The sequence below is a fragment of the Camellia sinensis genome, chromosome 3 (genome assembly GCF_055761805.1).
Source record: "Camellia sinensis isolate YWXY chromosome 3, ASM5576180v1, whole genome shotgun sequence".
In the NCBI taxonomy this organism is placed as follows: Eukaryota; Viridiplantae; Streptophyta; class Magnoliopsida; order Ericales; family Theaceae; genus Camellia; species Camellia sinensis.
This window is the reverse complement of record NC_138963.1, coordinates 227,153,514-227,225,602: the sequence shown is the minus strand read 5'-3', so window position 1 is coordinate 227,225,602 and position 72,089 is coordinate 227,153,514.

Here is a 72,089-nt window from a genome sequence, read left to right as displayed (position 1 = left end):
GGCCCGGGTGGCCTGGCCTGTGGCTGACCGGACCATGAAGGCATCTGAAAACAAAGAGTTCAATTCAAATACATCAGTCCAAATATATACATCAGATGCAGATACAAGCAAAGGCTACGTGAAGTGGGTGCATGTAAATACAGTGTACGAGTGGGGTGTGTATCAGATGTGCTCTACACAAGTAGTCTATCGATGCAGTAGAAATCAGCATGTCATCAGAAGTATGATAAATGCCAGAAAACTGAAGAGTACTTGAATGCCCGCGACAGACAACTGTGCCTCCCTACGTAGGACCATGCCCTCGAGTGTGGCCACCAGTCCAACCACCTCCTCCATGTACCCTCGCGGTGGCTGCAAAAATGAGTTCATAATCGTCAGTGAACAAGAATGTCTAAACATCTGAATGATGAATGAAAAACAGTGGAGCATACCAGCGGTGAGTCAGGATCAATGGCGTATCGATCACTGGGCATCGGAGGTTCTAGCGGGATCGGGGTCGGAGAGATAGCCCCATACTGCCACGCCATCAACTCAGTAAGCATATCTGGCAATCCAGGATGAGGATAAGCCGACGGAGTCGGAGGAACCGGTCTACTCCCACCTCTAGATGTACCAGCCCTGCTAGTAGAAGGGGCGTTTGCAGCCCGAGCCTGAGCCTGGCCCGAGGATGACATACCGGCAGGCCTCATCATCGGGATACGAGCTCCCGTCAATGGAGGCATCAAATATATGTGACGGTAAGTGGCGTAGTCCCCCTCCTCAATATGTAGTAAAGCATCACTACCCAGCATGGCGCCGACTACCTCCAAGTAAGAGAGCCTGTCAGCAGTCCGCATACTGGCTGGGGGTACTGCGGGAGGATCCTGAGAAAGATACCCCCATACCTGGCGCAGAAAGCGTTCCCCCAGGAACCGTGCCCTGCCAACCGGCCCTTCAAGCAGGACCCTATACTGGGAGATGTCCGACCCTCCGGTATACTGAAGTCGGAGACCGTCACCCAGGGCTGCCATGTGATCTGCGGATGATAAATGCATAAACCAATCAGAAATCAAGAATATACAGAGCAAATCAAAGATGAGAATGAAAGAAACTGAAAGTTCTGAGGTACCTCTGAATGTCGCACAGTGTCAAAGTACTGTCGCAGGTAAAGGAGGGTCTCTCGAGGTCTCGGCCGGTGCGGGCCCTCGAACACTAATGAATATGGGGTCGTGGGAATCCCTGCCACCTCCAGCTCTGGGGCTAATGATGGGAAGTATACATAGACCCATAGCTGAGAAAAGCAGTGCAGAATGTAAGTACGAAATGCTGAGAGCAAAATACAGACTGTAAAAGTGCGCTGTGAGTGCAATGTACAAGTAATGAGAAGCAGAAATGTAAATCAAGAGGACAGAAAAGTACCTCCCAGGCTCTCCAGTAGCCGCTAAGTAAATCGCCCCGCCCGCGGGAGGTCGCGCTCATATAAAAGTAAAGGGTAGCCAGGCCGGCGCCACCCCAGTCATATCGATGGACCTGTGATAGGTCAACCAGAGCGCTCAGCAGGTATAACCCGACTGTGTTCCCTCTGTCGGCGAATAGGGTAGTCCAGAAGAGGAACATAAGGAAACCACGGGCATACTGCTCTGTCTCCTCGGGAGTCTCGGGCACCATCTCTGCCCGCCGGAAGTGGGAAGAGAACCAAGTGTATCGGACTCTCCCAGAAACCCTGTCAACAGGCGGGCGAGCCCCCAATAGATACATCCAAGCAGCCTCCCACTCGCCCATATCCTCATCGTAGGGGATGGACCAACCTCCGATGTCTAAGCCAGTCAACACAGCGAAGTCTAGGGGCGTCATGGTCATGTCCCCGGTAGCAGAGAAATGAAAGGAGTTGGTGGTGTCCCACCATCTCTCTACCAAGGCTGCCATCAGTGTCCTCCTGGCAGGACAACGTGACAACCCGACGCAGAAGGGCCCGAACCCTGCCAAGTCTACCAAGTCTCGGACACCCTCTGGGAGCTCAGCATACCAGTCCCGCGCGATGGTGGAACCATACCCCCGCACACTGCGGGAACCAACCTGCATTCACAATGAATACATGTGTCAATAATGAGATGAAATGGGCTGTGTGCCAATGAGATGAAATGGGCTGTGTGCCAATGAGATGAAATGGGCTGTATACCGATGAAGTGAAATAAGCTACATGCAAATTCTAGTGTGGGCTGCGTGTTCACTATTTAATCTGGGCTGCGTGTTCAGAAAATTTAAAGTTTGGGCTGCGTGTTCACTATTTAATCTGGGCTGCGTGTTCAGAAAATTTGAAGTTTGGGCTGCGTATTCAACTTTCTATCAGTGTGGGCTGCGTGTTCACTATTTAATCTGGGCTGCGTGTTCAGAAAATTTGAAGTTTGGGCTGCGTGTTCAACTTTCTATCAGTGTGGGCTGCGTGTTCACTATTTAATCTAGGCTACGTGTTCAGAAAATTTGAAGTTTGGGCTGCGTGTTCAACTTTCTATCAGTGTGGGCTGCGTGTTCACTATTTAATCTGGGCTGCGTGTTCAGAAAATTTGAAGTTTGGGCTGCGTGTTCAACCTTCTATCAATGTGGGCTGCGTGTTCACTATTTAATCTGGGCTGCGTGTTCAGAAAATTTGAAGTTTGGGCTGCGTGTTCAACTTTCTATCAGTGTGGGCTGCGTGTTCACTATTTAATCTGGGCTGCGTGTTCAGAAAATTTGAAGTTTGGGCTGCGTGTTCAACTTTCTATCAGTGTGGGCTGCGTGTTCACTATTTAATCTGGGCTGCGTATTCAGAAAATTTAAAGTTTGGGCTGCGTGTTCAACTTTCTATCAGTGTGGGCTGCGTGTTCACTATTTAATCTGGGTTGCGTGTTCAGAAAATTTGAAGTTTGGACTGCGTGTTCAACTTTCTATCAGTGTGGGCTGCGTGTTCACTATTTAATCTGGGCTACGTGTTCAGAAAATTTAAAGTTTGGGCTGCGTGTTCAACTTTCTATCAGTGTGGGCTACGTGTTCACTATTTAATCTGGGCTGCGTGTTCAAAACATTTGAAATCTGGGCTGCGTGTTCAAATTTCAACTAGCATGGGCTGCGTGTTCACTACTCTAATCTGGGCTGCGTGTTCAGAGAATTTAAAGTTTGGGCTGCGTGTTCAAATTTCAACTAGCGTGGGCTGCGTGTTCACTACTCTAATCTGGGCTGCGTATTCAGAGAATTTAAAGTTTGGGCTGCGTGTTCAAATTTCAACTAGTGTGGGCTGTGTGTTCACTTTCGAATTCGGGCTGTGTGTTCAACAAATCAGTGTTTGAGCCGTGTGTTCGCCTCTTAACTAATGTGTACTGTGCGTTCGCAATTAATTAATGAGCCGAGTGTTCAGAAATTCGAGTGTTGAAACTACATGTTCAGGATGCAAGCAAAGTACTATGTCATAAGCTAAACTGCATGTTCAAGCATGGCAAAGGTGCGAAAATGTACGAAAAATACAGAAAATGAGAAAAATACCTCTCGGGCCTCATGAGAGAGGTGATGCTCCGGCTCTCGGGGAAGCAGATCCCCGGGTGCTCGCTCGTCAAAGCTAGTAAAGTGACGGAAGACAGCACGAGGGAGGACATGTGCTTGCGGACGGTACCTCCCGGGAATAAAAGGTCGGGTCCTCGGGGGTAGAGTCATGGGATCGAAATCATCTCTGGCACCTGGAAAACCTCCGCCGTGGGGAGAATTGCCTGCCATTTTCAAAAGATCTGCAAAGGGAGCAAAAATGAGCAAAATGAGCCGAAATTGGAAAAAGTCAACAAAAGTCAACTCTGGGGAAATGAAAAGTCAACGAAAGTCGACTCCCGAGAAAATCTTCCAAATATTGAGGCAAACTTACTTCAAGTGGCGAAAATGCGAAAAGAAGCTCCGAAACCGAAATTTAATCGCTTCAAAGTGCTTGAAACTGAATTTTTTTGTGAAAACAATTTGCACGGGGCGTTGGAAAACGCGTAGGAAACTCAGATCTGGAGAAGAAAAGTGTTGTAGGAGGCAAGAAAGGAAGGGGCCTCGGCTGCCTTTTATAGGCTCAAGGTCTTGGTTGAAGGAGCATCAAAAAGGAGGTGAAAAAGACCAAACTGCCCTCGGATCTGGGCATATGGCCGGCCGGCCCCCTTTTCTAGCCGGCCAACCATTTCCTTTTTGGAAAACTGGCCGGCCAGCTATCTACTTTATGGAAAACCGGTTGGCCACCTCCCCTCTCCCATATAACCGGCCGGCCATGTCCCCCACATGCTCACCTAGCTCCCTGCAAATTTTGAGGAAGATCGGAGTTCCCAGGACCTGAAAAAGTTCAAGAAAAGTACACTTCCGGTCGCGAAATAGCTCCGCCGGGACTTCAGCTTCAAGTTCTGACATATGTCTGATCATCATTCATCGAAATCGAAGTATATCCTTTTTGAATGAGTTTTAGCCTTTCCGGGAAGCGGATCGGAGGCCGTGATCGAGTTACCTTCGCCGAAACACGTGTTTCCGTACTCGTTGTTTCATAACAAACGGGCACCCTGATTCATGCTCGTGTCACATTATCTTGCATTCTCATGAGCATACCTGCATTAACATGCACATTTCTTGATATTGGCATACCTCCATGTTTGAGCATGCGTTGTCACGCACGTTCCTTTCTCGCATCGCGATGCATACACTCACCGGCACTGCGTGTGTCGAACTTTCGGAATCACATTAAATATATGTTGGTAGCATGTTGTACTTGTTGCAATTTCTCTCGTTTGCAGGCACGATATTGTATGTACGGTTCAATTGAAGCTGGTGCAACCAGACGAATCGCGCAGGTATCGTATCTTCTCCGTGTGAGACGTGGCGGGGATTTGAATAATCCTCCGCATTTCTTAACTGCATAAAATGTAATTGTTGCTTTGCATTCTTGCTTAAAACTGTTGCATCTATTTGCGAATACTTGCTTCATTACAGCTTGCTGCATTCGCATGATCGTGAGTGATGACCGGCTTCGCGTAGCGTATAAGTCCAACTTTCAAAACCGGCTTCGCGTAGCGTATAAGTCCAACTTTCAAAACTGGCTTCGCGTAGCGTATAAGTCCAACTTTCAAAACCGGCTTCGCATAGCGTATAAGTCCAACTTTCAAAACCGGCTTCGCGTAGCGTATAAGTCCAACTTTCAAAACCGGCTTCGCGTAGCGTATAAGTCCAACTTTCAAAACCGGCTTCGCGTAGCGTATAAGTCCAACTTTCAAAACCGGCTTCGCCTAGCGTATAAGTCCAACTTTCAAAACCGGCTTCGCATAGCGTATATGTCCAACTTTCAAAACCGGCTTCGCGTAGCGTATAAGTCCAACTTTCAAAACCGGCTTCGCGTAGCGTATAAGTCCAACTTTCAAAACCGGCTTCGCGTAGCGTATAAGTCCAACTTTCAAAACCGGCTTCGCGTAGCGTATAAGTCCAACTTTCAAAACCGGCTTCGCGTAGCGTATAAGTCCAATCTTCGAAATCTTCTTGCATTATCATTTGCATTTTGCCCCCTGCCTGCGGGCATGCCTGCGGGCACATCTCTGTTTATCTTGTACGTTTGTCTAAGTCTTCGGCCTTGTCAAAAATGGGTCGTCTCTGGGCTTTGACATTCACTCCCGTCACTTATGACTTTCGAGTTCTGTCAAAGAGGGGCAACTGTAGACACCCTATTTTTGACCGACCTTAAGACTCAGATGTCACTGATTGAGCGCTTGGTGATGTTGCATAATGTGCTCGTTCAGAAGTTTTAGAGTTGCGGCCGTGAGCCCTGCCTCCGGACTTCCGAACCCTCTTTTGTACTTTGCCTCGGTTTGCGAACCAGGCTCGATTTTCTTTGTTTTTTTTCTGAGGGGAGGGAGAGGTCCAGTAGACCATCTCCCAGTGGTCGTGGGCTGGATTTTGTGGCCGTAGGCCATTTTGCCCATTTCGGAGTCCGGTTTCCGATTTTTCGGGACCGTTGGCCGTGTGCCTCGGTTCGGGACCGCCTAACCACCTCCGTTTGTTCTAATTTTTTACATACATCTTATTTAATCCCTTTTGAGGGACACTGGGGTCTGAGAAACCCACTTCGTGGCCGAATGCCACTTTCGGTGCTTAACAGCCCATTTTCGGGACCCCGAACTGCGCGTTTTGGCCCCCGAACATTCGTTTTGCAACGGTTTTCGTTCATTTTTGGCAGGTACCTCTGTTTTATCACCGGGGAGGTCACTGAAGGGTGGGAGGCCAGCAATTGTTGCAGCAACCAGTTATACATCCTCCGACGCCCTCCGACGCTCGTTTTTCGCACTTCCGGGCTAATGTTGAACACCTTGGGCCCATTTTCTTGAACTTTGAACCACATATTTGTGATGTACACACATGGGAGGACCCTAAAAAATGGTGGTCGGCCATTAATGCTACTTGACCCTTTTGACCCCCTCCTTCCGGGCTAATGTTGAACCCCTTGGGCCCATTTTCTTGAACTTTGAACCACATATTTGTGATGTACACACATGGGAGCACCCTAAAAGTTGGTGCCCGGCTAGTAATTCCACTTGACCCTTTTGAACCCCTCTTTCCGGGCTAATGTTGAACCCCTTGGACCCACTTTCTTGGACTTTTAACCACAGGGTTGTGTTGTACACACATAGGAGGACACCATCAATTGGTGGGCGGCCAGAAAATCTGATTGACCCTTTTGACCCCTAGCCGGCCGGCTAGGGGGTGTGGCCGGCCGGCCACCTGCAGCAAAAGTACCAGGCCGGCCGAGCTCCTTGCACTGTTCCCTTTACAGCTGTGGGGCTTTATCCCCCAGAAAAGATCTTTATCCGGGGGATATTTTGTGGGGGAAAGTTGCTCTCCTTTTCCCCCACCTTTGCACCCCCTTTTTGGCCTTTATAACAAGCAAGCTATATCACATGTTGGGGTTAGAAAAATTCTTCTTCAAGCTTCCATACACAACTCCATCTCTATACCTCTCATTTCCTTGAAAATTCCTAAGTCCTTAAGCACCATTTCTTCTACACCACCAAGCTCTACCATCACCACCTCATTTACAGCAACAAGGAAGGTTTCTCAAAGGCTAAAGGAGCTACAAATTGATCCAAGAAGCAACAAAAGCTTTGATCTTCAAGGGTGAGTAACACTTCTCCTCTTTGACCCTTTTTCTTGATCCATTTGTAAGCCCCACATGCTTTTTGTTTCAAGCTCCGGCCCTAACTGAAAAGGGCCCTCTTTTGAGCTCATCTTCACGTTTCATTAAGGGCTCAGCCTTGTTTGAGCCCTCCATGATGCACTTGCTTCATTGATCCTCTTATATGTCATAATCTTGCATGCTATTTTCGACCCATGAGAAATCTGTTTTTGAGCATGTTATAAACTGATATTAGGCTTATTTTGAGCCCCTCTTCATCATTGAAGAAGGGCTCAACACCATTTGGGACCTCCATGCTGTACCTACCTTTATACTCCTCTTTTCTTCCCCATTCTTGCATGCAATGGAAGCCTGCCATGCTTTTGTTTTTGGCCATTTTACAGTTCTGAAAAAGTGCTTATTTTGGTCCATTATTCATGTTTCATTTAGGTCCTTTCATGGTTTGGGACCTCCATATGCCACTTCATGTTATATCTCTCTTTTATTCCCCATTCTTGCATGTTTAGTTAGCCTATCATGCTTTTGTTTTTGGCCATTTTACAGTTCTATAAATAGTCCTATTTTTGCCTATTCTACATGTTTTATTAAGGGTCTTTTGCTGTTTGGTGATTATTTTGCATACCTCATGTTATAGCACCTTTTGAGCCTCAATCTTGTGCCTTTTTTTTAGCATGTTTGTATACTGATTTGAGGTTTGCAATATACTGTAAATATTCATATTTTTGGTCCCTCTTCAATGTCGTAGAAGGAAATTTTTCAGTTTGAATTTTTCTTATATCACTTGCTTCATTACCCCTCTCTTGGCCCCTATTCTTGCATGCCATTTTTGCCATACCTATGCTTGCTGTTTGGCCATGTTTATAACTGTGAAAGTGCCTTTTTTGGGACTTTCTATCTTCTGTCTTTGCATTGCATGTCCATATTGTGCATATTTGGCATAGCTATAGGCCATTTCGGGTGCCTAAATTCGCATTTCGGGACAATTCCATGCATTTGGTGTCATTTCGCCTCATTTCGGGACTGTTTTCCCCCATATTTTAGTGCTGAAATTCCATTAGAATGATTGCATGCCATTTCCATGCCATTGCATCGCATTTTGCCATCGCCTCGGTTTGCGTGCCCGTGTGCACGCATTTCGAGGCACTTCGTTTTTATCCGACGGCATCCTATGCGAGTGTGGCTGAGGCTCACTCATGTTTGTATAAGCCCATATCACATTTCCATGCCATTGCATCACATTTTGCCATCGCCTCGGTTTGCGTGCCCGTGCGCACGCATTTCGAGGCACTTCATTTTTATCCGCCGGCATCCTATGTGAGTGTGGCTGAGACTCACTCATGTTGGTATAAGTCCATATCATGTTTCCATGTCATTACATCACATTCCGCCATTGCCTCGATTTGCGTGCCCGTGTGCACGCATTTCGAGGCACCTCATTTTTATCCGCCGGCATCCCATGTGAGTGTGGCTGAGGCTCACTCATGTTGGTATAAGCCCATATCACATTTTCATGTCATTCGCATTGTGTATGTCATTTTCTCGGTTTGCATGCCCGTGTGCATGCATTTCGAGGCATCTCATTTTCATAGCATAGTGCATACTAGGTTGTATCTTAGATTGCATTCTGTCATTTTCTCGGTTTGCGTGCCCGTGTGCACGCATTTCGAGGCATCTCATTTTCACAGCATAGTGCATACTAGGTTGTATCTTAGATCGCATTTATGTATTTTCTCAGTTTGCGTGCCCGTGCGCACGCATTTCGAGGCATCTCATTTTCATAGCATGGTGTATGTTAGGATTGTATCTTAGTCGCATTTCATGCATATCATGCATATTGCATCGTGTTCGGGATAGGAGTTAGCCCGAGCACGGGAAACGAGGTGCGTTTCGTACTCCGAGTGACGGAACGTGTCTCAATTCCCCAGTCACCGACACTCCGGATTATCCATGATGGAGTTAGGTTTTAGCTGTAGTTTCATGTGCATTCATTCTATATTGAGTTGTGCATTTCGACTCCTCGGCCATCATGCCTCGGTATGCGTGATTGGTGGCATGAGGATCGAGACATGCATATATCTGTGCAAATACATTGCTATGCCCCTTTCCTGCTCTCTGTTGCAGCAAAATCAAGAATCAGCAACTTTTTGGGGCTTGGCACGCATTTCAAGAACAGGTGTAAACAGAGGCTAATTGGGGCATTCCGGTGGATTTCCGCGCAAGACAACCCGGACATGCATCATCCATCAAAAGCAAGGCAGTCCCTGGCTTGCATGCCAGTTTTACCGCTTTCTTAGTTAATTCATTAATTAATTAGAAATTTGTACATTATTCGGACTGTAATATTTTGGACTGTAATATTCTTTTATTCAGGACTGTATTATTTATTTGGACCCTCTGAGTGAGGGCACAACTGTAATAAGTGTGCGTGAGTGTGATGTATGTCATCCAACCCCACGTCTTTCTCCCTTTTATTTTATCCGCTTATGATGGTTAGATTAGGGCATATTTAAATTAGCATACAGTGTGACAGCATGTTTGCATTCATTCATCTGTATTGCATGCACCGGGCTTGGCGCATCATACTAACTGCATTGTACTTTCAATTTCAAAGTTGAATACATGATAATTGTAACATTTCATATGCCATCTTAGAATAGCCGAGCCTGCTATAATTGCATTTTGCATGTGTTGCATTAGGCATTTCTGTATACTTAGGGTCATGCATGATTTCTAATGTAGTCTCTTTTTTGGCTTGGAGTACCCGGTGAGCTTTATGCTTTAGCATCCTTGCATGCGTGTGAGTGACTGCCATGAATAGCATGCTTACCATGAGGCTATGTGCTTATCTGATATAACTGCCTGAATGCCTGTGGGTGAAGGTTGGGTTACTTAAATTGGAATAAATCATCAAATGTTTTAAAGCCTACCTGCGGGTAGCAAACCATTTTCAAAAACAAACATGAAATGTTTTGTTCCAATTCAGGCGATCCAGTCTATACTTGTATGCTGTGAGCATCACATAGTAACCTAGGCTAATAAACCGGAATAAGAACTCACAATGTTTTCAAAAATTGATATCATGGTTAGTAGAGGCCGGTCTATGACCGGGCGAGCGGGGGTGCTCACGAAGTGACCTTCCCCAATCGTACCCAAGTTCCCGAGCCGAGGCAACTTTGGTGATGACGGACGCGTGGCCTTTTGGCACCGAGTCAGGGTTTCCTAAATTTCCCAAAATAAAATATTTAGGTGGCGACTTTGTATCTGGCAAAGCAGTCCATGTTTGGCACTTCTTTCAAAAATCAGTTTTCTCAAAACGATTTGCCGGATTTGGACTCTTTGGTTCAGACTTAGAACCGTGACTAACGAAAGTTGAGTCCGAGCTGTAGCGAGGTCCCCCGTGGGCTGGTTACAAACACATAAATGAAATCAAAACAGGATATCACGAGTTCGAGTCAAGCTCTCTAAACTCCCCAACAGAGTCGCCAGAAACTGTAGCACGCGCCCGCGAGGGACCCCGCTACAGTTCGGACTCGATTTGTGTCACAGTTCTTAATGTGAACCAAAGAGTCCAAATCCGGCAAATCGTTTTGAGAAACAGATTTTTGAAAAGAAGTGCCAAACATGGACTGCTTTGCCAGATACAGAGTCGCCGCCTAAATATTTTATTTTGGGGAATTTAAGAAACCCTGACTCGGTGCCAAAGGCCACGTGTCCGTCATCACCAAAGTTGCCTCGGCTCAGGAACTTGGGTACGATTGGGGAAGGTCAGCAATGAGCACCCCCTCTCACCCGATCCGAAGATCGGCCTCTACTAACCGTGATATCCGTTTTTGAAAACGTTATGTGTTCTTATTCCGGTTATTAGCCTAGAATCACTATGTTATGCGCACAGCAAACAAGTATAGACCAAATCGCCTAAATTGGAACAAAACATTACATGTTTGTTTTGAAAATGGTTTGCTACTCACAAGTAGGCTAAAATGCAGGTTTTGCCACTCTCAAGTGGGCTTTAAAAAAGATGGTTTTTGCCACTATCTAGTAGGCTTAAAATCCACAGTTTTAATGCGTTATCCCAATTTAAGCAATTCGGCCTCCATCCACAGGCATTCAAGCAGTTATATCACATAAGCAGCTAGCCTCATGGTAATCATGCAATTATGGTAACACTCACACGCATACGGCATGCTAAAGCATAAAGGCTCACCTAGTGCTCCAAGCCAAAACAGGAACCAGTTAGTAATCACATGCATGATTCTAGTTCATATTTGAAATGGCTAATGCAACACATGCAAAGATGCAATCCAAACAGGCTCGGCTATCCTAAACATGGCATGTGAAATGCTGCGACTAACAAATACTCAACTTGGAATTGAAATACGAGTGCAGTTAGCATGATGTACCGAGCCTGGTGCATGTAAGACAAATGTATGGATGCACGCATGCTAAGCATAAGGTATGCTAATTTAAATATGCCCTAGTCTACCATCATAAGCGGGTAAATAAAAGGGAAGAAAGACGTGGGGTTGGAAGACATACACAGACTCACGCACACTTATTACACAATTGCCCTCACTCGGAGGGTCCTAATAAATATTACAGTCCGAATAAATAAGACTAAATTAAGTATTACAAAAATTTCTAATCTAATTAACAAATTAGATGCAAAGAGAAGATGGCAGCAGCCCCCGCCTCGGGATGCGTGAATAATGCATGCTCGATCCATCTTGCCCGGAAACCCATACCATGCCACTGCTACCTCTGTTAATGCTGCCCTGCTCCTCTGAAACTTGCCAAAGTGTTGGGATATGTTCTCTGAACACTGTAGAACACCATCGGCTAAGGGAAATAACCACCGGCCATAGGAAATCTCCGTCGGCTGATTTTAAGTCTATCGGCCACGTATTATTTGTCGGTCGGCACTAAATACTGCCGATCGGCCACAGATTCCTGCTGGGACCTGCAGTTGACAGCAGCAGAGGGCAAGGCAGTACATGGCATGGAATTTTGAGCAAATGTGGGCTTGGTCACACTCCCAATCATGCAAGAGACTCAAGGGAGCGTGACCCTCGACCTTCGGGCCATCAATCATACATTTTGATGTATGATGGCCTAAGGAGCCGAGGTTGCAATTCAATGTAAAATGTATGCAAACAAAAACACGTGAATACCAACACCCTATCATGTTGGAGTCAAGGGGATTGGTGACCGAGGGTTGAGGCGTGTTTTGTCACTTGAAGTACAAACACTCCTCAATCCCCATGCCTGGTTTGACACCCCAAACCAAGCAATGCAATGCATGTATACAAACTTGGCTCAAATGCACAACATGAGGTTAAAATGCAAAACATGCCAAATCTAACGCAACTTAAACATGCAAACTAAGTTAGTGCATTCTAAATGTGCCAAGTATGGTACAATGTATATGAGATGCAACTAGATAAATGCCATGCCAACATGCAAGTGTGATACAATGTAAGCACGGGGACCAAAACAATGCAACATGATCATGCAATGGTGGTGCTAAACCATGAAGGGCAGACCTCAGTCCATCCCAAAACAATGACCAAAAAGTGTCCAAAATGGTGAACAAGTACTCATGCCAAAATGCAAGCCGAAAGGGCCCAAAGCTAAGGCACAAACAAGGGGCATTCTACTACAACCATCATGACCACTCATGGCATGTACTAAGCGACCAAAAACAGATGTTCAATGCAGCAAAATACACCCAAAAACTCACTGATATGGCAGCCCCAAAATGTCTTAAACATACAAGCATGCATAATGCCCATTTCAAGGCACAAAACTACAACACCTTAAAGCATGGGAAGGGACACAAATGACAATATAAAACCACCTTACATGGACTGAAATATGATCTTAAATAATGCCAAATCATGAGGATAGTCTAAGTTAAGCATGCTAGAAGCCAAAATACTCAAGGCCTATAAGCCAAAATGCAAAGCAACTACATCAAGCATGCCAAATATGACCAAAATAGTGGCCAACAGACCTTAAGCATGACAAATCATGACCGAAAGCTTCAACAAGCTAAGCTAAATTATGCAAGCATGGAAGCCTAAATAGAAGATGCATTTCTATACAAAAGGGAGGGATATAAGGCAAGGGTATTATGCATGCAAAAGACCACAAACCCGACCAAAGAAAGAGATATATTATGATCAAAAGACACCTAAAAACCTCTGAAATAGGGCCAAAATCAGTCAAGCATGCATGTTGTCCTTTAAGCCAAAACAAGGATAAAAGAGAGACAAAAGGGGAGAGGGGTGTCCCTCCCCTATGCAAGACCTCAAACCATCTACTTTACCACTGAAAATCCACTGGATTTCAGTGGTGAAAAGAGCAATACAACAAAGGTCAACAAGGCTTAAAGAAAAAGCACCAAAAGAGGCCAAAAGAGGCCTAAGAGGGGGATTTCAACCCCCAATGCCAAAATGACCTAATGAGATGTCTTAAGCATGGAAATACAAAGTTTTTTTCAGTTATACACAAAGCCTAAAACAGAAAGCAAGATAGGTCAAAAGCCCATGCAAGATTGGGGAAACTATAGTAAAGTGATTACCCTTGAAGAACCCTTGAAGAACAGTTGGTCCAGCCACCCTCTACTGACCAAAATCAGTCCAAAACTTCAACAAACAACCCTCAAAGTCCCTCAAAGTCGAAGTAAGGTGTGGTAGTGTGTGTGTTAGTGCAAAACTAAGGTAAAAATGCACTTTTGGGCCACAAAACACACACAAGGGAGGAGAGAGAGGGAAATATAGAGAGAGAGTGTGTATGTATATGTGCAAGCTTTGGTTTTTGTTTCCAAAATCACCAACCTAGAAGAAGGAGGAGAGCTCTCCTCTTATGGAAGTTCCCCCTTACAAAGCTTACCAAACAAGCTTGCTTAGAGGGAAATCCCTCCATATACGTGTATGGAGGGGAACAGAGTGGGTGCCAGCTATCACAGCTGGCACAAAATATCTACCAAAAGTAGATGAACAGTGATCGGCCATTCAAAATTGCCATTTTGGCAAATTAAATGGCCGACCGGCAACAAAGAGTGCCTACCGGCAATATACATTGCCGATGGCACAAAATCACTGGCCGGTGGCCTCAAGCCATGGCCGGTGATGTGTGGGGGTGCCTCACAAGGCATTCCCTGCCCCTCTAAGGCAAAACACAAGTGTTTGGCTCAAAACCAGACACAACACGGTCGAGTCAAGAGATCCTGAGGCAAGGCGCGCAACCGAGACCACCGGGAACTCAAGACGAACACAAACAAGGGTAATCACCAAGTGCTCCAATGGTGACGTCCAAGTCTTAAGGACGGTCAAAAATGGAGTGTCTACACACCCCTCGGTGTTTGCACCACTTTCTTTTCCCCTCCCACGTGTGATACGCTAAGAGGTGCTTCCTTTTCCCCTTTCGTGTGTGATACGCTACGAGGTGCTTCCTTTTCCCCTCCCACGTGTGATACGCTACGAGGTGCTTTATTTTCCCCTCTCACGTGTGATACGCTATGAGGTGCTTCCTTTTTCCCTCCCATGTGTGATACGCTAAGAGGTGCTTCTTTTTCCCCTCTCGCGTGTGATACGCTAAGAGGTGCTTTCTTTTCCCCTCTCGCGTGTGATACGCTACGAGGTGCTTCATTTTTCCCTCCCGCGTGTGATACGCTAAGAGGTGTTTCCTTTTCCCCTCCTGCGTGTGATACACTACGAGGTGCTTCCTTTTCCCCTCTTGCATATGATACGCTAAGAGGTGCTTCATTTTCCCCTATCGGGTGTGATACGCTAAGAGGTGCGGTTCGGCTTGTGATTCCCACGTGTGGCGTGTTTATATGCTTACTTCTTTTCTTGTATGAGATTTTTGTACCTTGTGGGTTTGCTTAAAATGTTTCATTTTCTTTGCATAACACTTGCTTTTGAAATGCTTCATTACTGCCCCCTTTGCATGATCATAAGTTATGTTCTTGCACTGTGCATATCATTTGCATTTTGCCCCAGCCTGTGGGCGCAACTATGTATTGTTTTCTTGAATGTTTGTCTAAACCTTGTGGTTGTGTGCTACTCTCACTTTCTTGTGCATCGCACTTTCTTGCGTACCTTTCTCCACTCGCATGTGGTGCGTTTGGATGTTCTCGCACTGTCTTGTGTATCGCGCTTTCTTGGGCACCTTTCTCCACTCGCGTGTGGCGCGTTTAGATGTATTTGCACTGTCTTATGCATTCTTTGTTCTAGGAGACCTTAAAATCCTGCAGTTTTTACTTGCGCTTTCTTGCGCATCGCACTTTTTTGTGCAGTTTACACTCGTGCTTTCTTGCGCATCGCACTTTTTTTGTGCATTGCTCGCCCTGTGTTGCGCACCTTACCTGTATTTGTTAGTGCATTGCTTGCACTGTCTTGTGCACCCTTTGTCGTAGCACTGTCTTGTGCACACACTTGGATTGCACGGTTTTGTGCATTTTATCCACATCGCACTGTCTTGTGTACCTGCATAGCACTATTTTGTGCATCTTGCTAGCACTATTTTGTGCATTCACTCCGCATCGCACTGTCTTGTGCATTCACGCTACTTCGCACTGTATTGTGCACTCTCTGGTCTACGAGACCTTAAATCCTCTGAAGGTTCAATTCCTTTGGTGTCTGTCGTGCCCGAACGACTTCCAGTGGTCTGGTATAGCCACTTGCCTGTGTTGGTGGTGAGTTCCTAAAAGATCAACTGAGACGGTGGAAACTAGAGTTCGAATGGCTGGTGCCTAGAATGCAAAGGTTCGAAATTTCTGAGACTAAAGTCTGGTTTAAACACCCAAGGGTGTACCCTCGGCTTGAAATCTGTATGACAGCCCCATAGGTTGAAGTAGCGTATATGCGCCTTAATTCTGGATACTAAACCAACCTAGTTCGTCACCCTGTTGAAGAATAGGGAAAGCTGCGACCATAGCCAGGGAGAAAAGTAGTGCCTATGGTTCAATTAAGATGTAGAAGCGGGAGATCCCCAACAGCATAAGGTGAGCCATCACCAATTGCCCTTGTAAGGTACTTTCGAGAGCATCACTTCCTAGATGCATCATCATATCTATCATAAGTGTTGCATAACATCTATTTTATTGCATATAGCATCTATCGCATACATCTACTGTATTATCTATCTTACCGCCTGCATCCTTTCCATGTTAAGCTTAGTTCGGCATGTGCCCATACTTTCCTTGTTGAAGCATGGTTCTATGATAATGTGTATGCGCATATTCCACTAAGAGAATTGTGGTCTGAGGGTGTCGGCACCTTTTCTGTGTTAGACGTGGTCTGTGTTGTGCCTATGCCTTTTCTAGGTAGAAATGTGGTTTGGCCACGCGCCTTATTTACTTCATCCATTGCATCGTATTTTGTTTTGTTGCATTCAACATGTAGGATCACGATCTTTCCTCAGCAGATCATTCCTCACTTATATCATGTCATCCAATTACTTGTGCTCTGTCTGCGAAACACACAGTTCTGCATGTGCACATGCCTATTCCACTAAGAGAATTGTGCTTTGAGGATTTTGACACCTTTTCTGTGTTAAACGTAGTTTGATTTTGATTCTCTATCTCTTTATGATATTTGTGTGGTTTTGCACTGCTTGTGGTTTGATAATTCAATTACATTGTATATCATGTGCATTGTTTCGTTGCATTGCATATCGTCTGTATTGTTTTGTTATATTATCTATCATCTTGCAGTCTTCCCTTGAACTACGCTGGTTTGATTCCCTGCAAAGGGATATGTAGGCAGCCTGCGGGCATAACTATTTATTTATCTGTATTTTGTTTGTTTGTCCAGGTTTTCGGCCTTGTCAAAAATGGGTCATTTCTAGGTTTTGACATTCACTCACGTCATTTCATGACTCTGAGCTCTGTCAAAGAGAGGCAACTGTAGACACCCCATTTTTGACCACCCTTAAGACTTGGGCGGCACTAATTGCTTACTTGGTGATGAAAGGTGTGGAGTGCAAAGGTTCGATTTCCTCGGCAAGGATAGCTCCAAATCCTAACCTTACACCCTATTTTGGACCAAAGCCTTTTGACCAAAAATATTTTAGACCTTAAAACCCTCTTTTTCAAAACATTTTTGAAAATGCTTCTACGATGTTCCGAGGCTCGCATTTTGTTAAATGTTGTGATTTCGGTAAATCGAGCAAGGACAAAGTGGAATAAATGAAGGAGAAGTGAAATCTTTGAAAAAAATCTTTAAAACACCTTATTTAGGGGTTTGGAGTTGAAGAAAATTGGAGGAGAATGAAGAAACCTAGTTGGGGAAGGAGTTGGCATGAACTATTAAGAGAGAGTCGAGCGGCCCTCACTAAATCAGGCCTATCCGTTTGTACACTTCAATTTCAGCTATGAAGCTACCACCGTTGGAAAAAAGACTTCTGGGGCTTCATTTTGCACTCAAGAATCTCTTAAAACCGAGTCCGGATGGAGGAGATATGGTTGGTTGAAGTTGGGCATCAATCCAAGTAGGACCAAAACTGAGCAGTCTTCACTAAAATGAGCATAACTTTTTGTATACTTTGAATTTTGATTTGAGGATTCCACCATTGGAAAGATTACTTTTGGGGCTTCAATTTAGACACAAGAATACCTTGAAAAAGAGTCTAGATGAAGGAGATATACCCATTTGAAGTTGGACCTACAGAGCAGAATTTGCTGTCAGCCACTGGTAGTGTCCTGTCAGCCACAAATGTGTACGGTCAACCACGGAAGTAGCCAGTGGGCCACCAATGATGGTTGGTCGGCCTCCAAGATGGCTGGTTGGCCACAAATGTCCAGAAAGCTCCGATTTTGTAGATATTTACCTCCAGTTGTCTTCCAAATGCTCTAACTGTCTCTAAATCAGATATTTCCGACCCAAGGCTCTCTTTTTTTTCTATATATGGAGGCCATATCTATCATTTTGGAGGGTTAGAAAATTTTGGAAGCCTCTCTCTCTAAAAATCCCTCTCTTTACAAAATTTTCAGAGCAAAATCTTTGTCTCTCTCTCTCTAGAGTTATCTCTCTCTTGCCCTTTTGTGCATAGAAGTAGAGAAACACTTCTAGTTTGCCTAGACATCCTTCATCAAAGTTGCATATCTTTGGGCTGAGGTCCCTTGGAGCCTAACTCGAGCTATTGAAAGGTTGTTTGAGCCTAAAAAAGTTGATGTTTTGCTGCTGTGCTTCAAGGGTAAGACTTTGTCCCTTTTAAACTTTATTTTAGTTAAGGCTTTGGTCATCTTTTTACACTATTTTGAGGCTGGTTTTAACCTTTAAAAACTCTGATTTTAAGGATCTAAAAGGTTGGTTTGAACCTTGTGTGGTTAGGGGGTGGTTCCCTCCATTTGCTCTTTGGCTTGTAAGCCTTTTGAGCCTTCTTTTAAGGGCTTTTGAGTCCATATTTTTTTGGCCTTAAAACCACTGAATTTTAGAGGAATTTCAGTGGTAGAAAGTTTGTTTTGAGCTCCAAAATAGGAGGGGGTGGCCTTCCCTTCTTGTTTCTCTATTACATGCCTTGTTAGCACTACAAAGTAGCATATTTTTGTGGCTTGTGTTATCTCATTTCAAGTATTTTTTTGTGACTTTTTAGACCTGCTCTAACTCTATTTTTTTTGTTGGTTTGGTCACTTGTTGCTTGCATCTTGCACTTGTAGTGTAATCATGCTTACTAGCTTAACATACTTGATGTTTTAACCTATTATTCTAGCATGTATTAGCTCCACTCCGACATGTTTTTGGCCTTGCTTTGACATGCTTAAACTCTGTTTTGAGTGGTCTTGGTCCCTTGAGACTTGCTTTGTATAGCTGTAATATAGCTGGGCTTTACTAGCTTTGTGTTTTAGGCCCTCTAGCATGCCTTATTTGTGATGTTTGCATGATATAGCATCATTTAGCATATGATTTCAGAGCATATATCTCTGTCACACTCTCACATATTTCACTTCTTCATTGCTTTTGAGGGTTGTGTATTGTGCCTTGCTTATGGGCTAACATGTGCGCATGATCTTCTACTCTTTTGTGCCTTAATTTCAACATGTTTAGGCCCCTGTTTTGGCATGTTTTAGGTCTGTCCATAGCTGGTTTGGTTGTTTGAGCTTGCTATTGCATGCTTCTAGTGTAATACACTTCACTAGCTTTGATATCTTTGGTTATTAACGTGTTGTACATGAGTTGTTTGCAAGTTATAGTCTTATTTCTCATGCCATTGCAGCACTGAAATTCTGCCACCTCCCTCATTTCTTCACTCTTTAATTTGCTTTGAGGGTTGTTTGGCCTTAAGTTTGTGTTTAAGCATGAGGTAGGGTTTGTGCTCAAATGGCTTTAACCCTCTTTTGAAGGTTATTCCTAGTCAAAGGCATAACCCTCTCACGTCCTAAACCATCCTTTTGGTTGACCGCTCTCATTAGAGGACTTTCACACTGGACTAACCGGTTAAGGAATGGCTTGGTAATGAAAAATGTGTAAACAAAAATGAGCTAAGTAAAACATGACTAATATAAGCATGTTGTTTGCATTGCATGTGTTTGGATCGGACGTTAATCCAAACACAAGAAATATGAGACGTTTCATACTCAAAGTGATGAAACGTGTCACAATTCTTGGTCGTTGTCACCCTTGATCATGTATGATAGGGTGGCGGCCTTTCGAGTCTTATGTGCACATTCATTAAGCTTGTACAAGCTTGGTCCTTTGGTCACCATGCATTGAAAATGCTCGGTTGGTGGCTTGAGAGCCAAATGCTACACTCATTTGAGCTTGAGACATGATAAGGAGTGCAGTAGTTCACACATTTCCTTGCAAATACACTGCCATGCCTCTGATTGCTCTCTGTTGCAGCAAAATGAGGAATTCTAGGGAAGCAGTGGCCAACCGGCCATATGTTGTAGCCGATCGGCCACCAGTAGTGGCCGATGGCCACCAATCTTGGCCGATCGACCATCAGTGTGTTCTTGAGATCAAACAGAAGCAATCTGGAGGTTGGCACAATTTTCAGAGGTCTAAAGATGTGCAAACAGAGGCATCTAGAGGCAAGGTCGTGGATTTTCGGAGCGAGGCCAACCGAGCATGCATATCCCCCTTGCTTCCTGAGGCCGTTCATTTGAATTGCTTAGCTAATTAGTTCATTAGCTTAGTCATTTTGTAATTAATTGGTTAAGTGTTTAATTAATTAATTCGGTTTGTAGTTAATTAGCTTAGATTGGCTAGTTATTCAATTTCAATTGTGTTGCAATTAATTAGCTAGAATAGTTAATTAGTTGGTTTGTAATAAAGTGTAGCTAGTTAGCTTATTTATTTGGACCCTCCTTCGCGAGGGCACAATGTTGTAATAAGTGTGCGTGTGTGTGTGCATGTCTTCCAACCCCGCGTCTTTCTTCCTTTTATTTAACCGCTTACGATGGTTAGTTTAGGGCATGTTTCAATTAGCATACCTTGTGCTTGCATGTGTGCATCATTCATTTGTCTTTCATGCACCGGGCTTGGCGCATCATTCAAACTGCATCGTATTTCAATACTTATTTGGATACGTGTATCAATTGTTATATTCATATGCCATCTTAGATAGCTGAGCCTATTTTAGTTGCATTTTACTTGTGTCACATTAGGCATTCTGTATAGTGAGGATCATGCATATTTCTGACTAGCTTTTGTTTTTTGCTTGGAGTACACTGTAAGTTTTTACGCTTTAGCATCTTTGCATGAGTGTGAGTGCTGCCATGTTTAGCATGCTTTCCATGAGGCTATGTGCTTACTTGCTTAACCGCATGAATGCCTGTGGGTGAAGGCTTGATTGCCTGAATTGGAACAACTCGATGATTGTGAGTTTTAAGTCCACTTTGCGAGGTGGCAAAATCATGTTTTCAAGCCCACTTGAGAGTGGAAAATCCGCGCTTTAGCCTACTTGCGAGTAGTTTTTCAAACCACTTTCGAAAACTAACAGGAGTTATTTTGTTCCAATTCTCGCGATTTTAGTCTATACTTGTATGCTGTGCGCATCACATAGTAAAGTTAGATTAATAATCGGAATAAGAACACATGTGTTTATAACACAACATATCATGCTTAGTAGAGGCCGATCTTTTGATCGGGAGAGCGGGGGTGCTCATTTCAGGACCTTCCCCTCTCGTACCCAAGTTCCCAAGCCGAGGCAACTTTGGTGATGACAGACACGTGGCCTTTGGCACGAGTCAGGGTTTCCTAAATTTCCCAAAATAAAATATTTAGGTGGCGACTCTGTAATCTGGCAAAGCAGCCCATGTTTGGCACTTTGTGATTCAAAATTGATTTTCCAAAACCAATTGCCAGATTTGGACTCTTTGGTGTTTATCAGTCTCACATTGCACTTTGTGAGATTAGATTCAGAACCATGACAGGAGTCCGAACTGTAGGACGACCAATTTGCACCTCTCTGAGAGGGGGGCGCGTGAAGAAACTCGGGTCTACAGAGTGCCAGTGCTCTCCAAGGCGAAGTACTAGCGCGAATAAAACCCTTATCTAGTAATTCCTAGAGCTGAACCTTCAACTCACTCAACTCAGCTGGGGCAAAATGACATGATGCCATGGAAATCGGTGCCGTGCCATGCACCAAATCAATAGAGAACTCGATCTCTTGGTGAGGTGGTAAACTATTAAGATCCTCGGGAAAGACATCCAATTACTTACTAACCACTCTTGGAAACTCAACTCGAACTTAATCACACTCACTACTCACAAAGCTAGAAAGAAGACAACTAAGCTCGCTCCACCCCCATGGTTCGTATACCGATGATAAGACTCTATTCACCCAGTCCCCCAAGAAATAAAAGCAGTCACCGCTCAAGGTACATACAGTCACCCTCTGACGGTAGCAATCTATAACAGCCCAGTATAACGATAACCAGTTCATACCCAAAATTACATCAAAACCAGACATGTCCATCAATACAAAAAAAAAAAAGGAAGCCGGCGATCGGCGACCTCTATGTCACAGCCCCGACAGCCCTGTTTCAAAATCATCTCACCCCCAACAAGTGATACAACACATAAAAGAGATGCCAATTATGCCAACTCCAACCCTAAAAATGATGCAAATGCAGAAGATATAAAGGACTGGGATGTACCCATATCAATTAACATATTAGCAACCGAGTTGCAAAACAAAAAGGTGCCTCTCACAGCAGACGGAGCTTGTACAAGATCTGGCGTGGTAACAGCAAACACGCGCCCCGTAGGTCTTTGATATACTTACTCATCTCTCGGAGCATAAGACTGCTGCACTGACTGAGCTAAGAAGCTCCCTGATTGGCCCTCGAGGCCTGTACCGATTGAGCTGGCTGGTGACTTTGGGTCAGTCTCGAACCAGACGCACCAGGTGTGCCACCCAACTGTGGGAAAAACCTCTTCAAATGCCTGCCTACCCATATTAATAACAAGTGAGCGGTTGGCCTCTACCCTGACTCTGGCCCTGAGAACGGGCCGAAGATGAAGCTGCTCACTGCCTTCCTCCCCTCTGCGGGCAAGCTGGAGACTTACGGCCCAACTGGCCACATTTGTAACAAGTGATGTCTCCCTGACCACCTCTCCCAGAACCCGAACTCAACATTTGAAAGGTAGATCTTGAATGCGCTCCCTGGGACTGTTGAGGGTTAGAACCCCTCTGCCTCTTATTGTCCCCCTGACCATCCTGACTCCTCCTGGAGCCCCTCATCCTCTCCTCTCTGCATGCATAATAGTCTCAAGATGGGCTGCAGCCTCCACAAGGCATCCATAATCCCTAATCATGGACCCGGCAACTCTAAACATGAGTCTGGTCCTTAGTCTCTTCTCAAACTCCAAACAACGGCGTTTCTCGGTCGTCACTAACTCCGGTGCAAACCTTGACAAACTAGTGAAAGTGGCCTCAAACTTAGCTACTAGTGTATTCAACTCCACCAACTCAGAGAACTAATCCCTCAACTTCTCCCTCACCGTAGCAGGTAAGTACTTGTCCTAGAAAGCTTCAACAAAGGCCTCCCAAGTCCCTCCAATGCACCCCCACGCATACTTCCACCACTGACCCGTGTCTCCCTTAAGCTAGAGGATGCCAAGGTCACCCTCAAACCTCCGTCTTTGATGCCGAACATCGCAAACATCTTCGTCATCTGTTCCAACCACTCATCAGCCTTCAGTGGCACCCTAGGGTCACCCAAAAACGCATCCGGATTCGACTGGAAAAACTCCCTCTTCCAAAAGATGGTCCTGCCTTAGCTACTTGGGCCTGGACTTAATTCTCAACCCTGAGAATGTCCATAGATTCCCTCAATGCTCCAGCCATTTCACGGGCTAAGGCACGCATGACCTGTTGACCTACTAGCTCAGCCATGTTGGCCTGGCCCACTCCTTCCTCTTGCATCGGAATCTCAACCGGTATAGGCATCTCATGCCTCCTAGGTCTACCACGCCTACCACCACAACCTTATCTTGACATCCTAATAAATGTAACAAAGAGATTAGCACATTTACAAATGTGGCGAAGCTATGTCACTCGCATCCTAATACAATAGAAAACTGTAATTCACCCCACGTAAGCATATAATCACAAAAACAAATACGAATTTCGTTTCCGGATAATGACCGTCCCGTGGCATTGCTAGAGTTCCAGTTAGAAACGGCAGTGATCAAGTGCCTTTCCAATAGAACTCCCGGAAACCCATAGACTCGATCAACATCCTAGAAACTAAATCCCATACCCATATAGTCACATAAACATGTTATCATATAAGCACATAACATCATACATAAGTCTCTAACAAGCAAGACAAACCCATTGTGGTACTAACCACTTCCCACGTACCCAAAGTTTTCAAACCCAGTACGCTCTGATACCAAGTTGTAACGGCCTCAAAATATTATATAAGTCAACCATTCACGAGATCTATAGACATGATAGAAATGTTGTATTTTCATTCATCAGTGTTAATTTTACAAAAGATATTACATGCATTACACTTTCATAAATGTTCATCCTAAAAGTATAGCATGTAACTCTAAATGTTAACAATAGAATAAGTGTCCTACGAGCTTACATCTTTCCAAGACTTCGCTTGGTTACAACAAAAGAGGAGTCCTAGCTCGATACATATAAAGCCCTCGGCTTGAATAAACATTCAACACAAAAATGAAATCATAAAAGTGGAGCCTTCAGCCCCTAAGCCTCCCAAGCTATGTCCTTGGAGGTGGCATGTCACCTATACCTGAAAATGGTTTCCCAAGTAGGGTGAGCCAAAGCCCAGCAGATATATGCTAAACAATATATGAGAATTAATTAAAATATGAGCCTCAGGTAAATGTGCAACATTCTTAACCAACACATATGAGACTACAACTCAATGGTCTACAATTCAATACATTCATCAATCCAACACTTCTATTTCTTGCCATTTTACGGAACTACGTCCGAGGGAACCAGCACCCGTAAATATATAAGATTTCGGGACTTTCACCCTGGACACTCCAGCCAACTTAATTATCGATGTAGTCCATCCCCTATCTCCTCCCAAATAATGGAGTACATCCCTTATCTCCTCCCAAACATTGATATATATACAATGTATTTAAACACGTTGTCATATACAATGACTAATCAAATCACATATTCAATGGTTTAATCAAACCGTCATATTCAATGACATAATTCAATTGATTAGTTTCAATTCACCTAATCCACATGCAATTTCTACAACAATCATAGCTATCCTCCAACGATAGCCCAATACAGATATTTCTAAATAGATATACAATCTATCAAATAGATAATTTATCAAATTTCAATAGGTGAGTGATTTAACAAATCCAACTACACCATTCAATCATACACCCTTCCAATTTCATATTTCCAATGTCAATATCATTAATTATTCAAAACAGTCATTTAACACAAATTAGGGCAAAACCTTCCCCTTTTCTCAATATCATCCTTAAGACACAATCTCACAATTTATCTTCTTATAATACCATAATCAAGCCCTCATCTACATATATCAAGCCAAATATTGGAAACCCCTCTTTCAAAATTTAAACCCAAACCCTAACTTCACCCAAATCTTCCCAAATTCCACAATTTATGCAAAATGACAAATATCTAGGTTAAAACCCATAGTAAAGAGTAGAATATTCCTACCTCAAGGTTAGATGAGAGAGAAGAGGGAAAGCTCAAAATTCGGTGGTGACGAAACCACATTTTGCCCTGATCAAAACGAAGCCCTTGACAAGCTCTACACTTAATCTCAAAAGAGCATGGTGAAAAGATCACTCTAGGTGAGTAGATCTAGAGATTTAAGTGAAAAACATTGAGTTTTAGAGAGAGAAGAGAGAAATCACGGTTTAAAAGGAAAAAGGGAAGGAAAATCATGAGAGAAAAATGGTTTAGGCCTATTTATAGTAGTAAGGAATAACCCTAAGGTCAAATAAAATAATAGGCCCCGAAACCCCCTTAGATAGGGCCCATTCGAACCTTAAAAATTTGAAAAAAACACGCAGGGGTCGACCCTTCGGGCATGGGGGCCGACCCTTTAGGTAGAAAAGACAATCTGCACAAGCAAGGGGGGTCGACCCTTAGACAGTAGGGGGTCGACCCTATTTTCCAGTAACTAACACACAGACATAAGAGGGTCTACCCTCTCTAGTCTGGTGTCTACCCTATTTTCCAGCAACACTTCCAAAAACATCATCAACAGGTAAGGGTCGACCCTTAGGAAGGCTGGTGTCGACCCTAGAATAGAATTTCTAAGTCTCTAAGGGACTTTTGACAAGAATAAGTGCGAACAATCAAACCCAACAAGTTTAAATCGGATTGTACTCCTCCAAAACCAACCCATAACAACACCAAAGATTTCCAAAAAAAAAAAAAAGAGAAGGATTTAAATACACTTTCCTATAAGCTTTGAAGGATACAGGTGCTACAAGGTATTATTTTTGGGAGAACCCATAATTGTTTAACTATTGCTCCGACCAAGTGATTCAACGGTGTGTGTCGAAGAGTGGGGTGCGTAGCATTCTTACATTTTATCGTTCTTCTGCATGTGACAGTCATTTTAGTGGGCATAAAACGGCCGCCAAGGTTTTACAAAGCGGGTTTTATTGGCCCACCATTTTTAAAGATGCCCATTAATTTTGTAGAACTTGTTTGCGCTATCAGGAAATGGGTTCGATATCTCAGCGTGACATGATGCCAATGTCCCCTATTCTCTTAGTAGAGATCTTCAATGTTTGGGGGATTGATTTTATGGGACCTTTCCAATCGTCATTCGGATATGAGTATATTCTCTTGGCAGTGGATTATGTGTCTAAGTGGGTGGAGGCGATAGCTACCCAAATAAATGATCATAAAGTAGTAATCAAATTTTTGCATGAAAACATCTTTAGCCATTTTGGGTTTCCTAGAGCCATAATAAGTGACCAAGGTACGCATTTTTGTAATCAGTTCTTTGAGTCGGTAGTTGTATCAATCATAAAGTGGGCACTCCATACCACCCTCAAACTAGTGGCCATGTGGAATTCTCAAATAAGGAGGTGAAACACATAATAGAGAAAACGGTGAGGCCAGATAGGAAAGATTGGTCAAAACATTTTGTTGATGCATTATGGGCCTACCCATTGGGATGTCACCATATAGAGTGATGTTTGGCAAAGCTTGCCATCTCCCGGTTGAACTTGAGCACCGAGTGTTGTGGGCCAAGTTTAACATCGATATGGCCGCAGTTGGGCTCAATCGAAAATTGCAACTCAATGAGTTTGAGGAAATTCAGAATGATGCATATGAGAGTTCGAGAATTTTTAAAACTCAAACTAAGGAATTCCATGACAAGCACATTAATAGAAAATCCTTTGAACCTGGCCAAAAAGTGTGGCTTTTTAACAAAAAACTGAGACTCTTTCTGGGTAAGCTTAGATCAAGATGGATGGTCCCTTTGTGGTTGTAGAGGCATTTATTCATGGTGTCGTTGAGGTGCAAGATCTAAAGAATGACCACACTTTCAAAGTGAATGGCCAAAGACTGAAGCCATATATAGAGGGGATTGGGAATGGGGATATGATAGAGTCCATTGCTTTGATGGACCCTTTTTACTATGATTAAGAGATTGATGTCTTGTTCTCTTTTCTTTCCTTCCTATTCTATTATATTTTTTTCTTTATTCTTGTTGTGCTTTATTTGCGTCTAGGAGACTTTAAATCCTATAAAAGTGTAATTCCTTTGGTGTTAGTCGTGCCCGAATAGCATTTGACGGTCTGGTATAGCCACCTAACTGTGTTTGTGGTGAGTTCCTAGGAGACCAACTTAGACGATGGAAACTAGAGTTCAAATGGCAAAGCCTAGAACGCAAATGTTTGAAATTTCTGAGACTAGAGTCTGGTTTAAATACCCAAGGGTGTAGAGATAGCTACAAAACCACCCCGACTTGAACTCTGTATGGCAGCCCCATAGATCGAGTTAGCTTTATGCACCTCGATTCTGGATACCGAATCAACCTAGTCTGTCAACCTATTGGAGAATAGAGAAAGTTACACACACTGTTAGGGAGAGAAGTAGTACCCGTGGTTTTCGCGTGAAAATTATACCTATACTGAACTTTTATTTCTTTTCATAGGCTATTCTTATTTTGATTGTGAAATAAAGGTACAAGTTAGGCTGAGGGAGTTTTTTTTTTTAAAAAAAAATTCCTGCACGTATGACAAAATTTTCAATCCACAATTGGGTACTGCTTTAATTGCAGGTGCACAGAGAAGGTGCAGCAATCGAGCCACACATGCGGCTTGACCCCCGTACATGCAAAATGTCGTTCCCAAAAAAAAAATAATGAATAATCCCCGCACGTGCGGGAAACTTTCTGAATCCAATCCAACGCTTGCTTTATATGTAGGTGCGTGCCATGGTGTGGAAAAAAAATAAAAAATAAATAAAATAAAATAAATAATAAATAATAATAAAATAATTAAAAAAAAATTCAGATTTCTTTATTCAATTTATTTTATTCAATTTATTTTATTTTCGTTTTTGAAAAAAAAATCGTGTTTTTCTTTGTTCAAATTTTAATTAATTAATTTAATTTAATTTCGTTAAATATATATATATATATATATCCTTCAAGCCAAACCCTAAACCCTCTTTTGACTATCACTTTCCGAACCACACTCTCTCTCTACCTATCATCATCATCATCATCATCTCTCTCTCTCTCTCTCTCTCTCTCTCTCTCTCTCACAAACCCACCAACTTCTCACAACCCACCATCACCAAACCTTCAACTCTCACCCCTCCCTTCTTCTTCCTCACCATCACCTCATCGCCGGTGGCTTTTTTCTCTCCGTCCGTCGAATCTCTAGCGACCACCATTTTTTTCCAGCGAATCTCCATTCTTTCTCCCTCTTTCTCCTCTCTTTCAAGGTAAACTTTCATTTTTATTGTTTAGGAGTAGATTAGTAGAGTTTCGTTTTTGATTTTTTTTTTCCAGGTCATTGTCCATTGTTCATCCTTAAATAAATAAATAAATAATAAAAAATTGTTTATTTTAGGTTCAATAGTTAGTTTAATAACTAATTGTGTACCTAGTTTAGTTGTTGTTCCTTTTATTTTTATTCATATTTTATTTTAGTTCATTTATTTCTCTATTAATAAATAAATAAATAAATACAAAACAAAACAAAACAAAACAAAATAAAAAAAAAATTATAATACCTAGCTTTTCTAATTCACTGTATTTTCCATCTATTTATTTAGTTGTTTAAATGTATTCTATTATCTCAGTATTACTTGTTAGTTTAATTCAATACTTGTCAAAATGTTAATATGTAAGTTTATATTACTCTATTTTATTTTATTTTAGGTTTCAAAAAAAAATGATGAGAATTGCATGTGGTACTTCAGTGGACAGACTTGTACTTAAATATCTTATTTGATTCTCATACTGGTTTCATGGGTGTATGTGTCTATTGTTGGTATGTGTAGGACATGAGCCGACAGATATCCACCCAGGCCTCCAAAATGGCCAGAGGTTCCACCTTCTTGGCGCCACCACCGCCACTGTCACCACCATCCTCGCCACCACCACCTGTTGAGTTGTCATGACCGAAGTGGGCTTCACGTTCGCTTCACAAACTCACACAGTTCAAGCTCAACTATTTTCAGAATGATCCAATCACCTCTTGGGCCGTTGAGCAGCTCCGCCTCTGGCAACAGTTGGGCCTGTGCACTGTTACAACGTCTACTTATCCTCATCTGGTATGACTCTTCTACCAGAACATGTATAAGTCACTCACCGAGGTAGGATTGTTGTCCACTATTGATTGCCATCTTGTCAAGATCACAGAATCCATGATTGCCGACGTGTTAGGGTTCTTTTCCAAGACAGAACGCTAGCCCTTCCCAGAAGTTGAGGACCAACAACCCATACATAGCCTCATTCGAGAGTACTTCCTGGGGGCCCACGGTGAAGCAAGTTACACGTGATTGCGCTGGAGCAAGCTGCCTGGCCGTTTGTTATTCATTGATTCCGTGGTACATAAGAATGTCTTTCCACTTGGGCGTAAAGCTGAGCACTGCTTGGAGTTTGTTCGAGTCTTACATGGTTATCAACATGCCTATCAGGTCCTACTTGCACACATCATCTGGATGCATATGCTTAAATTTCTACAGGAGGCAGTTCGGCCTCAATCTATGCAAAACCTGACTTGGCCTCTACCATTTGCCAACTTGCTCACACTTGTCTTCGAGCTGAACGGCCTCTCCATTGATTCAACTGAGGAGATTGACAGAGCTTATCCGACTTTCAGGCAGCGGGAATGGCAGCATAGCATATCTCGCATCCCGCAACAAGTTGGTGCCCTGGTTGATGGGGCCCAGGCCCCCGTCCATGACCAACCACCTCCTCTTACCTCTCATGTGCCTCCCCAAACAGTCTCGTTCTACATGACTTGCAAGGAGTACTTACAGCTTCAGCACTTTGTGGATCAGGTCCACAGTATTCTTCACAACCACCACCAGCTTCTCATGGGGTTACGCACGGATTTTCAAGCGCATTGAGACTATTCTCAGGCAGCTTTCAACCAGCTCAACGCCCGCCAACTCAACATTCAGCAGTCTGTTGCATCACTACAAACTGACTTTTATACGTATCGAGAGTTGAGCCAACATCGTTTTGACCAGCTCGGCGCCCAGGTTCAGGTTGAAGCATTCGAGACGCGATCATTGATTGCCGCCTTGTTTGCCCAGTATTTCCCTCCACCACCGCCACCGAATTCTTAGTAGTACTGGCCTATATTTTGCTTTGTCTCTTTTATTTATTTATTTTCTTTCCTTTTCGTTATTTCTTCTTTCGAAAAAAAAAATACCCAAAAAAAAAAGAGTCAAGTTTGTGCGTGTTACCTTGATGTGCACTTACAATCTCTGGTAATATTCTCTCATTTCTATTTACTTGGTTTTTGCTTCAAGTTGGAGGATGAGGGTATTTTCTTTTGTGCATTTCTATTTGGCTTATAATTCATGCTTATACCTCCTTCACTTGATTGAATTACTTTACTTGATGTTGACCTGTTGCTAGTAGGGTGATGATATTTGCATATGTTAATTGGGGAGCATAGTAGACTTGTATAAAAGGGTTTATTAGGTAGATACTTGTATGTATTGTTTGCATTAGGAAAGTTGTTTGTGTTTGTGGTATTAGTACACTTGTCATAAGGATGCCTTGATTCACATAAACACACTTTCATAGCAGTGACCTCTCTATTCTAATCCCTAGTGCACATCATTGATAATTTCTAGGGTTGCAGAAAAGAATAAATGAGTATCCAAGATTCTTAAAAAAGAAAAAAAAAAGAAAAAAGAAAACCTTCACTTGTTTGGGTTCGTAGCCTTTTTAACTCGAGTTATTAAGCTCGTAGGGGTGTCTCTACACCTAGTACCCTAAAACCATCTAGTTTGGGAGTCACTAGCCTAATACTTGCTACATGGGTTAATTAGAAAGCTTAAGGGACCTAGGCATTACACAGTTAAGGAAAAGTAAGGAGAATGACTTGTTCAGATTCATAGCATTTTCAACTTGAGTTATTAAGCCTGTAGGAGTGTCTTTACACCTAGTGCCCTAAAATCGTTTGGTTTGGGAGTCATTGGCCCAATGCTTATTACATTGGTTGATTAGAAAGCTTAATGGATCAGGACATTGCGTAGACTTTCAAAAAAAAAAAAAAAAATTTGAGAATCTTGGTTGCAATAGTTTAGTTTTTCTATATATGCTGGGTGTTATTATGAGTTACATTGGGCTATTATAGTGGATAGTTTAGTTTTTCTTTGCTCAATAGATTCCTTCATGCTTGTCTATTGTGTCGTCAATGACTCATCATGTCTTAATATTGCACTGTATTGGCACATAAGTTAATTATTGAGTGGTGCAGTGTGATTGATTGTTGCTGGATAGATGTGAATATATTAATGTTTTTGGGTATCGGTTCTGGAAATCCTCAAAAGACTTTACTCGTCCACTTGGGGTAACTTTGTGCTTTAAAGGCTTGTTGCAGATGCTAAATACAATCTTTTTCCCACAAAAGAGGAAATAGCTAGATTTTGTTTAATTTAATTTAATTTTGATTACTTGCTTGAGGACTAGCAAGTTGTATGTTGGGAGATATGATTAAGGCCGAATTGTGCAACATTGAGGCCGTTAATTAGGATCTCTTAACTTTATTTTCTTGTCAAACTATATATTTTATGTTTGTTTAATGTCAATCAGGTTGTACATAGTCGGAGCATAAAATGGGCAAAAATACAGAATTTGGAGAGAAAAGAGCTTCCCGCACATGCGTTGACTTTTTTCGCACGTGCGACTATACCTCAAAAAACGGGCCCAATGTTTTTAAACCTGTTTGAAAGACATCAAAGATATATAAAGGCAAGAAATGGGCTGGATTAGTGTGCTGAAATTGATTTTAAGGAAAGGGAGGCTAGGGTTTTGAAAATGTGATTTCTCCTTAAGCTTAAAGGACAACTTCCATGAGGGTTTCTTCCTCATCCTCTTCATCTTCCCACTCCTCCATGGGTGGCTAGTTTTGATTTCTAGGATTTTGATGAAACCCTAGCCATGTAATAGGATTTTTCTTAAGCTTTGATTGTGAATCGGTTCGAATCAATGTATGGATGATTTAGAAGTTTTTAATAATTGTTCCTTTCATCTCTTCAAGTATTTTACTCTCTGGGATTGTTTAATGCTTTCCATACATTAGTTTTCTTTGTGCTTGTATTCAAAGTATGAAACGAGTCATGCTACGAGAGACGGGTCGTGTTGCTACCATAGTTTAGAGTAAACGCCTCGTGCTACTCGGGATGATTCGTGCCTGTACGTTGAATGCGATAACCCTTTTGATCAATATTTCAAACTTGTAGTTGTGAAAACATGCCTGGCACAAGGGGCTTCACCAGCCCTGTGTTTGAGTTTGCACTCGGGGGGTTGGAAGGATTTTCTGTAGTTGGAAGAGAAGCAAAACCTACTTCTCCTCCTATGGTACCTTTCGCAGGACCTTTCATAGGGCAGGCCCCAAAAGGCCAGCCATACCTTCAACAGCAGCCAGTACAACAGGGACAGCTAGCCCTGAATGTACCCATATGTGGACCAAGAGGCCCACAAGCACATGGAGTTCCTCCAAACCTTGTGTTTGTTCCTCCAGTAGTGGTTCAACCAGCACAAAATATGGTTTCTAGGGACCAGATTGCTGATATAGTTAGAGAAATGTGTGGACTTATGGCTCGGGGGGTCCAAACACTAGTGTACAGAAAACCTTACCCACAGTGGGTGGATAGGGTACATGAATATCCTAGGGGGTTTAGAATACCAGAGTTTGCCCCATTTTATAGTAATGAAAATCAGTCAACAGTGGAACACATTGCTAGGTTTATGAGCCAGTGTGGTGAGTTTGCTAATAATGATTGCATTAAAATGAGATTTTTCCAAATTCTTTAAATGGAGCTTCCTTCGTGTGGTACATAAACATTACACCTGGCTCTATCCAAACTTGCCAGCAAATGGAGGAAGTTTCTTATGCCCAATTTTTCCAAACAGAACCTAAAGTTTCCATGGAAGACTTGGCAAGATTGAGCCAGAAGCCTAATGAGAAGGCTGCTCAATTTATTGCCAGATTTAAAAGGGCACGAAACAAATGAAGGGTCATGTTACCAGAGCCTGAATTTGTAAGATTGGCTCAAAATGGTTTGGAGTTTAGGCTTCGAAAGAAGTTTGACTCAACTGAGTTTCGAAACTTAGTAGAGTTAACATATAAGGTGGCTAGATATGAAACTTTACTCGAGAAAGAACAAGATCGAAGTAATGCATCATATAATACCTACTATAAGGACCCTAATTATGAAATTGATGCAGCAGAGATAGTAGGAAAAGAACTTATGACTTGTGAGACATTAATTCAGAAAAACAGTACAATAGACCAGCAGTTTAAAAAGAAAGACCTGCATAGGAAGTATTCTTTTGACTTAACAAAAGCAGATGACATTTTTTATCATTTGCTTGCAGCAAATTTCCTAAAGTTACAAAAGGGAGTTAAGATTCCTACCCTTGAAGAACTTAGAGGAAAACTGTATTGTAAATGGCACAATTCTTGGTCTCATTCAACTAAAAAATGTATTGTTTTCCGAGATAGGATCTAAGAACAGATTCGGAAGGGGAGGCTAAAGTTTCAGCCAAGTCTGAGAAAGCTATGAGAATTGACACCAACCCGTTTCCAGAGATTGGGGAGGCTGCAACCAATGTTGGCATGCCAGATTTTCAAAATCTATCCTTGAAAGAATTTGAGGAAGTTACTGTGCAAATGCATGTGGCTAGCCAGGCTGCTTTCAAGAAGAATCCAAGAAGTTCACCAATTGATGGACAAAGCTTTGCAGGCCTAAAAGAAGGCTCTAACGAAGAGATGTTGGATGATGACTCTCTTGAAGCTACTATAGTGCAGATGATGTGTCCTACGTGCAGGATATGTTACAAGTAGCTGAAAGGGCTCCCAGTTGATGGGAAGCAACATTACAAAGAGGTGCAGAGGGACCGAATAACCAACACCCATAACAAGAGGCCATACCCAACTGGCCCTAAACAACATTCATCCTTGGTAGCCCTACCAAATACCAAGATGCAATCAAAAGGAAAGATGATTTTGTATGAGACTAGGCCACCCCATTATTACAAAGTAAACAACTAGCTAGAAAGGAAGCATGGATTCAGTGCAAGGCATGGGACCAGGACTGATAATTAGCCGTCGAGGACTGCTTTAAAGGTTACTTCAAAAAGTGGGGCGGCAGATCTAGCAGCCAGACCAATGGGCTCATAGGTCCCATGAGTTCCAAATTGGTTTGTTATGCAGAATAAACCTACGGAAATGCCTACTCAAAGAAAGGTTTTGGGAGACCAGGGAAAAATGATCAAACCGCCCTTTATGGCTCCAAATAACTAGGTGTTATTAAAGAATCTAAAAACAAGGGAGCCAAATGTGGTTCCTATAATTTCTAGGTCTCAAAGAAGGAAGATCCAACGGAGATACACTCAATATCAGAGGGATTTGAAAGAAAGTGGAGAGAGCACTTCCACGGCACAAGCAAAAGACCAGACAGATAGAGGGATAGGTTCGAAGCCTGCTCCCAAGATCAAGAGGAGTGCCAGTATGGAGCAGTTGGCTAAAGTTCATGCTGAACTAAGAGCCAAAGAAAAATCCAGTTTAGTAGGCCTCGAGAAGGCTTTAATGGAAAGTGATGATGTAACGGATGAAGGAACTAAGCTAGGCCAAGAGAGAACACTGGCTAAAGATGGAATGTTTGAGGCCTTCATGGCTGAGAAAACCTTTTTGGTTGACAAGCCAACGGAGGTAGATCACCAACAGGTTGCTTCAAAGAAACCTGCTAGCACAAAGGTACCAGAGTGCAGCATGGAAGATGCTTCCGAAATAACGAAACAAGCTAGTTTGGAAGGAAAACAAGTACAACCAGCAGTTCAGTTTGGCTCATTTCCTTCAGCGTCAGTAAACATGGTATATATATTGCCACAGGAGTTCTAGGCTGAAGAGGGAAACCAAGAAGGTCAGGAAGATGACCCTATTCCGATTTCTAGTTAAGATTCATAGGCCGACATGATTCAAGATGAGTCTGAAGTGGGCACACTAATGGAAACTGAAGAAGAAAGTGAGGAGGTGGGTATAAACCTCTCGTATCCCTTTGAGTACCCTACAACATCTATGACTCAACACGTTAAGTCCTTGTATATCAAGGCTTACTTCGATGGGATACAAATGAACAAGGTGTTAGTCCATAATGGGGGCAACAGTGAACCTGTTTCCGAAGTCCTCCTTGAAGAAATTGGGAAAAAGAAACCCCAGATTAATCCCAACCAGCACAATCATTGCTGGTTTCGCTGGGGATAAGTAGATAGCTCAGGGCATGCTGCTCATCAACCTAAGTGTGGGGACCAGAGATTGTATGACAACCTTCTTTATTATAGACAGTAATGCCAAGTATAATGCTTTGCTTGGCAGGGATTGGATCCACACCAACAAATGTGTGCCTTCCTCTCTACATCAGAAAATAATGATGGCACTATGCAATAGAGAGACAGAGGAGATCAATGTAGACCCCCAACCCTTTATTGCTTGTGCTGATTTAGCAGAGGCCAAGTTATACACTGAAGGAGTGACACCACTCAGTGTACTGAGGAAGCCTGATGGAACAGTCGAAGTGACAGCTGATGAGGAAGTAGCACACCTGAAGCACTTAGTGCAAGAGAGTGCTGATGAAGAGTTCATCACCAAAAATGACAATGATGCCTGGTTGTAGGCAAGAAGATAAGAACCAAGAAGCTAGACACTTAGCCTTAGTCAAGTTTTCAGCATTGGACATAAAGTCAGTAGTCCAGAAGGTTTAAGAATAAGAGAAGGAAGCCATGGTAGTTGGCTGTAATCAGGAGCAACAAAAAGCCAGGCCTTTGGCCCTTGATAAGTATTGTGCATTGGCCATCGATACAAAAGTCCAGGAAATACAAGAAGTGTAATGCCCCAACCCTTCACATGTCATCAATATTGTTCTCTTTGGGCCATGCCCGCATGAATTTGTTTTTCCCAGTAGGTCACCCATCCCATAACTACTCCAGCCTAAGCACACTTAACTGCGGAGTTCTGTTAGGGATATCACCACCCGGGAAAAGGCCTCGATACCATATAAGGGTCCAGATTTTTACTTTTATAGCCCAGGAACTCCCCCTCCATTCTCGATGTGGGACACCGGGACCTTACAATCCATCCCCCTTAAGGTTGTATGTCCTTGTGTACTAGCCTGCCAGCTCGCAAGCTCGCCCACATACACCAAGAGACGCCATGGGCCCACACTCGGTACTCCAGAGAGTCGGCTTTGATACCATTTGTAACACCCCAACCCTTCACATGTCATCAATATTGTTCTCTTTGGGTCATGCCCGCACAGATTTGTTCTTCCCAATGGGTCACCCATCCCAAAACTACTCCAGCCTAAGCACGCTTAACTGCGGAGTTCTGTTAGGAATTTCACCACCTGGGAAAAGGCCTCGATGCTATATAAGGGTCCAGATTTTTACTTTTGTAGCGCAGGAACTCCCCCTCCATTCCTGATGTGGGACACTGGGACCTTGCAAGAAGAAGAAGCCTTATGGTCATATTTTTTCTATGAGGAAGAAAGCAAGGATGGTGAACCAGAGAAGGTGGGAGCAGAACAAAATAAAGAAGTTCCTTTGACGACAAAAGAAGTAAAATGAGAAGCATTAGTAAGTGCTCAAGTACAAGACCCCTTAGAAGAAGTCAATTTAGGAGAAGGTTCTGCACAGCAACCCATTTATATCAGTGCTTGGTTAAGTCCTATTGACAGGAACCAGTTGTTGGTAGTCCTAAAGAAATATAAGGATTGTTTTGCATGGTCTTATAATGAACTTCCTGGATTGGATACGTCATTAGTGGAATATAGGCTTCCTATGAAGCCTAACTTCAAGCCACACAAGCAGAATCCAAGACGGATGAGCCCTGAAGTGGTTCAAAAAGTGAAAGAGGAGATTCTCAGGCTTCTTAAAGCAGGCTTCATTAGAACAGCCAAGTATGTTGAATGGCTGTCTAACATTGTGCCTGTGGTTAAAAAAAATGGCAAGATGAAGGTATGCATCGATTTTAGAAATATGAATTTGGCAACTCTAAAAGATGAATACCCCATGCCTATAGTTGATCTATTGGTGGACAGTTCAGTAGGGCACAGGATTTTGTCTATGATGGATGGACATTCGGGTTACAACTAGATCTGCATTGCAGAGGAAGATGTCCACAAGACAGCATTTAGGTGTCTTGAGAATATTGGCACCTTTAAATGGGTGAAAATGCCATTTAGTCTAAAGAATGCCGAGGCAACATATCAAAGGGCAATGAATACTATCTTTCATGATCTTATTGGAGAATACCTAAAGTGTTACATTGATGATATTGTTGTAAAGTCCCAGTCTATGGAGGAACACTTGGTTCACTTGGTAGCAACTTTCGAAAGAATGAGAAAGTTCAAGTGGAAGCTTAATCCTCTCAAATGTGCTTTTGGTGTATCAGCTGGAAACTTCTTAGGGTATGTAGTGCACAAGAAAGGAATACAAGTTGATCAGAATAAAGCCAAAGCCATCATTGAGGCCAAACCTCTATCAAGTAAGAAAGAATTACAAAAGTTTCTTGGTCATGTTAATTTCCTTCGAAAATTTATTTATAACACTGCAGGGAAAACTAAAGTATTTTCTTCTTTGTTAAAGTTAAAAAATGAAGAAGAGTTTGTGTGGACAGCAGAGCATCAAGCTGCTTTCGAAGGAATTAAAGCCTACTTGGCCATTGATGCCACTAAGGAGAGACAAGCCCTTGAAGTTATACATTGTTGCAGTAGAAGATTCATTGGGAGTTTTCCTAGCTCAGGACAATGAACAGGACAATGAAGAAGGCAAGGAGCAAGTAGTTTATTAGCTTAGTAGGTTTTAAATTCTTGTGAATGTAAATACTCAGCTGTAGAAAAGTTGTGCCTTGCATTGTACTTTGCAGCAATGAAATTAAGATATTATCTTTTGCCTACTATTGTCCTGGTAATTGTAACCACAGACTTGGTTAAGTACATGTTATCTAGACCTATGTTGAGAGGAAGAATTGACAAATGAATATTAGCTGTATCAGAATTTCATCTAGAATATGTCCCACAAAAAGAAGTATAAGGACAAGTTTTGGCTAGTTATAGCGATCCCGGTTTTGACCCGACTCTTGTGATGTTCCGAGCTCAGGTTTAATGCTTTCATATTGTTGTCTATCTCTTTCTTACCTTGTATACCTTTGAAATTGGTCTTTGGGTTGTTGTGGTTGTATTTGGAATAGGTTGGTTACTTAGCTTTCAAACTTTGTGTTGCCAAGATTTTGGTCTTCCGCTCGAGCGGCCATTCTTGCGCTCGAGTGGAAGTTGCAAACTCTCAGTACTCTGCACTTCTGCAAAAGTGCTGAAGCAATTTTTTTTACACTCGAGCGGCGTTTCCTACGCTCGAGCGTTCCTTCTTGAGCTCGAGCAGTCGGTCTGTCGTCTGCAAAAGTTCTGGATTTGTGTATTCTGCACTTGAGCGGGCCTCTTCTTGGGCTCGAATGAAACAAATCTTCGTGTCTGACACTCAAGCGTGAAACCCTCCACTCAAGCGGACTACACATATATCAAATCGCAAAAAACACTTTTTACATCACTTTTTCATATCTTTTCATCCAAAACCATAAAGTTGAGAGCCTCTCTCTCTAAAATACTCTCTCTCCCTACATTTTGGCCTAGATTCTTTGATCTCTCCACCCTACTCCCTTTGATAAAAAGGTGGACCTTCTCAAGATCTTCTCTTTGAACCAATTAGAGTTGGGTTTCGGCACTTTTGGGGTTTCTCTCTTGCTTGGCTCATCTTCTCTCTTTGAGGTAGGGATATTCTATACTTTAGTATGAGTTTTAACCTAGTTATTTGTGGTTATGTATAAATGGTGGAAATCTTGAGAGTTTTTGGGTAAACTTAGGGTTTGTTCTCAAATTGAAAGAGGGGTTTCTATATTGTGTTCCATAGATGGTTATAGGATTTTGAATATGAGGATATCTTGTGTGAAAATGGTAAATTTTAGCCTTTGGATTAATATTTGAATAAGGGGGAGATTTACCCTAAATGTGTTTTGAACATTATTTTGTATAAATAATGAAATTGATGTGAAAAATGTGAAATTGGGAAAATGTGTAAATGAATGGTGTGGTTGGATTTGTTTAATCACTTATTCATGGAAAATTTGATAAATTATCTGTTATAAAGATTGTATATCTGTTTAAAAATATCTGTATTGGGCTATCGGTGGAGGATAGCTATGATTGTTGTAGAAATTGCATGATGATTAGGTGAATTGAAACTAATCATTTTAAGTGTGTCACTAAATATGACGGTATGATTAAGGCATTGAATATGAGTTACGGATAGTCATTGTATATGATGATGAATGTAAATACATTGTATATGAATAATGTTTTGGGAAAAGAAAGGGGATGTGCTCCATCGTTTAGAAGGAGATAGGGGATGGACTCCAGTGAGAATTAAGTTGGCCGGAGTGTCTAGGGTGAAAGTCCCGAAATCTTGTGAATACATGGGTGCTGATCCCACGAACGAAATTTCTGTAAAATGGTAAGGTTGAAGTGTTTGTATGATGGTTATGTGGATAGCGAACCACTGAGCTGTAGTCTTAGTTGGATCATTTGGAAAATTATGTATATTTTCCATATGACTTGGAATGAAATGAATTAACTCGAAATGAATAAATGAGGATGGATTGAGGTATGAATATCAGTATTGAATGGTTATGTAAAGAATGTCAGTTGATCATGAATATTGAACATTTATCTGACACTTATATCTTCATACATTGTGTTAGATTGTTTCTATTGAGCTTTGGCTCACCCTACTTGGGAAACCATTTTCAAGTACCGGTAACATGCTTCCTCTAAGGAAATAGCTTGGGAGGACTTAGAAGCTTGAGGCTTTATTTTGTTGTTTTGTGTTTAAACGTTTATTCAAGCCAAGGGCTTAACATGTATAGAGCTTAGGACTCTTTTTTGTTGTAACCAAGTGATATCTTAGAAAGATGTATGCCGATAGGACATTTATTTTGTTGTTATTAGTTAATGTTACATGTTATAGATTCAGGATGAACATTTATGAATGTATGATGCATGTAATATCTTTTGTATTACGAACTTCGATGAATGAAAAGATATCAATTCTATTATGCACTATTCTCTTATGGATGGGTTAATTGTATTATATTTTTTAGGGATGTGACATAACTTCTTGGTAGATTATCCATGTCAAACAGCAAACGAAGAGAAAATGGACCTTGGTATGCTCAATGTTGAGCCATGAAAAATGTGGTTCAATGGATCGAAAGCCAGTGGTTTAGTTGGAATTGGTGTTATAATTAAATCACCACAGGGGGTAGAAACCATACATGGTTTTAGAGTGGATGAAACTACTTGTTCCAATAATCAAGCTGAATATGAAGCTTTAATAATGGGACTTGAGATACTTACAGGGTTATAAGCTCATGTAGTTGATATATTTGGGGATTCTCAATGGGTAATCAACCAAGTAAAAGGAATCTTCAAATGTCAAAGTACAAGCATGTTACCGTATTATGTTGCTGCACTACATTTGCTTTCTCAGTTTCAAATAGCCAATGTGACTTACATCCCAAGATTCATGAACCATAAGGCCAATGATGTAGCTCAAAAGGCCACAAATTTCAAAAGAAAAAGGAATACCCAGGTAAACATATCAGAAGTTAATACCACCTTTGGCTAAAAAGGGTATCATGGTAGAAGTTAACCAGAATAACTTAGAAGAGCATGATTGGAGACATCCAATCATTCAATATTTAGCTGGCCTATCTTCGAAGGCCAGCAGGAAAATTAAATTACAGTCTATGCAATATATAGTGTATAACAATGCTAATACAAAAGGGAAGCTGATGGGTTGCAGTTAGAATGTTTAGGGCCAAAGGAAGCATTGACTGCTATGGCTGAGGTGCATGAAGGTATTTGTGGTACCCATCAGCCTGGTGTGAAGATGAGATGGTTGCTTCGAAGGCACTCCTACTATTGGCCAACTATCCTAAAGGATTGCATAGAGTATGCAAAAGGATGTCAGGTATGCCAAAAGGATGGCATGATAAGACATGTTCCAGTAACTGATTTGCATGCAGTTGTAAAGCCTTGGCCTTTCAGAGGATGGGCAATGGATATGATAAGGAAAATACATCCTCCCTCTTTGAAGCAACATTGTTTCATTCTAGTGGCCACAAACTACTTTACTAAATGGGTAAAAGCTAAGCCTTATAAGGCAGTAGATCAGATTGAAGTTATTGGATTTATTAAGGAATTGATTCATAGGTTTGGCATCCCACAGACCATAACTGTAGATAACGGGACTGTATTTGATGGAAAGACAGTAAAATCTATCGCAGTAGAGTTTGGAATTAGCCTTACTAATTCCACCCCTTATTATGCACAAGCAAATGGTCAGGTTGAGTCATCTAACAAATCCTTGAAAAAATGAATACAAAAAGTTGTGGAAGACAATCCTAGGGATTGGCATAACTTGTTGATAGATGTGTTGTGGGCTTATAGAACTTCTCCAAGGCCAAGTACAGGAATCACTCCTTATGCCTTAGTATATGAACATGATGCAGTGTTGCCTGTGGAAATTAATATTAAATCTTTAAGGGTAAAATGCCAGGACCAGTTAATTTCTGAGCAGTACCATCAAAGCATGTTCTTGGAATTAGAAAATGTGGATGAAGCTAGAATTTTGGCATTAAATAGTATTCTTTTCCAAAAGAAGAAAGCAGCAAAAAACTATAATAAGAAAGTCAAGCACATTAGCTTTGATAAAGGTGATTTGGTATGAAAAATAATACTTCCAATAGGAATTAAAAGCCATAAGTTTGGAAAATGGTCACCTAGTTGGGAAGGACCATACCAAATTCATATAGTCCTACCTAGGAGAGCATACCATCTGAGAAATCTGAATGGATATGTGCATCCCAAGAAAATCAATAACAGGTATTTGAAGTCTTACTATCAAACTGTGCGGAAAACACAAAAAGTGTGAGAAATGCTAAAGAAAAATTAATAAAAGGGCATGAATCACTCAGATAACTAATACAGATTTCATTTCATAAAGAATTGAGTACACGCAGCCACAAATTGGCCCAAAAATCAATACAATGTTTTAGTTGTTCCCTTATAATTGATTCTTTACTTCTAAGGGATGGGAAAAACTAAATGGCTGTAGCCATGTCTTGTCTTTTGTCAGCCAGCCCCTGGTTAGTAATTTGCAACTTCTTGGCATTTCGATCCAAGGCTAGGTTGATTGCTACTAGCTCTTTTTCTAGTTGAGCTATCACGACCCAAACCCACCCCTATAGGTTTAGCGTCATAACCGGCCAATAATCCTTGGATTACCGAAGGCCTCTGAACAGAATAATATATATAACTAGGGGCTGAGGAAGCAAATATACAAAGTATGTGTAGTCTATTGAGCTATGCTAACATACATAGGACAGAAATTTAAAACTTTAATACCATATTACATATACGTCATGCCTTGTTATACAGATAGCGTCTTAAGGAACTTAGCCCACAAAACAAAGTAAAACACAACGCAAACATCTTTAACATGGATTTACAAAATCAGACGGGAACCTCCCCGGGAGACATGGTGGTTGGCTAACCCAAAAACTCTCCAGGCAACAACTTAGGCCTCGTCACGCGCCTGCTCACCTATATATATAACACAAACAGTGAACGGAAGCTCAGTGAATAATAACAAAGTAAAGGTTTTGCTGAATGATATCCAAAAAGAAACAGAATCTTGTATATGATCAGATGTCAAAGCAAAAATAGATTTATATACGTAGTTATATTCATGTTCATACATTTCACATAATAGTATGTGGCACATCCATTAAAGTTAACAAATCCATTGATCCATAAAGGTACGGCCATAAAAGCACTCCGATGACCCGTAAAAGAGACTGCCATAAAAGGTACTCTGATGACTCGTGTGCACAGAGACGTTTTCGATGACCCATAAAGGGACGCATATCATATGATGCTAAGAATGCCACAAGTACATTTCAAAAACTTGGACAATCATTCATTCATATAAAACATAGAATTTTAGAAAACTAATCATTTCATATCATCAGAAAATAATTAAAGTCAAACGTAACTTTACAGAGTTATTACTCACAGCTTATTGCACAGGTAAGTTTGATAGCAACCAATGTATCAACTGTTCAAGGCGCGCAACCTACACAAACGTAACAAATACACATTCTGAAACACATGCTCGGGTCGTACTTAACTTATTTCGTTTCATTCTTAGTGTGTTTCCAGCCTTTACTCTCATTATAATGTCTTACTCTTGGCCTAGGAATGCCTACGATGCAATAAGGATGCTAAAATGTACTTGGAAACACTTAACAAAAATTGTTAAAAACAGGGGTTCCGTTCGAGCGCAACTTCCTTCACTCGAGCGGGCATGCAAAATATGAGTGGTCGCTCGAGCTCAACTTCTGTCGTTCGAGCAGTTTGTAAACTTCTGCAAAAGTACTGGTTGTGTGATTTTTATGCTCGATGGACGCTTAAGCATGGGACTTAGGTCCTCGCTCGAGCGCAACTCTTGTCACTCGAGCAGTCTGCAAAACATGTGAGCTTCTGGGAGCATGCATTTCACGCTCGAGCAGACTTCCGGTCGCTCGAGCAGAAGTGCAAGATCACAGACTGGTCGCTCGAGCAGATAGGCAGAATCTGGAATTTCTAGATTGCTCTGCCAAGTGCAAAACTCAATTTCAAAGCTGCAAATCATGATCTTTTGGGCCAAAAACTTGAGGAAACTTATGTAAACTTGGAAAACATAGTGAAATAAAGATCATTGCTTGAAACCAAGGCCCAAAAGCATGTGAATTGCTCAAAAGTTAACTTGAAACTTATGAATATGCCATGAACATGACATGCATGAATTGTTATGAACTTAAACTTTCCAAAATATGATCAATTAAGGTCAAATGATAAGAAATGTGATGAATTCTCAAAACCAAGTCATGATAAACACATGCATGTGAAATTTGTTTGAAATTCAAACTTAAAAATGTGATGGAAGTGCATGCATGCATGGTATGGCTCAATTTCTACACTTCTAGTTCCATTCTCATGTAATCTACTCAATTCTCTTGAATCCACGGCTTAAGCATCAAAATTATGCAATCCAAGGGTTGAATTCCTACCTCAAGCTTGAATTCTCAGGTATAGAAGTGTAATCTTTGAAGTTCCTTCCAATTCCTCCAAGTCTCTATCAAATTGAGCTCAAGTTTCCTCATCTCTCTCACTCTCACACGTTTTAGTCTTCAAAGATGAGGGGTTGAGAGTGCAAAGTGTATAAATGATGTAGAGAGTGGCCTTATATAAGCCCATTACATTGACTTTAATTAATCTTGACTTAACCTAAGCAAATGAGCATTAATTAATCTAATTATTTCGTTCCGAATCGAATTTTTAATTAAACCTGTCATAATGTTCTAAAAATTCCAACTAACACATGTACTGAGTCAATTTCGTGATCGGATGTCGATAAGGCCTTCAATTCGCAGAATAAATCTGAAACAAAAACAGATATTCCTACCACAGACAGATATAAACACAATTTATGCAATGCACATGTAATTAACTCAAGGTTTTATCTTAGTTTCTTATTAGGCATAATCAAGCATGGTTAATCAGCTAATCACAAGTCAGGGTTGTTACATAAGCTTTCTTTCCCAACAACTGGGATTGAAACTGGGATGCATAGGAGTGTTGTCCCTTCAATTCAAACACTTCAACATGGATATGGGATACAAACTCCTTATCCTTTAGCAGTTTTTCTTTTGCAGCCTTAGCCATTTGGCAGATATTGATGTAAAAGTCTATGGTGGCTATTGCCTTAGATAGGTGGCTTGAAAAGGCCAGATTGGATTGCTCGAAGGCCTAACAACATTTGAGGAAATCATTCTTGATGATGGGCCTCTGTAAAGCTTCAAATAGAATCCTCGAAAATGTTTCCAATAAATCCAAGCAAGTGCCCAAGTCCACTAGAGGTAAGGAGGCTTTAGCAGTAGTGGAGAAGCTCTCAATGATATCTAACAAAGAATCAGCAAGGATCAATAGCTCAGCCTCACTGCTTGGTCCTGAGCTGGGGAAGAGATGCCAAACAAACTATCCAGCTGAGCCTCAAAGATGTCCATCTCTTCCTCTGACATTATCAGTACAGAAGAATTGTTGGCTGAAGGAAAAGATGAAACTATGGGGATAGGTGAAGGAGTAGAAGTTTCCCTTACAGAGTCAATAGTCCTGGTTACCAGCAAGTCTAAAGAAAAAGGACTGGAGCTGGGTGGTTGGAAAGAAGTTGGTGAACTGCCATTGCCATCATTGGGAAGGCCAATGACTACTAAAGTAGAAGTGGTAATTTGAGTATTCTCAATTGGAAAAGTGGCAGCCAGGACTATAGGAGGAGCATATTGGGATGAGACAAATGATAGATCAGGTAAATATGGAGTTAAGCCTGGACACAAGAAATGTGAAAGACTCTGCCTCACAAGAGGAGAGAAAAAGGGCATGGAAGGTGTAGAGCCGGGAAGTGGAAATATTGCTTGAATAGGCTTTATCTTCATTAGCACTTCACTATAAGTCTTCCTTTCTCCTTCTGAGGCTGCTTCTAGTTCTACAAAAGGTTGAGAATGCCTTTCATCCACAGATGAAGAGGGAGAGGCATGTGTCGAACGAAGAAGGAATGAACTGATTACTGTTGCATAAAAAAAATGGGGGGTGTTAATTCCATGCTGAAACCTGGAAAGGGAAATTATCACAAGGGATTGAAGGAGGTTACCAGCTTCAGAGGTTGTTGTGGTGCTGCTATTTGGAGAGCTGCGAAGGGAGTAATGCTCAGCAGTTTGTTTCCTCCTTGCAACCTCCTTTTGAAGTGCATTAGCAACAGTAGCTTCATCCCTTAATATTTGATGCTGTCTCCTCTTCTCAGACCTCTGAAATACAATGATTTCCTTGGAGTGCTCTTCTTCCACTACTTTGGCAACTACCTCATGAATAGAGTCCCCAATAAGGTCAGAGAGAGAAATTGTCTTTTTCTTCCTTTCTCCAATGGTGTTTCTTTCTCTTTTAAGTGAGCCTCATGTATCTCCTCCTCAAAATTAAACAAAAGTCTCCTTTCCTCTATTGTTGTTGCTTGCCTTTGAGGATATTCAAAGCTTGAACTCTCTGAGGAAAGCCTTCCTGTGAGGCTCCTGCACCAAAGAAAAATAAGCAAGGCATCATAATAGAAAGAGAAAAGGGAAAATAGAAATGCATACCTTTCTTCAAAGTAGCTCTGGTAACTCTTGGAGGAGGTGAGGTAGCAGGAGCAGACACAGAGACAACAAGAGTAAGAGTTGGAATGACAGGGACAGTAGAGGCAATAGTAGTAGTCCCAATCTCTTTGGACTTAGCTTGAGAAGGCACATCCAGCCCAACCAACAGATCCCGAGGAGAGATGGCCAAGTGCACCTCCATATTGGCTGTCCACCAATTCTGGTACCTCTTCAATATAGTGTTGTGTGGGATGAAGGGAGTGAACCTGAATTTGACCAAGTCTTATATTAACTTGGAAGTTACCTCATCCAGCTTGGTTCTTTTCACCTTCAGCTCTCTGGTTGCAAGATTGGTGTTAGTTTGGCTACAGAGAGGGACAGGAATTCCTTGAGTAAGCCCAAATTGCATAACAAATTAGGCAGGGCAGTAAGGTTCAGCAATGCATTTGTAAGCTTGAAAGTTCAAGGTACCAATGTAGAGCTCCCTTGGAATTAAAATCGAGGCCCACATATCCCTATGAATGGGGTTGGAGTAGGTGTTGTCAACCAGAAAGTCCTCAGCCATGTTGGCCCTGTGTTAGCCACAATGGGGCAGAAGAAAGTGGAAGAAAGGGAAATTAGAAGTTGGTGGAAGAAGGTAAGGTAATAAGCAAAGCTATAAGGGTAGAGTGAAACTCTGGCATACTTCATTCCATAAGTGGTAAGGTCTTACACCAAGAATCTCAGGCACCTGGAATGTAAGTTAGTGAAGTACGCGAAAAGCCAGAGTTACAACACCCAAAGTGCTCCTCCTTGGTTGGCATCGAGGTGTTTCTCACAAAACTGAGAGCAAGTTCTGTATACATGGTCCAGTACATAGGGAGCTAAGGATATCTTCTTAACCAAAGCGAGAGTCTTAGTAAGAGAGGCGAATTCCGGCATAATCCTCTATGAAGAGGTACAGAATAAAAACTTACAGAGCCAATATAAGAGAAAAGAAAAAAAACTCCTGATCAGTTACAGGACCTTTTTTTTATTCTCAGACTTCACAAAATCACTAAAGGAAGAAGTCAGAGAGGGAATAAAGAAAGGAACATTAATATCAGGATAATCAGGACCGAAGGGAGTACCGGTGGGGGCCATCATACCACAACGAAATTGAAAGAAATTGAAAGCTGGGTTCCAAAAACAAAGAGTAGCAGGTATGAGAAAAGGGTCTTCAGGAATGGAAAACTTGGCTAGTCTGTAATGCCCTGAAATAATTCAACATGAACTGCCCACATTAATGAACATTCACTAAACAACAACCATAATCCCTCCATCTTCACATATTTTATAAATGAGTTTAATACAAAAGTTCCACATGCGGTATACGTTCAACGAAACAAAAGAACACAAGAATCTATAGCATGTGAAGCATCTAGTCTCAAAACAATAAAATGCCCTTAAGGGCTTACATCTTCCAAGGCAATAGCCCGGTTACACAAAACAGTCTCTCGGACCCATACACATTTAGCCCTTGGCTTTGCAAAATTCACAACAAAAATAAGAGAGCTATTTACTCTTCACAAAATATTTACGCCCTCAGTTCGGTGGGATTACCACATCTTTACCTGCACCAAATCCCATAGGGGTGAGCGTAAAGCCCAGTAGAGAATTCTCACAAAGTATATACGGTTATGCAACTCTCAATAAAAATGCAAATGTCCATGCCATGCCATGCTCTTTTAAAGAAAATTCATTTCATGCTCTTCTTGAAGATTTCTGTGTTTCAATACAAGCTTACAATAACAATACACTTCAAAACTTCCAATTTTAATAGGGGTAGTAAATACAACACTGGTAATCCCTAGGCTGGTGCTTTTAAGTAGACTTTACAAGTACTACCAAATTGTCATTTTTACCGGTATTAACCGGAAGGCTCGACACCTATCCGCGCGGGTTTCTGGTCTTTCACCATGGACACTCAGGCCAACTTATCAAATTCAACTACATCCCCTATCCGAACATACCATGTATTTACCCCATTCACATTACCATAGTTCTCATTTCAATATAATCTTTCTCAAAGTAATTGTCTTCCAACACATGTCAAGATGCACAATAATTATACTAACTCAATTGAAACATGATACAATAATTACTATTTCGTAACATTTTACTATTCTCAAGATATCTCTACAACAATATCAATTAATCCCAATTCCCATCTCTTCTTTTCAAAGCCCTTTCACAAAATACCCATGTGCCATCAATTCATAGTAACAACAAATTCTCACCATGTACAAACCACTACATGTTAGCCTCTTCAAGGCAATATGTGATGTTCTTAACATAATTTCCAAGATTTCACAACTTTCACATTTCATGATACATAACCATTTACTATTTTCCAACAACACATGTTCAAGCATTTAACAATATATTACAATAACATCTTATGTCCCATACATCAAATAGATTTCCATTTTCACCAAACATGTTATGAGATTTACTCCCATTCATCCTTTGACACAAAATGATAAAGATTTTCATAAGTATTTCCTTATTTTCCCAAAATCCCCAATTTCTAGGGGTTTTCATCAAGACAAAACACTTCTCATTTTTTTGGTAAAACCCAATTAAAATCACATTTTCTTAAGTTTATAAATGAACAACCAACAAGGAGTAATAAGGATTGAGTTTTGGAAACCCATATTTAAAACTCTTTACCTTTTGAATCAAAATGTAAAATTAACACAAAAGTTCAAGAAAACCTTTTAATCATCAACATTGTAGCAAAACTTGTATATATAACTCAAGAATGTCCTTACCTTAAGCTTTAAAGGTGATGATAGAAGGAAGCCCTGGAAACCAAAGGTTGTAGAAGGTGATCTCCACTGTACACAAAGTAGTTCTTGAGGTGCTCTACAATATTGATGAAGGAACTATGGGCCAATCCTCAACGGATGATGAAGGATCAAAGTTTTAAGCTTGTTTTTGAGGTAGAAACATAAAGAGAAGGGAGATAGAGATATATTTTTAGAGCGAGAGAGATATAATAAAAGTGATACATTTAGCTAAAATAGAGGGATAAAAATAGGGATTTCAGACTGCCAATCGTCCCGCACGTGGGGAGCCTCACTCCCGCATGTGCGGCTCCCATCCCCGTACGTGCGGCACTCCACTTGCACACCTTGGCCCGCACGTGCATATAATGCAGTGTGCTGCCCTAGCTTCCCCTGTAATCCACACTTGCGGCCTCACTCCCCGCACGTGCAGCCCTTTTCCCGCACATGCGGCCGGCCAACCAGTCCAGAAAATTTTCTGGTTCAACTCCCGACCACTCCGAACCTGACCCCACACTCTCCGGAACTAGTGAAAATCAACACTAAACAAAACAAGAACAAGGACTCTATTTAGAGAGCTATTTCCAGTCATTTCAAACCCAACGAAGATAAAAAGAGTATGGAGGAAGGAGAAAAATAAAGGGGACAAGGACCCAGTCATCACATAGTTGAAGGGCATCAAGGAGACAGAGTTCATGGAGGTCCAGTGTTCGGGCAGGAACAACTCGGTCGTACTATTCCTCCCATTCCAGCCTCAATGTAGGCTAACAAAGATGGGGATAGTTCATCTTCCAACTTCTCCAGTCAAGGCCACTCTCATAAAGGAGGCATTGATCTTCTAAGTGCGGATACAGAGCAGGGAGTTAGGTGAGGGCTTCTCTGAAAATAGAACCAAGGAAAATCTCCCCTTGAGCATTGTGTCGGGAAATAAAGATGCGACCATCGATAGAACACAGTTCCCCGGTCTTGTATTTATTATATGTTGCGTTGATGATTCTCTTCAAAGCCACAGATGGACTTACACGCTCGATGACTGGTATTTTAGAAGAAGAAGCCATTAGCAAGGAATTGAAAGAAGAAAGTGAACAGAAGGGCAAAGAGCTGCAGATAAGAGCAACATGAGTGAAAGAGAGACTTTACACAAGCGTGTAGATAAAGCGTGAGAAGAAGGGATTTTAAAGCCTTTTTGTCTAAAGCTACCTATTTAACATAACGGGTCAAATAGACCTAGGTTCTAACCCATGTGTGATCAAGGCTTTTATTTTAAAACCCTGAGAACACAAGAAAGAAGACTACCTCTGAGCCAGAATGTAGATACCTTATAAAGGAGGGAAACACATTTCAAATACCCAGCTTAACTTCGAAAGGTGTTAGGTGGCTTCGAAGCCAGTTTTCAAATACTTAGCTTAACTTTGAAAACAAGTAATTGGCTTTGAAGCCAATTTTCAAATACTTAGCTTAACTTTGGTAGTTGGCTTCGAAAGGTGTTAGTTGGCTTCGAAACAAGTTTTCAAATACTTAGCTTAACTTTAAGAACAAGTAGTTGGCTTCAAAGCCAGTCTTATACCTTGAATTCAAGCATAGTTAAGATTTGCTCTCTTCAAGAATCCTAGAGGTTGTAGACACCCCATTTTTGACCGCTCGCAAGGCTCGAGCGCTTTGCCTGATACACTCGATGATGAAAGTGGTGTTGTGCGTGGTTCGAGGTCTCAATGAAGGAGCTATGTTTAAGCTCCAAAACAATCCCAAACCTTCTGTATTCCCATTGTTTATACCCCAGAAATTCATTTTTACACATTGTGTCACCCTGTGCTGAGTCTGAAGCAGAGAAACATGGAATCACATTGAGGCCCAACCATTCCTCATTGGGAGCCGACCGTGGCTATTGATGGCTGGTCATGCCTTAGGAGCGAGAAACATTGTTCTGGGCGGGAGCTCACCAGCTATCCATTTTTGAAAATATTTATGACCCCTCTTGCTCAAATTCTATAAAAGCGAAGTTGTATCTCTGTTTTAAGGGTTGAAGAATTTCTAAAAAGCTTATACACCTTCTTGAGAGCTCATTTTTCTTGTGTAAACAACCTTTGAGCAAGCTTACCACCTTGAACCTATATCCATATACCATATACACCTTCACATCTTAGCCTTGGAACCTTGGTTGAGCCTTGAGCATCACAATTCAAGCTTGAGAGTGTGTTTGGACTTAGTTTGATTCACAACAAATAGTTTACCTTTCTTAAGAGGTATAAGAGTACTATCTCTTCTCTTGCTCTCTTTGTTATCTCTTACTATCAAGTTCTTGTATTTTTGTATTGTTTTGATATTCCTTCAAGTGTCTAAGCTTGGGTTTGAAGAGCTACCAAAAGGTAGAGAGAGTTAACACTCTTTCTTACACCTTCACCCATAGCTCAAACCCTTGTTTTTACACCCTTTTCTTTGCTTTCTAAATTGATTTTCAGAGTTTAAAAAAGGCTAATAATCATACTTTGAGGTTTCAAAAGTGGAGGGGTTAGCCACCCCTCCTTGTTCTTGCTTACTAGCCTTATTGTCTTTCTTTGTTGTTCAACTTTTTGGGTTCTTTTCATGCACTTTGAGCCACTGTTTTTCACCTATTAGAGGCTGTTTTAGGGCTGTCCTAGGTTGTTTAATTAATTCATGCTTTGATTAGTTTTCTTATTGTCTCATATGTTCGCATACATAGCTTGTTGCATATTGTTCTTGGCCTTTCTTTGTCTAATTTACATCTTTAAGAGCCTCATTTTAATAATCAACTTACCATTCATTTCTTTTATTTGAGAGTTGTTTCAATCGGTTGACGGTTATTCAAAACATGAACTAGAGATCTATGCTTAATGGCTTAATCTCTACGGAGGTTCATTGTTAACGGCATAGTCTCTTTTTCATGTTGAGAATCACTTCCCATTTGACATGTTTCTCACTTAGTGGACGTAATCTTTAGTGGACGTAACCATCATCTTGGACAAATGGGTTAAGGAATGACAAAGACTAGTGAGTTTGGCTTAAAATGAATCAACCCACATAAAGAAAATGAGTTATATTGCTTGGGCTCGGTCGGACGTTATGCCGAGTCTATTGTGTCAAGAGTCGTTACACGTCAATCCATGGTGTTTTGATGACCCTTGAAGCATCTTTACGCCCCCCCCCCCTTTAAGCTCATTCCATGATAAAGGAAAGGGATGATTGTAATTCATTACATTTATTGAACTTTGTCCAAATTGTGGCAGAAATCATCAAGCAAACAAATTGCTCATTGATGGTTTTGGAAACGATTCCAACATTCTCTTAAGGCTTTCCCATGACAGAGAAGTGTGAGAGGGACAAACAGAGTTCAGAATAACTCTATCTGCACTGTTTTTACTTTAGAGGAACAAACATGATTTTGCAAAAAATTAAGGCAAGACCGGTGTAACAAGTCCGCGGGGGACCTTGCTGCTACAGTTCGGACTCGCGATTTTTGTTGTCGCGGTTCTTAATCTGAACCAAAGAGTCCAAATCTGGCAAATCGTTTTGAGAAACAGATTTTTGAAAAAGTAGCGCCAAACATAGACTGCTTTGCCAGATACAGAGTCGCCACCTAAATATTTTTAAAATGGGGAAATTTAGGAAACCCTGACTCGGTGCCGAAGGCCACATGTCCGTCATCACCGGAGTTGTCTCGGCTCGGGAGCTTGGGTACGATCGGGGAAGGTCAGCTATGAGCACCCCCTTTCGCCCGGTCCGAAGACCGACCTCTACTAACCATGATATCCGATTTTGAAAACGTTATGTGTTCTTATTCCATTTATTAGCCTAGAATTACTATGTTATGCGCGCAGCAAACAAATATAGACTAGATTACCTAATTTGGAAAGAAACATTGCATATCCGTTTGTTTTGAAAATACTTTGGAATTTGCTACTCGCAAGTAGGCTAAAACACGGATTTCAATGAGTTTTTCCAACTCAAACAATCCAACCTTCACCCACAGGCATTCAAACAGTTTAACACATGAGCATTTAGCCGCATGGCAAGCATACTGTCATGTTAACATTCACACACATGCGAGATGCTAAAGCATAAATACTTACATTGTACTCCGTGCCAAAACAGTAAACTAGTTAGCAAAAGATGCGTGTCCTAGTTCATGTTAAATTGCCTAATGCAACACATGCAGGATGCAATTAGATAGGCTCGGCTAACCTAAGCATGGCATATGAAATGCGATCAATTATCACATATTCAATTTGTGAATTGAAGTACAAATGCAGTTAGCGTGATGTACCGAGCCTAATGCATGTAGTACAAATGCATGAATGCATGAATGCACGCATGCATAGCATAAGGTATGCTAAATTAAACGTGCCCTAATCTACCATCATAAGTAGGTAAATAAAAAGGAAGAAAGACGTGAGGTTGGAAGACATACACACACTCACGCACACTTATTACAAATATGCCCTCACTCGCAGGGACCAAATAAATATTACAAATTAATTAACTACGCAAGCTAATTAAATATTACAAATTGCTTAATTAATTAACAAATTAACTAAACTAAAGAAAACAGGAAAAATGCCTCGGGAAACGCGCCGCCATGCATAGGCTGCCTCTGTTTTCCTTCCTTCACTCCTCTGGAGGCTGTCAAAACCTCAGGACTGCATCCCTGGACACTGGGGAGTGCCACCGGCTGAGTGGAATTACCACCGGCAGTGGTGTGTGGCCATCGGCACAAAATGAAGCTGTCGGCAGAGAAATTGTTGCCAGTAGGCACCTTACACTGCCGGTCGGCAGAGTGTTCCTGCAGAATCTGCAAATGACAGCAACAGAGGGCAAGGCAAAGCGTGGCAGCACAATTCAAGGCATATATGCACCAACCATGTCCCTTATCATGATAATGACTCAAAGGGGCATGTGCCTCGATTCTCGGACCACCAATCACGCATTTCCATGCATGATGGCCCAAAGAACCAAGTATGCAACTTTGACTTCAAATGCAATGCAAACCAATCAAACCAAACAAGGCCCAATTCCTATCATCAAGTCAAGGAACAAGGCATGCATGCAAGATGCAATGCAACCTAAGCATGCAAGCTAAGGATGCAACATGGCATGGCAACTATCTTATGCAAGCATACAAGCATACATATGGCAATGCAAATAGATGGAAAGATGGACTTAAACATGAATTAGGCAGCTCTAAATAGGCCTAAAACAGTAGCCATAATGCTATAGTGAAGGACCAAATACACATGCACACACACATGTTGAAAGGCCAACGCTTAAGCACAAATTGGACAACCCTCAAACACATTTGAAAGGGGGAATCATGGACTAATTAGCATGCAACATAAGCATTGAAATCATTCTAAAACATGGTGCCAAACCATGCAATAAATCAAGCCAAGTATGCAACAAATGGCCTAAGTGCTCAAAACAAACCAATAGAGTATTGAACTATACTTAGCAAGACCAAACATGGCATGAAATCATTGACCCAAAACAGAGTTTTAGGACATTAATACAAGGCCTAAGGACCACTTAGATGGCATCTAAATGATTCAAAAACAAAGGCATGCATAAACACCAAAACATGGAGCATGAGATGACAACCTTACAAGGCATTAAAGGGACATCAAATGCGAGCTCTCAAGCATACAATAAGGTCTGAAATGGCATGGTGGATGGTCCCAAATCACCAAAACAATGCAAGGATAGCATGCTATACATTCACATACTTAAGGCCAACAAGCTGGAATGCAAAGGGGCTATATGATACATGCCAAATTCGACCCAAACAACCTAGGACAGACCTAGAACATGGCAAAACATGCACAAAATCTTCACAAGACTAAGCCTAAAACATGCTCCAACAAAGGCTAACAACCTAAGGCACATTGAGGCGATAACATGGCATTACATGGCAACTATGCTAAGCATGCATGGAGTACCAAAACCAACTTAAAATCATGTTATATTATGGATATATAAGCATGAAAAATATCCTAAACATGCTCAACACACACTCAAGCATAGGCTCCCTTTAGAGACCAAAATATGCCCTTTTCAAGGACAACAAGGAGAGGGGGTGGCCCTCTCCTTCTTGAGACTTCAAGGCATCACCTTCACCACTGAAATCCCTCAAGATTTCAGTGGTGAAGGGACCCCAACACCAAAATCCCAGAGCTAGCACAAAAGGGGACAAAATGAGGCCTTTTAAGGCCTAAAGGTGTTCAAAGTTACCCAAACCACAAAACACTCTTAACAAACAATCAAGAGGACTAAAAAACAGAACTTTTTTGTGTTATACAATAAGCACAAAAATAGCTCTAAGATAGGTAGAAAATTAATGCAAAAATGGGGAAAAAGGAGACTAGGTTCTCACCCTTGAAGACCCCTTCACAAATGGTGCTCCAATGGCCTCCTTTAGCTTGAATCCAACACCAAAACTTCAAAATCAGTCCCTTAGAACCTTGGTTCCAAGAGGAAGGTGAAACACTAGGTGTTTGTGTGCAATAGTAAGACACAAAACACCTAGAGCACAAAAGAGAGGGAAAGAGATATAGGAAGTGTATCTAACTCAAACCCTAAAACCAGAGCTTAACAATGGCTGTCTAGCTCTCAAAATATCTTAAGTCTCTCTTCCTCAAGCCAAGAGACCCATCCCTCTCTATATGGCACTTCTTGTCTTGTAAAGCTTACAAGACAAGCTTCATAAGAGGGAGATCCTCCATACACGTAATCGGCCGGCCAAAAATGCCATCTTGGCCAAAAAGAGTGCCGGCCGGCACTAAATAGTGATGACCGGCAACAAATAGTGCCGGTCGGCAATATACATTGCCGGTGGCAGCAAAAACCAGCCGGTGGCCTCTAGCCACTGCCGGTGATGCGTGGGGATGGTCCACAAGCCCTACCCTGCCCTTCCAAGGCAAAACACAAGTGTTTGGTGCAAAACCAGACACTAAACGGTCGAGTTTGGAGATCCTGAGGCAAGGCGCGCGAGCCGAGGCCTCCGGGAACTCCAAACGAACACAAACATGGATGATCACCGAGTGTTCAAACATGCAAGACAAACAAGATATGCGCCCGAAGGCAGGGGCAAAATGCAAGACAATGCACGAAGCCGAGCATAACTTATGATGATGCAAAGAAAGCTGTAACGAAGCATACATGCGACAGTTTTAAGCTAGCATACACCAAACTACACTGCAATGCAGAAAGGATGTAAGAGAATTATGCAATTCTCAATACTTCTCACTCGGGAGATACAATACCTGTGCGGCTCGTCTGGTTGCACCAGCCTCAGATGAACCGTACATACAATATCGTGCCTGAAAAGAAAACAAACTTAACAGGTACAATATCGTTAGCAACATGCATGACAATGCAAAATGGATGCAATACGGATGCAATATATACAAAACAATGTATAAACAATGCAAATGAAGATGCAATGTAATTGAAATAATACAAACTACATGCAAAGCATTTGAATCATGATCCAATCATGAGCGGTTCGAAATCACACCTATGTCAAATAGATTGATGGAGGTAACAAGTCTGTCTACCATAGAACGGTCAACTGAACTATGAGCATTGTAGACAGACACAAGAACAAGTATTGGGTGGAATGACATAAGTGGGGAAACGACCCGCTGGGGAAAAGACTACAATCCTAATGTTGGATGCAATAATTACACTACAATGTAATATATATATATGGATATGCTAGAAAGATGGCAATGGATATGCCACGCAGGCCAAACCAAATCTTGCCTAGGAAAGGTATGTACGCATACAGGTCATGTGTAACACAGAAAAGGTGCCGCAACCCTCAACCAACATATCAGCGTGGAATCGGCGCGATACACATGCAGAACTGTGTTTTAACATGAAAAGTAAGGGCACATGCCGGACCAAGCTCAACCTAGAAAGGCGCAAGCCATAGGCGGAAGGCGATGCAATGAATGCATGCAATCTACAATGCAATATCTACAAATATGCAATGGAGTGGATATGGATACAATGGATATGGCACGCAAGCCAAACCAAATTTTGCCTAGGAAAGGCATGTACACATACGAGCCATGTGTAACACAGAAAAGGTGCCTCAACCCTCAACCAACATATCAGCGTGGAATCGGCACGATACACATGTAGAACTGTGTTTTAACATGAAAAGTAAGGGCACATACTAGACCAAGCTCAACCTGGAAAGGCGCAAGCCATAGGCGGAAGGCGATGCAATGAATGCATGCAATCTATAATGCAATATCTACAAATATGCAATGGGATGGATGTTTACAATGGATATGGCACGTAAGCCAAACCAAATCTTGCCTAGGAGAGGCATGTACACATACGAGCCATGTGTAACACAGAAAAGGTGCCGCAACCCTCAACCAAACAGCGTGGAATCGGCGCGATACACATGCAGAACTGTGTTTTAACATGAAAAGTAAAGCCACATACCAGACCAAGCTCAACCTGGAAATGTGCAAGCCATAGGTGGAAGGCGATGCAATGAATGCATGCAATCTATAATGCAAATGCATGACAATGCACTATGATTGTTTTTTTTTTTGTTTTGCAATTGATGCATGTTGCATGGAATGCGCGACGACACGCGGCTTAAGATGACGCAACTTATCAAAAGTCATTCGGGCACGACAAACACCGAAGGACTTACACCTTCAGACGATTTTGGGTCTCCTAGACCGTGCGCATTTAAGGTCTCGCCAGACCATGCGTGTTTAAGGTCTCGCCAGACCGTGGTATTACAGGACGGTGTGATGCGCAAAATAGCGCGAATGGAATGCGATGCACAATGCAATAAGATGCGCAAAACCGCGCGATGCGTTAAACAATGCGAATGCACAAGACAGTGCGATAGTTTGAAATGCACAAAACAGTGCGATTGATATGCGATACACATGGGGCAAGTTTTGCACCTTGCAAAAGTCAAGCGGATACGAAAAGGATACACCTTGTATGAATTGGAGTGCCACGCACAGAAGACACGACCTGAGGTCAAAACGGAGGCCGGTTGAGCGTCGGAAATGCACTTTCTTGCACCTTCTTGAGCTATGAAGACCAAAAACTCCTCATATGGCCTAAACAAGGCTGTGGGAACATCACCGGCCGGGAGGGGAGGCCACCGGCTGTCCACCGGCTGCAAAATAACTCCATCGGCACAAAAAAGTGCCGGCCGGCACAAAACATTGCCGACCGGCAAACAGTTGCTGAATCGGGGCAGATTCGACTTTTCACTTTGGGTGTTTTAAAATAGGGTTTCAAAACCCTATTTTCTCATTCCTCTTCCGCTGAAAATCTTCACACTCTCTCTCTAGAGCGTTTCCCTCTCCTCGTTTCTCCGTTTCTTCGCGTTCTACGCCCGTTTCGTCGTCGGATTCGCGATTTTCTTCGCGTTTCGGACATTTTCAACCGATCACATTTTTGTTTCGGTGCCTCGTTTGGCGTTCCCGCCTTTTCGGGGTTTGTTTCCCTTGTTTTCCTCTTCATTCCTGTGCCTTTTCACAATCCGGCCTTCCCAGCCATTTCCGACCCTCTCGGGAGTTGACTTTTCGGTTGACTCTTCGCATTCTGGCCCGATTTTCCTTCCTCCGGCCATTTTCTCATCATTTTCGGTATGGCGGACGATATTCCACGTGGCGGGACTCCCCCGGACCACGAGATGGATCCCGGGGTCGAGCTCCTACCGTTGAGCGAGCGCCCGTTCGACCCGGCGACCTACCGACCGGCGATTCATGTTCTGCCCCCTGACGGCCTGCGTCAGTTCCAGAGCTTCGAGAGGCACGTGGCGCCTGAGCTACTACTGCGTGAGCCTACCTCCAACCTTTCATTCGGCACTTCCGAGGTAATTCTTTGTCTTCTGCTTTACTTTTCGCAATGTAGGATACAAAAACTGTCATAGCTAGTTGTATTCTTTAACTGCTTGAAAACTGATATGCTGTAGACTGTGGTTGACTGTAAACATACATACAATTGATATCTGCTTGAGACTGGCACATGCACACACACTGCACTAGCCCTGAATCACTCAAACACACTGCACTCACTGTATTTCACTGCATACACACTGGCACCCAGTATTTGTCTGAATCTGTTAAATTTGCACACATGCTATATCAGTTCTGAAACACCCAAGCACGCTGACACATCACACATATTATTTCACTGTAAGCACACCGGCACTCGGTATTCGTCTGAATCTGACAAACCTGCACGCATGCTTTATCTGCTTTTTCAAAACTGCATTTTGAATGTTGTTTTGTGATTGTTATTGTCGGTTTACAGGAGGGTTCCCATACCATTCGCGGGTATGGGAATACTAGCGCTCGGGAGTGGTACGGTGAGCTCCCTGATGCAGTCCGGTGCATCGTGGATCGAGCGGGTTTCGGTGCCTTCTGCCGAGGACTCTCTAGGCTCTCCACATGCAGGCCTCTCCTCGCCGCTCTGGCGGAGAGGTGGTGGGACACCACCGATTCTTTTCATTTTTCCACTGCAGGGGACATGACGATGACCCCTTATGATTTATCGATGCTCACTGGCATCGGGGTGGGGGGTGATCCGATCCCTTTCGACATTGACATGGATGAGTGGACCGCCGCTCAGGTCCATCTACTGGGGGAGGCGCCACCCCTAGCTCGCCCAGGTTTCGTCCGATACTCCTGGTTCGAGGTCTAGTTTCGAGTCCAGCCCGTGTTGGAGGAGGAGGCAGAGATGACCCAGGAGGACGTGGAGAGGTATGCTCGCGGCTTCCTCATGTTCCTGTTTGGGACGACCATCTTCGCCGACCGGGCGAACATCGTGCCTCTCTGTCTTCTCTGCGCACTGGTGGACGTCCGGGACATCCTGCACTATGATTGGGGTGGTGTCGCTCTGTCCACTCTCTACGGGTACATGAGCTCGGCTTCGCGCGGCAGCGGCCAGCTACTCGGAGGCTACTGGCAGGCTTGGGAGGTACACTTCTTCTCCACTTTTACATTTCTGCTCTATATTTTCTGTATTCTGTACACTGCACACACTGTAGTCTGCTTTACACTTGCTGTATACTGTACACACGGCACACACATACATTCTACTTTACACTGACTGCACACTGCTCACACTGTACACTGTACACAATACACTGCACAACACACGGCTCTGCCATTTCTGCTTTATTCTATATATTCTGTTTTTTCTGATAAATGCACTGGTATTTACCTTGCAGCTGTGGGTTTACGCCTACTTTCCTAGGCTCGCTCCTGTGCCAGTTGCGGAGACTCCTCTGGCCGTCCCGTTTTCGAGTCGCTTCGACGGGAGATGCACCCGGCGACCACGGGAGACATTCGGCTTCTTCCGCCGATACTTCGATACCATTACCCCTGCCAAGGTATGTTTTACTTGCAGTTCATTTAAGCTTCACTTTCCCACTGTATATTTCAGTAACAGTATATAACAAACTGTCTGTCACTTTCAGATCACATGGCGGCCGTTGGCTCCCTTGCCGGCAGCGATGCGGGATCGGTTCGCTGGTGCGGAGGAGACCTCGCGTTTCCGGATCTTGCTTGAGGGCCCGGTCTGTCGGGCTTGGTACCTGGGGGAGCGTTTCCTACGCCAGACCCTGGGGTTACCTGAGCAGATAGTCCCGATTCACCCTCCTGCGGATATGAGGGAGACCGAGAGGCTCACCAGCGAGCAGATGGATGACTACACCATTGGCTGGGAGGAGGCCGGCTTCAGAGGCACCGGAGACTATCAGGAGTACGTGCGGACGTACCTGATGCGACCTCTGAGTGGCCGTCAAGCAGAGGGGGCCAGGCCTGTGGCATCTGCGGCTGGGGCCGGAGCGGGAGTTGGAGTAGGGGCTGCGAGGAGGGCCCGAGTCCGTGGTAGGGGCGGAGTGCAGGGAGGACGGGGAGCTGGCTGGCCTGCCCTGCCCGCTGTACTGATTTTCCAGGGGCAAGGTGGGTCGACCTATCAGATCCCCTTCGCCCCTCCACCAGCTGGTCACGAATTCATCGATGTCCCCGATTTACCTCCGGTATGTATTACTGCATTTTGTACAGTCATTTCATTTCAGTTTATTTGATATTCCACAGAATATTGATGCATCTGATACTTTTGCAGGCTTCTTCTGGGTACACCTGTCAGTCGTTGGCGATGAATGCCTCGATGATGGGGATGCTCCAGCGGACATTTGATCTCCTAGCCCTCTACAGCATACCGGTATGTCCTTCTAACACTGGCCTCAAACCATTCATACACTGCTTTACATAATCTGACGCACGACACAACACCTGATACACTGATCTCACAGTATCTGAACACTGCATACACTGTATTCTGCACTGTACTTTGCACTGATAAACTGCTCACGGCATTTTCATACTGTACTCATATACTGTATTCTGCACTGATAAACTGCTCACGGCATTCTCACTGTACTCATACACTGCATTCTGCACTGATAAACTGCTCACGGCATTCTCATACACCGTACTCTGCATTGCATTCTGCACTGATAAACTATCTACAGTATACTGATGCATTTCCCTTTTGTGTACTTTTTCAGCCTCCTTTCCAGATTCCTATGGAAGGAGGTGCTCCAGCTGGACCTTCCGTCCCCGTTCGAGGGAGAGATGGGGAGGGCAGGATATTCTCCCGCTCCAAGGCGGGGCGCGCTCATGTCGGGAGCAGCTCGCGAGCTCTAGTCCCGGACGATGATGATGATGACCAGGAGTCAGAGGCGGAGGCAGAGGCGGAGTAAGAGTCATCAGAGGAGGAGACCGGAGGAGGCACTAGCTCGGGCTCTGACGACGATGCTGATGATGCTCCTGGACCCTCGTCCAGGAAGAGGACTAGGACGGACTGACGGCCCCCCGGAGTGCTCGACATGGATGCAGATTTTTGCTATCTTTTCTTCTTTGTACTTTTCCTTTTGTTGGTAGTTAGATTACCTTGTACTGCCGCAGGTAGATTTTTGTTTCCAAAACTTGTACATTTGAAAAGATAATGAAATGAAACGGACTTTTTATTTGAAAAAGTGTTTACATTTACACATCTCATGCATTGCATCGCATCTCATCATGTTACACCTCAATGTAAATGAAATTAATTGGTTATCTGAAAATTGAACACTTGCACTTGTAATAATCAGATAACTAAACAACCAACAGCAAAATAACCCAAGCAACCCACTGCCTGATTCTTGGACACACAACCCTTACTCTGTTGGGGATTAATCTGCATACAGCCCATAACACAGTATTCGGTTCATTCTGCACATAGCACACCCCGAACAAAGAGCCCAATCTGACAAGACGGAGCTCAAAGATGGAACCGATTGGAGTCGAAACACGTTCAAATGTAGAGAATGGCACAGCATTCCGAGTGTAAATGATTTTTGAAATCGAATGAGGGTTTTTCAAATCGGGATATCGAGCCTACAACTGAACACAGCGGGAGGACTCAAATATAGGTACACGACCTAGCACAACGAGATGCGCTCGAAAAAGACCTAAAACACAGGTTGAGGTAAACAAAACCAAAGACACGACATACAGACGCGCTGACGAAGACGGGGGACCTCAGATCACGAGGAGCCAGTTTCTCTAGGCATTGTTTCCCACCCTTTCTGATTTGTGATTCTCACATCACTCGGCTCTCGAGCTCGGATTCTTTTTTCTCAAAAACCCTTTTCCTCACTTTTCTCTCAACTTACACCTCTCTATTCTTCATTCTCTCATTTTTCATCCCTCCCCGGGGTGATTGATGGATAAATAGAAAGGTGTGGGTTCATGCTCAATACCGTTAGCTCACAGCTATTTCTTCTGACGGGTAGAGCGCTCTTCTGGCAAGTACGTCGATGACGGGGGAAAGACAGAACGCCTGGCTTAACTGTACCCCTCGTTCATCATTTTAACCATTTTTGTTTTTGCTTTCTACTAAAACAGTTTTGATCAAAATGAGAGTCAGATTATCGTACTTGTTCGATTTTTGATTTGAAAAGCATGCAAGTCAGGCTGCAAGTACTGAAAATTTTTCTTTTTGGGTCCAAGACAACGGTCCAGTTTTGGAAAATGAAATAGTTTTCGAGAAAATAGTCAACCTCAGTAAAAATTTTCAAAAACTATTTTTCAAACAGCTGATGCTCAACAAGCATGGAACTTACTCTTCGAGATGCGCAACCTCGGATCGGAGGCAATGGAAAATTTCCCCTGGTTTGAAGGGGGGTGGGAGGCAACGGAAAGTTGCCCCTAGTTTGAATGGCGGCTCACGGCGGCTCGTGGCAATGGAAAGTTGCCCCTTGTTTGGGTGGTGCCGCGGTAATCTGCAAATAGCCTTCATTGGCGGTGGTCGAGCTCTTGGACACAGCGATAACGAAGACGGTCACAACAAATATATGGACACAGTCGCCTTGGAAGCGTTGGCGACTAGACTTTGGGATGAAATCGAAACCATTGCATGGACTGAGACGCTATGAAAGCGTTGGGGGCTGGACTTCATGATGAAGTTGCCTACGTATCCCAAACATGGGAATCAAGCCTCACGTAGTTCCGGTTAAGGTACACTCGGGTATTTTAACCTTCACTTTTTAGGCTCTCATTTTTGCCAAGGTGCCCGATGCGGGTTTTCGACCTTGCGAGCTTCTTTCATTTTCTATTTATTTTTTTTTCTTTTTTTTTCTCTTCTTTTTTTTTTGCATTTTTTGTCTTTTTCTTTTCTTTTTTGTATTTTTTGCTTTTTTGTATTTTTCTCTTGCTCTAACTTTTGCCTGGGTCGCCCTTCCAGGTTTTCGGCCCAACGAGCCTCTCAAAGGGTAAAAGTGTAACAAGTCCATGCCAAATGGTTTTTTGAATTGAAGCCTCTCTGTATCTAAGAGAACGGCTGTTGCAATGATTTATAGGAGAATCCATCATGGCTACTCCACGAGCTTCTTCCGGCGAGATCTACTCCTTCCGATTCGGCTTTGGTGCCTCTTGCTCGAGAGCTGTTTCGAAACTGGCCATACAGACCTTTCATGGCATTTGTCCGTTGAACTTTCTGAACGGATTCAAGGTTTGAAACGGATGGGTTGAATTTTGAGGCTGAGAGCGATCCTAGGCTGCGCAACCTCAAGAGGGATTCCACACAAGTCTTCACAGGGCCGCGCAAAACATTTGCTTTTGAAAGTTTTTAAGAAAGCGACAAATCGCTCGCGCCGAAGATAGCGTGGAACCAATCTGGATCAGGCCAGGATCCTTCTCAGTACTCACGCCGACAAGCATGATTTCATTCATTAAAAGGCTTAGCACGCGTCTCTTTCTCTCAAAATGATCAAAATTTTGCAAAACCCGAGGAATTCATTCCTCTTCGTTTTCATCACCGCAGTGTTCAAAAGGTTTGTTTTTTTGGAAAAACTTAGGTTAATGCAATGAGTTTGGCGCGCAGGAGAGCAGGCGAGATGTACTGTCAGCCCAATCAAATTCTCTGGCCCTTATGCTGAAAACAAGCATGAAGTTGAGATAGCAACAGCTGTTCCATTCGGATTGATTGGTGTAACTAGCTCCTTGGCAGAAACAGACTCAAAACAAAAACAGATAATAACAAAACGGCGTTCGGGACAACAACCCCAGAATCACCTAGTATTATATACAAAGGGGACTGACTCGATATAACAAGACAGACCCTTAAGCAAAAGACTGACTCAAGACAAAGAGACAAACTCAAAAAAAAAGACTGACTCGATATCCAAGCCAGGATTTACAAAACTCGGTTTCACCAATGCTCAAAAATGCGTGCCAGATGCTACATCCAAAATATACCAAATGTCGCCCGCAGGCGGTTCACTTTACATACTCGCAGTATCTGAGCCCTCGAAATCCCACAACTGGGTGGTAACGGACTTGCCTGAGGTGGGTGGGAGGATAACCTTGTTGTCGATCAAATCCTGCACTTCATGACGAAGGTGGAAACAACCATCGGTACTGTGACCGGACTGTTGGTGGTACGCACAGTACAAGGTAGCATCATGCGTGGCGGGGAGATTCTTCGGGAGTGGCCGAGGCTCCAAAGGTTTAAGATGCCCATTCTTCGCCAATATTAGCAATGCCCTAGACAAAGGCATGTAGAGGTCGTGAAAGACCCTGCGCCCTCGGGGCAGGTACTTTGAAGTTTGAGGATTCTTGCCAGATGCACTAGCGAAAGGGTCGGCTGGCACTGCCTTGGCTTTTTGAACCTTTCCCGGTGCAGGGTTGGGAACTACAGGAATTGTCTAGGCATGACGGGGCCCATCCCGATTTTCTGCCTAGCTTGAACTGCCTTTGATCGGAGCGGGGAAAGCATCATCCACAACTTTGATCACGATCGCAGATGTTTGTTGCTTGTTCATCCCTCTGACTTTCAGAGCCTCGACTGCCCACAGCAGTTGTTCAATAGGATCGACATCTACCTTTGCCTTGTCCTTTCCTCTAGCCTCAGCCTGGTCAAGGGTCTGGGTTGGTGCTGGCATGTTGCGACTGTAGCTGGAAGCCACCTCTGGTTGGCTGAGCTCTATCACAATCCGCCCCAGTAGCGGGGGCTCCTGTGGTACGAAATTCCCGGCATACGGCGCCGCTGGCGGTGAAGCCGGCATTCCGTAGGCCAGATCGGCCACGGACCTCTGGAGGTCGCCTATCATTCCTATCAATTCAAAGGTGGTGGGCTCACGAGCCTGGTATAACTGGGGAGCCCAGAACGGGTGCACAACGGGCGACCTGGGTGGGTGTGATATACTGATGCTGGCCTCACTCTGCGGAGCGGTCCCCTGCTCCAATGCAGCCGTCATAACCACAATTTCTTCCGAATTTTGTGTTGCCATAAATCCTGCCTCGGCAAGGGGAGACACTGGCTATTCTGTATCAACTCTGCGACTCTCTGAACCTTGAAAGGAAAAACAGACAGCATTTCAGCCCAAAACGGATCAAACACGGGTGTAGCCGAACAACTGTACCCTACTGCTGATCGCTGTTCCCAGAAATCACTGTTCCCAAAAACTGAACCCGGTACCCACAGATAACTGATTCTCATAACTGACACTGATACTGGTGTCATCAGGTTTGATACTCAAACTTGCAAACTGACATGTACTTTCCCTGTAGAAATACATTCTAGAAGCACATAGCAAGTAAAGAGAACAAAAACACCCCTATGTTGGGGTAGGGTTTCCCTGTCCTATTTTGTCAGGAGCGAGGGTTTCACTACGCACACAGCGGTTTTCAAACAACCTAACATCGGGTAAGCAACCTGTCCTAACTTGGAATGGTCACTATGGATTCCGAATATGCACTAGGTCGAATGGTCAAAAAGGGTGCCCCGGTAAACCGGGGTTTGTGTTCCCATACTGTCAGAGCCCATAGCCGGTCAGCCTTATGGACATGCCTTGATAAGACAAGCCTCCGACAAACCGTTCAGGAATGGCAGATGGTAAACATTGTGTTCCTAGGCGCACCAATGCACATGCAATGCAAAGAAACACATAAGCGAAATCAAAACAGGATATCATGAGTTCGAGTCAAGCTCTCTAAAATCCCCAGCAGAGTCGCCAGAAACTGTAACAAGTCCGCGGGGGACCTTGCTGCTACAGTTCGGACTCGCGATTTTTGTTGTCGCGGTTCTTAATCTGAACCAAAGAGTCCAAATCTGGCAAATCGTTTTGAGAAACAGATTTTTGAAAAAGTAGTGCCAAACATGGAGTGCTTTGCCAGATACAGAGTCGCCACCTAAACATTTTTAAAATGGGGAAATTTAGGAAACCCTGACTCGGTGCCAAAGGCCACATGTCCGTCATCACCGGAGTTGTCTCGGCTCGGGAGCTTGGGTACGATCGGGGAAGGTCAGCTATGAGCACCCCCTTTCGCCCGGTCTGAAGACCGGCCTCTACTAACCATGATATCCGATTTTGAAAACGTTATGTGTTCTTATTCCATTTATTAGCCTAGAATTACTATGTTATGCGCGCAGCAAACAAGTATAGACTAGATTGCCTAATTTGGAAAGAAACGTTGCATATCCGTTTGTTTTGAAAATGCTTTGGAATTTGCTACTCACAAGTAGGCTAAAACACGGATTTCAATGAGTTTTTCCAACTCAAACAATCCAACCTTCACCCATAGGCATTCAAACAGTTTAACACATGAGCATTTAGCCGCATGGCAAGCATACTGTCATGTTAACATTCACACACATGCGAGATGCTAAAGCATAAATACTTACATTGTACTCCGTGCCAAAACAGTAAACTAGTTAGCAAAACATGCGTGTCCTAGTTCATGTTAAATTGCCTAATGCAACACATACAGGTGTAGACGTCCCCCGAACGCCCCGGGAGGGTGAGCTCCCGTTCTGTTCATTTTGGGGTTACTACAGTTCGGACTCTTGAAATGTCACGGTTCCTAATCTGAACCAAAGAGTCCAAATCCGGCAAATCATTTTGAGAAACTGATTTTTGAAAAAGTAGTGCCAAACATGGACTGCTTTGCCAGATATAGAGTCGCCACCTAAATATTTTATTTTGGGAAATTTAGGAAACCCTGACTCGGTGCCAAAAGGCCACGTGTCTGTCATCACCAAAGTTGCCTCGGCTCGGGAACTTGGGTATGACCAGGCGAGCGGGGGTGCTCACGAAGTGACCTTCCCCAATCGTACCCAAGGGTTTTGGAAAATGAGAGAATAAAGAACAGAGAGATGTACGATGAGAGAAAAGTGAGACAAGGGTTTTGTGAGAAAAACCGAGCCTGAGGGCCGAGTGATGTGAGCAAATATATATGTGAGGTCAGGTGGGAAACATTACCTGCAGCAGCAGTGGACTCCCAGCAAACCTAGTCGCCTCCCGGCGATAGACAGAATCTAAGCCCATCAGTGTCTCGGCCAAGGTCATGGCAATACAGCTCTTTCCTTCCCTCAAACCTTGGGCGACTTCAATCAAGCGAATGCTAGCCCCGCCGAAGCCCGAGGAAAGCAGAAAGTGGGACAACATACACAAGCAGAGGGCGTGTTGCCGGAAAACCTGCCAATAATGGTTGCTGCGGTCACCGGCGTCGGAAAAACGATGGATCAAGCCGAGGATGTCCAGTTCCCCACTGCAGATCAGAGACCGAGCGTCATGCGCCGTGAGCCCACACATCCGCCCTAAAGCCTGAGCGTGACCAAAACGGAGCTGGGGCAAGATCGCTTCAGAACATTCAGACTCCATCAAAACCTGAAATTCTTCGAAAGTGGGACATACCTCTTGGCCGCCGAAGCTAAAAACATGCGTCACTGGATTCCAGAACCTTGCCGCGGCATGGAGAAAAGGAAGCTGTAGCGGAGTACGGCTCAGCGTGAATAGTGCATTCAAGCCGAAACCCCGGAAATTCAATTTTTCCGAGCCATCTAGAGAAGAGATCCAAGATGCGACATTTTCTGCGAGAAATGCTTCCATCTTTGCCTAAAACTAAGATGAAATGAATGTTCCCGAAGTTGAGGCTTTTATAGAAGGAAAAACACTATTCACGGAGACACGTGTCAAAAATCTGTTGGCTGCAGGACTGAATGGCCGGCCAGCCACTTTTTCTGGCTGGCCAACCATTTACTTTCTCAGAAATGGCCGGCCAGCTGTCTCTTTCTACCAAAAATGGCCGGCCGGCTCCCAGGGATGGTTGGCAATGCTGCAGTATATCTCCCTGGCCCTGTTTTATCCTTCGAGGGAGAGTTCCAAGTATTTCCATGCAACGGGAAAGTCAGAGGCCTTCATCTCCCTCCATTTCGGATGCGTTCCGATGCCCAGATTGCCAGAAGAACACTCTGTTGTTGTTGTGTTTTGTTTATCGAGTTGTAGTTTTGCTTATCGAGTTGTTTGTCGGGCGGACATGTTTCGTGTTTTTGAGTCATTGCGCTTTGTTTAAGCAATCTTTGTTAAAGTCTTGTTTATTTGCGTTGTTGCATTTTGTTTATCGAGTTGTAAACTTGCTAAAGATTCTGTTATATCTTAGTAAGTTGAGTTGTTTAGTTTGTTGCGTCGGTTCACTACCTGACTTGGTGATTACACAATGCGCATTACCATTCAATTTCATTTTTGTGCAAAATAAAATGATGCGATACGATGCTAAAGTTTAAAATACAAACATCTTTTCAAAAGCTATTTCATTTCATCATGCTTTACAACAAACAAAGGTACAAGTTTTACGAAAAATAAAACTGCCTAACAATGTGCAAAGTGCTACAAACTACTAGCAAAAAGAAAAATAAAGCAGGAAATAGCAACATCAAAGTCCTCAGGAGCGGGAACGAGAAGCACGCCTCATCCTCTTCTGCGGGACAATCTCCACACCATCATCTGAGTCAGAGCTATCATCCTCAGGATTCCCCTCAGCCTCGCCTTTATTCCCCGAGCCAAAACCAGAGCCCCCCTCCTCAGCAGATGTCTCTGACTGACGGTCGGTAGCCTCCTCCTCCTCCTCAGCATCCTCCTCCTCCTCGTCAGGCTCCACCTCCACAACGTGAGCCCTGCGTCTGCGGACGGGCCCCCCTCGAGCTCCTCGAAAAGGCCTAGATGGCCCGGCTCCTCGGGAAGGCCGAGATGGCCCTGCCCCCTGAAAAGGCCCAGATGGCCCAGCTCCCCAATGAGGCCCAGGTGGCCTGGTCTGCGGCTGACCGGACCATGAAGGCATCTGAAAACGAAGAGTTCAATTCAAATACATCAGTCCAAATATATACATCAGATGCAGATACAAGCAAAGGCTACATGAAGTGGGTGCATGTAAATACAATGTACAAGTGGGGTGTGTGTCAGGTGTGCTCTACACAAAATAGTCTATCGATGCAGTAGAAATCAGCATGTCATCAGAAGTATGATAAATGCCAGAAAACTGAAGGGTACCTGAATGCCCGCGACAGACAACTGTGCCTCCCTACGCAGGACCATGCCCTCAAGTGTGGCCACCAGTCCAACCACCTCCTCCATGTACCCTCGCGATGGCTGCAAAATGAGCTCATAATCATCAGTGAACAGAAAAGTATCTAAACATCTGAATGATGAATGAAAGCAAATGGAGCATACCGGCGGTGAGTCCGGATCAATGGCGTATCGATCACTGGGCATCGGAGGCTCTAGTGGAATCAGAGTCGGAGAGCTAGCCCCATACTGCCACGCCATCAACTCAGTAGGCATATCTGGCCATCCGGGATGAGGATGAATCGACGGAGCCGGAGGAACCGGTCTGCTCCCACCTCTAGATGTACCGGCCCTGCTAGTAGAAGGGGCGTCTGCAGCCCGAGCCCAAGCCTGGTCCGGGGATGACATACCGGCAGGCCTCATCATCGGGATACGAGCTTCCGTCAATGGAGGCATCAAATATATGTGACGGTAAGTGGCGTAGTCCCCCTCCTCAATGTATAGTAAAGCATCAGTACCCAGCATGGCGCCGACTACCTCTGAGTACGAGAGCCTGTCAGCGGTCCGCATACTGGCTGGGGGTACTGCAGGAATATCCTGAGAAAGATACCCCCATACCTGGCGCAGAAAGCGCTCCCCCAGGAACCATACCCTGTCAACCGGCCCTTCGAGCAGGACCCTATACTGGGAGATGTCCGATGCTCCGGTATACTGGAGTCGGAGACCATCACCCAGAGACACCCAGGGCTGCCATGTAATCTGCGGATGATGAATGCCTAAACCAATCAGAAATCGAGAATATATAGAGCAAATCAAAGATGAAAATGAAAAGAACTGAAAGTTCTGAAGTACCTCTGAATGTCGCACAGTGTCGAAATACTGTCACAGGCGAAGGAGGGTCTCTCGAGGCCTCGGCCGGTGCAGGCCCTCGAATATCAATGAATATGGGGTCACGGGAATCCCTACCACCTCCAGCTCTGGGGCTAGTGATGGGAAGTATACATAGACCCATAACTGAGAAAAGCAATGCAGAATGTAAGTACGAAATGCTGAGAGCAAAATACAGATTGTAAAAGTGCGCTGTGTGTGCAATGTACAAGTAATGAGAAGCAGAAATGTAAATCAAGGGGACAGAAAGTACCTCCCAGGCTCTCCAGTAGCCGCCAAGCAAATCGCCCCGCCCGCGGGAGGTCGCGCTCATATAAAAGTAAAGGGTAGCCAGGCCGGCGCCACCCCAGTCATATCGATGGACCTGTGATAGGTCGACTAGAGCGCTCAGCAAATAAAGCCCAACTGTGTTCCCTCTGTCGGCGAACAGGGTAGTCCCGAAGAGGAACATCAAGAAACCACAGGCATACTGCTCCGTCTCCTCGGGAGTCTCGGGCACCATCTCCGCCCGCCGAAAATGGGAAGAGAACCAAGTGTATCGGACTCTCCCTGAAACCCTGTCAACAGGTGGGTGAGCCCCCAATAGATATGCCCAGGCGGCCTCCCACTCGCCCATATCCTCATCGTAGGGGATGGACCAACCTCCAACGTCAAGGCCGGTCAATACAGCGAAGTCAAAAGGGGTCATGGTCATATCCCCGGTAGCAGAGAAATGAAAGGAAATGGTGGTGTCCCACCATCTCTCTACCAAAGCTGCCATCAATGTCCTCCTGGCAGGACAACGTGACAACCCGACGCAGAAGGGCCCGAACCCTGCCAAGTCGACTAAGTCTCGAACACCCTCCGGGAGCTCGGCATACCAATCC